At 33.5% G+C, this 72,089-nt stretch overlaps 4 protein-coding genes and 1 pseudogene across 4 annotated transcripts; 3 read left to right on the plus strand and 2 right to left on the minus strand.

Annotated features, from left to right (window-relative positions):
• Window positions 1-2,988: 2,988 nt before the first annotated feature.
• LOC124845686 (protein NRT1/ PTR FAMILY 5.6-like) lies at window positions 2,989-5,390 on the minus strand. The gene is made up of 3 exons (XM_047322830.2): window positions 5,261-5,390; window positions 4,960-5,180; window positions 2,989-4,443 (listed from the first exon to the last, which is right to left on the minus strand). Exons 1-3 carry the CDS (start codon window positions 5,388-5,390, stop codon window positions 2,989-2,991), a joined length of 1,806 nt encoding a protein of 601 aa, XP_047178786.2.
• Window positions 5,391-14,607: 9,217 nt separating this feature from the next.
• Window positions 14,608-18,089, minus strand: LOC124845666 (protein NRT1/ PTR FAMILY 5.5-like). Its single transcript, XM_088102652.1, has 3 exons — window positions 17,878-18,089; window positions 16,387-17,791; window positions 14,608-14,842 (listed from the first exon to the last, which is right to left on the minus strand). Exons 1-3 carry the CDS (start codon window positions 18,049-18,051, stop codon window positions 14,697-14,699), a joined length of 1,725 nt encoding a protein of 574 aa, XP_087958778.1. The 5' UTR covers window positions 18,052-18,089; the 3' UTR covers window positions 14,608-14,696.
• A 1,896-nt stretch (window positions 18,090-19,985) lies between these two features.
• On the plus strand, window positions 19,986-20,836 carry LOC148190758 (uncharacterized; annotated as a pseudogene).
• An 18,006-nt stretch (window positions 20,837-38,842) lies between these two features.
• On the plus strand, window positions 38,843-41,940 carry LOC124845713 (putative aquaporin PIP1-4). The gene is made up of 4 exons (XM_047322863.2): window positions 38,843-39,282; window positions 40,876-41,171; window positions 41,257-41,397; window positions 41,650-41,940. Exons 1-4 carry the CDS (start codon window positions 38,949-38,951, stop codon window positions 41,740-41,742), a joined length of 864 nt encoding a protein of 287 aa, XP_047178819.2. The 5' UTR covers window positions 38,843-38,948; the 3' UTR covers window positions 41,743-41,940.
• A 16,075-nt stretch (window positions 41,941-58,015) lies between these two features.
• On the plus strand, window positions 58,016-61,492 carry LOC124845676 (glycerol-3-phosphate 2-O-acyltransferase 6-like). Its single transcript, XM_047322819.2, has 2 exons — window positions 58,016-58,718; window positions 60,421-61,492. The coding sequence occupies exons 1-2, from the start codon at window positions 58,101-58,103 to the stop codon at window positions 61,285-61,287; spliced, it is 1,485 nt and encodes a 494-aa protein (XP_047178775.2). The 5' UTR covers window positions 58,016-58,100; the 3' UTR covers window positions 61,288-61,492.
• Window positions 61,493-72,089: the final 10,597 nt, after the last annotated feature.

The following is a 72,089-nucleotide window of genomic DNA, read 5'->3' on the forward strand; positions in this document are numbered from 1 at the left end:
GGATGGTCCGTTCATCGGTCGATTCTGGAACTCCGGCGGCGGCGACGACAACTGCGACGACGACGACTGCGGTGGCGATGGGTACCGGAGACTGTGGAACTGGCTGGAACAAAACCTAAGCTCTGGATACCATATTAGAATGTGGGTTTTAGCCTAACTCAACCCCACAAAACCGGCTTGTAAGGTGAGGTTTACACCTCACTTATATATTATAATTTGACCTTATCTCTAGTCGATGTGGGACTTCCAACACACCCCCTTCAAGCCGAGGTATAGACATCTCGTGCGTGATAGTAGAAATTGGGTGGTCCGATAACGGCCCGATAGCGGGTGGAATAGAAATGCCCAAGAAACAAGAAATATCGCTAGGATACGCTCTAACCATGGCTCTAATACCATATGAAATAGTAGAGAAGATTAGGAGAAATCTCCCTTATGTGTTTAGCATACACATAGGGTAGTTTATTTATAATGTAAGATAAGGGTTAAACCCTAAATACAGAATGGGCTGAGTCCAATTAACATAAACACACAACTTAACATCTTAACATCTGAAAAGTATATATTATGATATGTGAACAATTACTTGTCATAATATATTCTACATATTATGATAGGTGAAAAAATCTACATCATAAAACGATACATATTATGATAGGTAAATCCAAGTGTATCATAATAAATTCGTTATATTATAACTGATAAGTGAAAATTTGTAATAATACACTGGACCTATTATGATAAGTGACAGTAAGTACGTCATAATATGCTGGACCTATTATGATGGAGTTTTCTGTATGTCATAAAATGCGCAGACCTATTATGATGCCCAGAACTATGATGCTAGGTTACCTATCATAATAGGTCATTTTTACCTATCATAAAAAACGAATTTTTCCACTAGTGAAACTACCGTATGTCGTGTTTCTATAAATTTCACAATAAGTGCCTATAGGAGAAGAAAACACAAAACCAAAGCGAATTAAGGTGCTTGCATAAGCTAAAACTAACCTTCCAAAGAACCTAGGTTTGCTCCTACCTTCACTCCTATGGAGCTTTCTTTGAAGCGGGTCGAATCACTGCTTGACCAGAACAAACACTGAAGGAACTGATTTCAATCGGTGAAAAATGAAGGAAAAGACAAATTAATCGGTCAAAAGGTGAGAAGATGAAGATATGAAGAAACCCTAGCAGTTGAGGGTGAAAGATGTTAGTGAGAGGCTAAGACACTACAAGAAAAATGTCATTTATATACGGATTCTGATTCTAAATAAAGGTTTCATTATATACAGATTTTATATACGAATTAGTTAGATACAGATTTTTCTATATATAATAGGAAAAAGTATATATACAGATTTTTTGTATGTGTAAAATCGGTATATAATGATGACTCCTTTTGGCAGGAGCTTTGTCAAAGATAAATGTGTATATAAAATTCGTATTTAAGTGGATTCTTTATCCAGATGTTTTATACGGATTTTACAATAAAGAAAAAATAAATTAAAAAGTTAAACCTAAAAGAAAACGTAAGAGACAGAATCAGTACTTCAAATTTCTCCTCGACTCCTTCTTCCCTCTCATCGAGCCATCGAGCTCCTCTTCTTCCCTCACGAGCTCTTGTTCTTCCCTCTCGAGCTCTTGTTCTTCACTCTCATCAAGCCATTTTTATCCAACCCTTCTTCTCTAGCCACCATTGAAATCTGGCCCAACACCAGTCCACTAACCCTCACTACCCCATGGACAGGGCGAACACCAAAGTCCTACGTACACTGCGTATACTAGGGCTTGGGGGGCTTGTGTACCAGTCGGGATCGGGCATCAACCAGACCGGACGTCCACATAACCATAATGATCCAACCACGCTACCCTTCTGCTTGATGTCCGTAGGCCCATGATTACGCAACCTTGCCGCTCGCCACCTGGATAAACAACAATATAAGGTCGGCCGATCGTACTGCCATCTAACCAGATTGTCTGTAGGGACCGACCGGTCATACCGCCAGTTAACCAGATGGCTTATATGGGTCGGCCGGTCGAAAGGCTAAACTTCGAGAGACCAGCCGGTCGTACCGCTAATTAGCCAAGTTTAAGGTAAGTAGTGGTTAAAAGCTATTGGGTTGAATTTGGGCCGTGATTAACTTTTCACTAATCCCAAGCCCATAGCAAAAACTATAAATACAGGTCCAAGGTGAGTGGTAGATAAGTTGCATTTACTGCACATTTATTACTGTTCTATCGAAAAGCACCATTGCTCTCAGACTGACTTTGGCATCGGAGAATCTTTCGCAGGTCTCCCACCCGCGCGTAGAGAAGGAAATCGAGAAGTAAGGAGCGAGAACCGAACACTCGAGAGACGAGAGGAGGAGGACGTGGAGGCATTGGACGACTCAGCCCCTACAACCGAAACACTATTCTTACTTATTTTGTTTTTATTCATTCATTCACCCATCATCATCCATCTTGAAAGAATTCATCTACAGATTTGTACGACTTGTATTAAAAGGAGTATAAAATCACCTAGATTAAAGATTGAACTCACATTGTAATTACGTCGTAGATCTAAATGATATACATTATTCTTTATTTCTTTTCAGACTTGGAAAGGTCTATTACTCCTTTGGTGATGTTTGGAGCTTCTTTGCGTGAAAATCTTTCGTTTTTCAAGTGAGGTCGAACTCAATCACTAGAGAGAAGGATAGCTCCCATTTTATTGATGTGCATGTTAGATATTGATCATCCTTCTTCTGAATTACAACTTAGACGTTAACATGTTTCACAACTATATTGTTAGACATCAAAATTTTATTTATTATTTCTTCAAAATCATAGGTATAATCATTTAAAAATTAGTTTGCGTTTATGGTGAGTATCATAAAACATGAAATACATGAGTTATATAACAATACATAAATTTATAGTATTATTATGGTAATACTTCAGTTATGAGAGAACTACTCCAGCTGCATTCGTAGTGATTTAAAATATTTATTCTGAATCAGTACGATGGTTTCTGGACTCTATCTCATTGGAACTTTGGCAAACGAAATCCACATTTTCATCTTCAACTGCTGGATCATCTTCGGGACGTACTTCTTTGTACGCATATTTCAAGGAGTAGAAACAAAAAACCAGAAGAAACACAGCGTTCAATATGCCCAACGTCAGATAGAACTTGTCCAAACGACTTGAGTCCAAAGTATCACCAAACCAACTAGGGATACTCAAGACAAGTGGTATGATCATGAATTTTCCACTACCAATCACCAATTCCTTGTATGCATCATCAAAACTCCACATTGATTTCGCCACGTGCCCATGGAACAAATTCTCGATGCCACCTTCAATAAGCCCCTTTGTGATTCCCAACGCTGAAAATTGCGGAAGCAAGGCCACTGTGGAGTTTCTACGATCCTCATACGTGCTTACCTTCAATCTACCAACCTCAACTTGCCATGCTATGAGGCTACAAATTATTGCACAAACCATACCAAGACCAATCCTCGCAATTGCTGCTTTCTTGTTGCACACATTATCGATGCAACTGAATATTTTAAAGTGTCCGATTGCACAACTAATAATATGGCAGATGGTTCCTGTCGCATCACTCGTGACCGCCGTGATCAAAACGAGAAAAGAGATATCATTATGACCTGTAATATTTGACCTCATGTTGCTTGCTTGCGAAACAAAGAAAGTGTTCTCAGTGGCTAGTAGTAAACTGTAGCCAAAGAATGCAAGGCACAGGCAAAACATGGGAACAAGGCTCTTCACATCGCTCACTTCCTTTACAGTGCAAAGCTTCTCATTCTTTTCTTGCAACTCCAGACTCTCTCTGGAATCTTCTGCTTCAAGTATAGCTGCTTTGTCCAACCACCTGAACAGACAGGGAACTGGTGGAAGTAACCTTACTCCTTCATGGTATTCATACGAACGACCTCCCTTACTATCCTTCCAATAATAGCCACTAGGCGAGGTTGGATATTTTTCATATCGTTTCCCTAAAGCTACTTTGAAGATTCTGTATATCTTGTGTAGATCGCTTTCGATGGGCAATTCTTCGCGGCTGTACCACACCGAACCAGCGAGGAACAACATGTAAGTCCCACCCATGAGAAGTGCCGCGAATAGGAACCGCTCCTCGTACGTCGTAGTGATGTTGATGACGGAAAGAAACATTGTCATCACAAAATATGCAACAGATGGCGCGATCGACCAACTTTTAGTTAGCACTTTACCCATGAAACCTTGCTCCTTTTTGTTTTCTGTGCTTCCAGTACGTGCATGTCTGTCTTTAGTTTTCTCCTCCAATTGGTATTCATAAAAACTTTGTAAAAGCTTTTTACCACTTGTTCCTAATGCTAGGAAGAATATGGCTCCATAGACCGCACGAAATGTGGAAGGTTTGGTTGATGATGCAGATGTCCATAGTAGCATTAAACCCTGCAATAGAAATTATATGGTTTGGCCAACTGTTGACTAAGAGGAGAAAAATGAATTATATATTTGGTCATAGTAAATTTTTTCTTGATTCTAAAACAAAATTAATGATTCCATTTCTTAAAAGTAAAAATTTATTTTTTAATAACTAGCTATTTATAAATTGTGATTCATTAACTATCTTTGAGCTGCACAAAATCTTGATTCATACAAGAGACCGTCATCACTACTACAATATATAGAAGCATATAACACTTTTAAAATGTATTGTAGATTACTGAAAATATTAATTTATATATATATATATATATATATATATATATATATATATATGTATGTATGTATATATGTGTATAAATGAATGACGTTTTAAAAATATGTTCTAATTTCCAATGGATAAAAACTAAAACCCTATTTGAAAGGCTGAAAACAATAGCGTTTTTTTTTAAAAAAAATAAAATTGAAGAAAAAGTATTAGAACTAAAAGTTATTAAGCTTCATATATAAATAAGAATTTACCTCTATTGAAGCTGCAGTGCAAAACGTTATCATAGTGTAATAACCTGTATATGCTGCTGAAATTTGAGAAACAATAACTACGAAGAGCGATGATAGACCATCTTGAAGATTTGTAGCAATGGCCGCTATTCGTTGACTCTCCACCTCCATTGAACCGTTGAAGTAATCCATCAATGTAGATACCACTGCGATTTCCACACATTTGTAGGTTACAACCAAAGCTGAAAACACAAGAATAAGAAAGTTCAGTTAAATTTAGTTCCCATAGATAACATAATTAGTTCCAGTCTTTAATGATTACCGCCAATGAAAGGTAGGGTATTAAAGTTGTCGAAAAGATAGCGAAGTGAAGCTATCGTGAAGTGCCAGAATTTCTTCGTAACACCCCTTGAATTGTTTTTTTCTGAACTGTTGTTTTCTTGCAGCGCCATGATGAAGTTTGAGTGGAACAGCACAATCAATGACCTTCAAAGTTGAAACTATTAGGAAATAGAAATATAAGCCTTACATGATACTTTTAAATATCTTTCTGGTGTATTTTTATTTCGCATAAACCTTAGGTAAATATTTTCCCTTTCATTTTTCAAGCCATAATGTTCCAATTATTATACTAACACAACCATATAATGAATGACCTTAAATAAAAAATAATAATAGAATAACTTACTAACTCTTACTCTCTCAATGCAATAACCACGACCACTCATTATAATCATCTCATAACACCAAAATTAATTTATTTCTACAAAACTCTTCCATAAACATAAATTCTGCCTTCCTCGTCATGATATTTTTCTGTATTCATGCAACGTTGCTGCAAGGAGTGGCTTCGTGAACATGTCAACAATTTGCTCTTTAATTCCCACATATTCTAAATCAACACTCCCTTCTTTTATATTTTCCACTTCTTCAACGGTTATTTCTTCCATTTCTTCAACGTTGTGAAGCGCTTACTAGGCCATACGCGTGCCTGGTATTCATGAGTTCTCTAGAGATCATGACAACATCTCATGCAAGCGGCCCCACTTGACACTCATATAGGTGATTTCATCAAGTGTATGCTGCAAATCATACACCAGCCACAAGGGATATGAAGATCATTAAAAACTTTGTTTAATCACAAAGTTTAACCTCTCAAATTTGCAGTCTCTAGCACTTTCACACACATCATACGAATGTACATGTTTGATTTAAAATTAAATTAGTGCTATCAGAACTAATTTTTTTTACCCATTGAACCTTATTCGTGGGATCTCCAATCACAAAGGTTGGGTTACCATCACTTGTTTGTTTGCTAGTGGCTTAAGTCTCATTCTCCTTGATGTTTCTAAGATCATATTTCTTCCCAAGGGTTTTGTTAGAGGATCTACTAGATTCTGTTATGACTTCACATAGTCAATGGAAATAGTTCCACTCTTTAGCAACTTCTTCACCAAATTGTGTCTCAATTGTATATGTCTATTGTTTCTATTGTAATTCTTGTTTTTAATTATAGCTATTACCGATTGGCAGTCATAGTCTATTGACACCGATGGGTTTGGTTTCATTCCTATTGAAATGTTTGCTAAGAAGTTTTTCAACCACTCAGCCTCACTATCAGCCATCTCAAGAGCGACAAACTCAGATTCCATTGTTGATCTTGCAATAATTGTTTGTCTAACTTATCTCCATGTAATCGCACCACCCCCAAGTGTGAATACATAACCACTAGTGAATTTTGTCTCATCTGAATCAGAGATCCAATTAGCATCATTGTACCCTTCTAGTACAACGGGAAATCCACTATATTCAATGGCATAATCCATTGAACCTCTTAATATCTCGTAAGCATGGAAAGTGCATCCCAATGTTCTTGATTTGGACATTGAGTCTACCTACTCAGTCTACCTACTGCATAAGCAATATCAAGTCTAGAAAAGCTCATCAAGTGCAGTAAAATCCTAATTATCTGGGCATACTGAGGCTGAGATAATGATTATCCTCTATCTTTCATTAATTTAGAGTTAGCATCATAAGGGGTACTCAAAGACTTGAAATCATAATACCCAAACTTCTTAAGAATTTTCTCAATGTATTGTTCTTGGGATAGTAATATACTATCTCCCTTCCTTATGATTCTCAATGTCTTTCATTTCAAAGTTCGATCTTAGAAACAGTTTAGTTATAGCGACAATTTCATTGTATGTACTCAAAATTAACATGTCATCCACATACAAACATATAATGACACAATCACCATTTTCAAATTTAGAGTGCACACATTTATCAACATCATTAGATGAAAAACCATCACATAGCAATACATTATCAAGTTTTTCATGTCAATTTTTTGGTGGTTGTTTCAACCTATACAAAGATTTTAAAAGTTTACAACTTTATTCTCTTGACCTGGTACAACACACCCTTCAGGTTGAGTCATATAAATTTCTTCCTCTAAATCACCATTCAAAAAGGCAGTTTTAACATCCATTTAGTGTATCAGTAGCTTATGGATGACTGTTAAGGCTAACAAAATTCGAATCATGGAAATCCTAGTCATAGGGGAAACGGTGCCAAAGTAAACTATGTTGGGTCTTGCCTTATACTTCTCTATAGATCCTTCAGGATGATACTTTTTCTTAAAGATCCACTTACAACCAATGGGTTTTGCTCCTTTAGGAAAATCTACTATGGTCCAAGTATTATTTTTCAGAATTGATTCAACGGTGGTGCCATTTTCTTCTCTGATCTCACCAACCGGTAACCAAAAATTATGTTAAATATAACAATACCCCTTTCTCTATTTTCCCTTTTTTTTCTAATAATGATAAATCTAAAGGAGGAGAAAAAGAGTAGCAGTGGTACACTCCTACGAGTTTGATCTCATTGTCAAGAACCGACATGGGGGTGAGAAATGATAACAGTGACAGATGCGTGGAGGAAGAAAGCAGAGGGAGGCGTCAGCCGTGATGTCGACGCTGTGGACGCCGAAGGTCGTACCGCGCTCCTCTTTGTAGCCAGTCTTGGCTCGCAACCGTGCATGAAGCTGCTGGTGGAAGCTGGCGCGAACCTGGACCATTGCGACCGCAACAGCGATCTCGCTGCACTGCACATGGCGGCGGGGTACGTGGTACTCGGTGTTGTGAATGTGTTGCTAGATTTGGGCGCAGATCCTGAGGTGGCAGAAGACCGTGGAAGAACGGCGTTGGATCTGGCGCGAGAGATTCTGAAGGCGACGCCAAGGGGAATCTGTTGTAGTTCGGGCGCAAGATTGGGCTTGAGGGAGTGGTTAGGGTTTCGGAAGGGGCTATGTTCGAGTACGCGGAGGTGGTGGAAAATCTTAAATCTAGGTGTAACTTAAATGAAAACTTTTGTGTGGTTCTCTTTCTTCTTCTATTCGAAACAGAAGACTTCTTTCTTTATTTTCTTCTAGCTTGAGAAATTTCTTCTTTTCTCCATACTTTTTCATGTCCAACTCCAACGAACACATGTCCCTAGTCATGTATCTCCCATACTTGCTCGCGCCTTTCAACTTCGTTTATGGGTGGAGAGATTTTCCCGTCTTCATCTCACTAGTACAAAAATCGCGTACAACGCCGAATATTTTGGGCTTTTAACGGCGAATTCGCGAAAAACGTCATATCAGGAGACGTTAAATTTACGTCGAATTTAAAAAACTTGATGTTAAATTAACGTCAAATTTTGTTGATATACGACGTTAACTTAACATCGAATTTTGTCAATATTCGACGTTAATCAATTTTTTTGTTTTTTTTAATTAATTATGATCCTTTTTTACAACTCTACAAGACCTGAAAAAGCATAAAAACAACAAATTTTAGTGTTTGGTATTTTGTAAAGCATGAACTATGAACGTGTAATGTAGTATCAACAAGAAACAATAATAACCAACAACAATCAAGTTCAATCAAACAACAACAAACAAGTTCAACTAAACAATAACAATAAGCAAGTTCAACTAAACAATAACAACAAACAAGTTCAACAAAAAAAACAACAAACAGGTTCTTCAAAACGAAAACGAAAATGAAAAATAGCCTTCAAAAGGTGGGTTCGTCGGAATAAAGTTTCGTCACAGTGAGGGAGAAAGCAAAATGCGCCTTTGAAAGACAAGAGCACGCAAATAATCGGTTAAAACAAACAAAAATCATACATAAAGTAATTAATTAATATGCATTTGTATCAAATGAAAGAAAAATTACATGTGATGCTCGTCAAACTTCGTTCAAGAAAAGTTTGAGAAGAGAAGATGGTATCGCGTGCTAAGACAAAGTGAATGAATTTTCAATCTTCCGCTCAAATTTTTATTGAATTCACTAACCTTTTGACGTCGAATTTAAAAGTCATTCGACGTTTTATATCATTTTACGTCGAATTATAATTCTAAACGACGTTTAATAATTGCATTTATTTACAAAAATGTCACCGCTCAATTTTAACGTTGGTTATTCAGTGGTTGGACGTTAAACGTGTGACGTTATACGTTGTTTTTGTACTAGTGTCATCGTGCGAGATCTTCCCGTCTTTGTGTCCAAGGTCTCGTGTGCAGTAATTGCCACTTCGTAGGCCACTGCGTCGTCGCCTCTCGTAGGCTGCCATGTTGCCTGGTATTAGCCCTTCTTTTTTGCATGCATAAAATACTTTTGGAGATGGATGCTAAATCAGTGAGACAACCTCAAAGAAGACTGAATCCTTAACTGATGGAGGTTATAAAGAAAGAGGACACCAAGTTGCTACAAACAGGTATTATATACCCCAATTCTGACAAGACTTAGGTGAGCCTTATACATGTGGTTCCCATGAAATATGGAATCACAATGGTCAAGAACGAGAAGGACAAGTTGACTCCTATTCAGGATAGAAGTGGGGCACATAATTTAGTAGTTAACCATCTTAGTAGGATTGAAAAGGGAAAAGATAGCATTCCGATGTAGATGACTTTTCCGATGTAGTCCTACTAGCATTCCTTCCACCATGAAGGAGGTAAGTACCCTCATACTTTTTCTTTGCATTCTATATATAAAACATACATTGTGGATAATGCATAGTTTATGTGTGGGGGTGTGGGAAAACAATTAACTTTGTTCCCTATTTTGTTTTGTTTTTTTTTTAAATAAATATTTGCAATGAATTTGAGAGTTTGAATCAGTAACTGGGATGATCATGAATTCAAGAGAAACAATGAGTTATGTTGATATGAGTGGATTGCTTCTATGATATGCTGATTGAGTTGACTTGAGAATTTCTTTATTAAATCTTTTGTCAAAGAAATTTGAACCATGTGAGTTTTGAGCTTAATGTTAAGGATGGACCACCATGTACCATACCTATTTTTCTTGATTGATTTGCCCATGTTTTGTTGATACTCTAATATTTAACTTGATTCTGTGTTGTGCAACTGAGGTGAATATGCACGATTTGATATGATTGAGGCATTTCTTGTTTTAGCTACTTGGCCAAATAAACTTGCCTAACATTAATCCATTGGAAAACCCTTTAAGCCTTAAGACTATTTTCCTTGTTTTAAGTCATTGTCAAATGAGAAAAGATGAAAAAACATATGTTCCTTACCTTAGGAAAGAAGAAGGAGTAATGAATTTTGTTAGAAGTAAGTGATGAATAAGTGTGTGGGTGAGTGCCTCACCCAGAAAATAATAAAAATGGCAAAAAGGAGGATGAAAAGTTGGAATTTTGAAAAAAGGAAAAAAGGGCAAAAGAAAAAGAAAGAGAAAGAAAAGTAAATCTTCCTTAAAAGAGCAAGAAATAAAGTTGTTTTTGAAATAAAGTGTCATTACTATTTCTATATCAATTTCAAAAACTCAGAAATTCCAAAAAAAAATTCCTACCATTTCCTTGGCCTCAATAGAACCTTTAAAAAGTTCTCATGATCAATAATTACATGTTTTCTGAAGTATGTGAATTAGAGTCTTGCTAAATATCAACGGTGTTACTTACATGAGTATTTTAAGCGTAAACACAAGCTAAAAACACTTGAGAGATGGAGAAATAAATACATTTTGACTTAAGTGTTATCTTTCATAATTGATTTTCTTGGGAATTCAAAAAGGCTAACTCATGTGTGAAGAATAAAGTGATTTCATTTGCATGTCCATGCAAAGTGATCTTTAGATGATTGATCTATGTTCGGTGTTGTTCATTCTTTTGATCCAAATGCAAATATGGAAATAAATGACCCAGAACAAAGTCTTGAAATTAGTCAATTTTGCCCAAGAGTGCAAAAGGATAAGTGTAGGGGTGTGATGAGTGCATATTTATGCCCACATTTATGTTTTAAAATTCAAATTTTGATGAGATTCTTGTGCTTAAATGATTGATTTAAAGTGAATTTGTGACAATTGGATTTATTGGGTTTGGGAATTAAAGATGCTTAAAATGTGATTCTCAGTTGCATAAACTATTTTGGATGTTCTAATGTTTATTTGTGCAGTTGAAGTTAGAATTTTATTCATTTAAAGCATGAAATTAAATGGTCAAAGTTGGTCCAATCTGGTTAATGCAGGGTTCCTATGCAATTTTGAAAAGAAAGAGATGACTAAAGTGCAACTAAACCAAATTTCTGGACTTTTGTGCAATTTTGAATAAAATGAAAAGGGTTAAAATGTAATTTTGGGCAAGTTTAAATCTACTAGATATTTTAAAAGATAATTTGGAGAAAATATATCTTAAGATATTTTATTTGATATTGTTAAATAATTACCTTATTTAACTATATCAATAAAAATCAAAAGATAATATTTGCCAAATCTTTTTGAATCTAGAAAAGATATTATCAAATTTTCTCAAAAACTAATTAAATATGTTGAAGATTTGAAAGATATTAGATATAAGATAAAAGATCTTATCAACAGAAGATCTAGAGTCCAGGCCCAATCAAGCCTATATAAAGAGACCCAGGGGAGGCATAACTCATTCATCCACCACTCCTCTCACTTTTATTTTTCCATGTATTCTACTCTATCCATGGAGGGCTAAGCTTCTAGGGCTATTCCACTGTAATTTCATTATGGATTCTAAGGTTAAGTTGAATTAATGCAATTATTTCTTTTGATTATTGATTTGAGTTGCTCTCTTTCTGTGTCTTTCATCTCTCAATCATATTAAAAGCAATGATTTTTGCATCATAATGTATTTGAATCTACATGCATATTAATCATATGAGTTCAAGGGTTTCTAGGCTTGATTGAGAATCTACTTTAATTGAAGTTGGCAACTTTCATATGATTAAATGAGTTTTTGCTATCAAATGAGAATGTACTTTGATTGGTGGAAATAATTTTAACTATAATTAATTGAGAATTTACTTTGATTAATTAGCTTTTAATTTGGTTAGGAGATTTAAGAATAGACTTCATTAAACACAACAGAATTTGATTGAGAATGTACTTTGGTTGAATTCATTGTGAATAATCTAGAAAGGTCTTGCATTTGATTGAGAATCTACTTTGGTTAACTGCATGATCGCCCTCAAATTAATTAAGAATGTACTTTAATTAATTTGAAACTTGAACAATAATCAATTGAACAATTATTTGTGGATAACCAATGATGAATCTATTTTGGAAAAGTAGTGAAATTAGCCTATTTCATCATAATTGTTTCTAAGTTTCCTATTTGTTCTTCAAACATTCTCCAAACATTAACTTCATTAGCATATTTTCTCACTTTTATTCTTGAGCATTGCATAACATTCATAAGATTCAAATATTGAAAAACAATTACGTATTCGTTGGGAGACGACTCAGAGTTACTTTAACCCTATTTACTTTCTTGAATACTACTTAGCAATACTGAAGTTCCCTTGAAAAGTAGTATTAATTTGATAGCTTCAGTAGTAGCGTATCAGTGAGCCACGTGTGATGCCACCTTCTCTCATTATTGTGTGCCACGTTTTGGTTTCTGAAGCATTAATTCTAAGCATCAGATGTTTCTTTTTCTTCTCCCAATTACCCTAACGATTTCTTTCTCATGAAAGTGAACCCTAAAAAGAAAATTAGGTTCTTCTTTTGTGTCCTAACCAGAAGCTTCGAGCTTCTTTTCCATCTACACTTTCACAGACCACCCATCGTTGGGGAAAACATCTATGGCGCGGTGACAACGCGGCGATGACAAAGCGATAGTGCGGCGAGAGCGTAGCGGTGGAGCAACGATGGCGACATTGTGGAAGGCAGCGGCTCAAGCATGATCTCGGCTTCGTTGACGCCGAGACGCAGCGAGGTGCGGTAAGGACCTTCTGCAGCGTCGGCGCCCCCGCGAGGGACTCCAGCTTCTCCGATTGCGTCGGTGAGGTTGAGGCGCCATCTAAGAAGAGTTCTTCATCACACAACTCCGAGAGAGTTTCTCTTCCTCTTCCGCCATGGAACTTGCTCACGGTGCTATGGAGAGATTTCTTTTCCTTCCTTTTCTCCGGTTTGGTTCGTAGCGTGGTGGTCTTGCGGCGTGAAGTAGAGGAGAGTCGCGAACTGGGAATTTTGGGAATTTGGGGTTTGGTGAGTTAGGAAAATTTTGGGTTGTTCCTCTATTCTTTCTTGTAGGTCTTGGATTTATGTGGTTAAGTTTGGGGTTCGAATAGAGTTTTGTTGTTTGATTATCGAGTTCTTATTTCTGTGAAATTGAAATTTTTGAATTGAGATTGGGGTAACTATTGTCTGTGTTCACAGCCACCATTTCTTTCACGACCACCGCAAGGACCAACGCAACGATCACCTTGCTTAAACTCATTGCTTTGCTTTGAGTAAAACTACTTTGTTCGAGTAAAACTACTTTTTCTCAATTGATAAAAAAATAAATTAAGAACCCTAATATGATTTCAGAAACCAAAATGTGGCAATCACTTAATCTGATTTTTAAAAAGAAAAGCAGTGTGGCACACAATAATGAGGGAAGGTGGCATCACACGTGGCTCGCCGTTTGCCACATCAAAGAAAACTTAACGTCGTTCAATTTTAAGGACTAAACATAAGAGTTTCAAAACTAAGAGGACTAAAATGAACAAACCTTTCAAAGAGGGATGAAACCCAAAATCGCTTGATAATTTAGAGAATAAAAACATATTTAATCCAATAAAATTTAAAAAATAGCAAATTTATTTTTTATACAATTGTACAAAGATCTAAGTTTGTTGGTCAACAGACTTCAAATTTAAGTCTACCAAATATAAGTTTGTTGTAAAACATACTTAAAAAAACCTGAAATAACATATATAAAAAACCTATATTTTAGTAGTGGCTATAATTAAGTGTCACTATTGAAAGACTACAAACTGTTAAATATTACGAAGACACAAAAGAAGAAAGAAATATAAATATGGAAGCAAATAATGGAATCAATCAGGGAAAGATATTAAAAAAATAATATAACAAAGAAAGATGGAAATAGAGATAGAAATTAGAACATTCCTTTATGAGATAAAGAATGAAAAAGAGGTTTCGAATATTCATAAATAAAGAGACTCAAGGATCATATTCCTCAACATATCTACAAATACAAACACCATGGTGAAGAAGAAATATACAGTGAACAAGCAAAAATAGAAAGAAAAATACACAAGAAACAAGAAACAGAAAAAAAAAATGAGATATTGAACTTATAGAATCAAATTTCAATAATGTTGTAAAAACAATGGGTGTGTATGCTTAACCATTGTGCAAGAAAATGGTTATAGGCTTTACTCATCCCCTTCTATAACGTAATTTCACAATTAATAATCAACAATAATGTCAAAAACAATCAGATATATTATTCATAATACAAAACAGTGTGGAATGATAGTTTTCTTTATCATGTTCGTCAACATTTTCTTCAACCTGGTCTTCTTTGTTTTCTTCAACATTTACTTCATGGCCTTCAAAGTTTTCTTCATCAACTGTTGATAAAACAAAATTATGATAACTGTTATTTTTAAAATGAAAAGGATATTTAGATGTAAACTAATTTAACAATAAAAGTCTACATTTATGATTCATTATTTAAGTATGATTCACTAGGAAAAAAATAACTTTATAAGTATTTCAATTTAAGTCTGTTCCAAAAATACTAAACTTAATAAATGTTTGGTGACATTTTTATTATAAAAATTTATATTTTAAATTTGTTAATCACATAACATACTTGAATTTATATTTTAAGCTTGTTAGAATATAAACAGAATTAAATGTTTTATATGTTATGTTTTCTAACAAACCTAAAATTATATTTTATAAGTACCAATAAAATATATGATTAGATTTACAATTTTGGACAGAAAATCTAAGTCTGTTAGATTTATAGTAGAGTTAAAATTTAAGTCTATTAAATCTAATTCTTTTATAAAACACAATTAGAAAGCTCAAAATAATATATTTAAAAAGCTTGTTTTGTACTACTAATTAATATTTAATACAAGTTATATCATTATAGGAAAATTGCATATTTCAATTTTAAACCACGTAATGAAGGAATGTTAATAAAGGAGTGCACGTGATTACAAAATATATATTACACTTAATAGAGGATTATGACAAGAAAGGTTGGTATGACCATGCTCCCATTATATTAACCAAATAAGTTTATATTAATATTTCAAAAGTACCCTTTATTTAACTATTACAAACTTTATTTTCGAAGTTCATCATCCTTCTCTTTCCAAACTCATGTCATAAAATCCATGTCAAGAAAAATATTCCACAATGACTAACCTTTGCTAAAGAATTTGGAAATACTATAATATCATTTATTGTTAGTTTTCTACAACGATTTAAATAAAAGAAAAAACCAAAAAAAGAAAAAACCAAAAAATGAAAAAATAAAAGAAGGGAAGAACATGCTTGTAAACTGAAGTGAATGTGATTGTGTAAAGATTATTAAACTTGATATAGTAACTCTTGAGAACCAGAAGATGAAGTGTTCCATCAAAGAAAAAATTGAGAAAGACATCTAAAGATGTCAAATTAAAGAATATATATAGAAGAAATCATCCTACTCGTGCATGAAAAAAGAAATTAAAAAGAGACATAGGTTAGAATAGACTTGGTTAGAATTTTTCTTCACAGTTTTATATCTTTGTTTTCTAGAATAATACTAGTCTAGGTTAGAATAAGAAAATCAAAGGAGACTATGTCACGAGCAGTGATGAATGTGTTTTTATGTAATTATCAATGAATTTTTCGTGTAATTATCGACAGATTTTTTTCAATAATTACCGACATATTTTTATTGTAATTATCTAGTTCATTTTGGTTTTACCTTTCATAATTGGTCAAATTATTCACGTAGGGCAGAAATATTGTAAAAGAAACCAAATATTCAAAGGAAAGGAAAATAATATATATATATATATATATATATATATATATATATATATATATATATATATATATATATATATATATATATATATATATATATATATATATATATATATATTATTACCTTGATTGCAAGCCTCTGGTTGATCAGCGTGGTCATCCTCGGGACATATCTCCTTGTATGTGTAGTTGAAAGAGTAGTAAGCAAAAATTTGAAGCAGGGCAGCGTTCAATATTCCCAACATTAGATAGAATCTATCTACATGGGAATTATCGATACTCTCCTTGAACCAGCTTGCACTGAAAGTTACGACCAGTGGAAAAAAGAGGAGTTTGCCAATACCATTCAGTAATTCAGTATACGAATCAGTAAAACTCCACAGTGCTTTTTCTACGTGGGCAACATATAAAAGCTTTAAACCCCCCTCAACAAGTGCCTCCGTCATTCCCAACAATATAAACTGCGGAACTAAGGCTCTGGTTGGGCTTTTCAGTTCTTCCTCTCCATATTTTGTCAAAGACAATCTCTGTAACTCGACTTTCCACGCTACGACGCAGCAAATTACGGCACACACCATGCCAAAACCAATGCTTATAATCGAAGTCTTTACTGTGAATCTTTTCGACGTAAAGCCTGCACTTCTCATACTCCGCAAGCCATTCACGATCCAAAAGAAGATGAATTGCGACACTTTTCTCATACCGGTTTTGATCAAAAAGAGTTTAGAGATATCATAACCTTTGGTAGGTTTCATGTTGCTTGCTTGTGCAACAAAAAAAGTGTTCCCAGTAGCCACGAGTAAACTGTAAGCAAAGAAGGTAAAGCAGAGGTATATCATAGGAACAAAGCTCTTCACTTCCCTCACCTCCTCTACTGTGCAAACCTTCCCATTCCTTTCTTGCGTGTCAGGACTCACCTCAGGATATATAGAATCTTTTTGATTAAGTATAGCTGCTTTGTCCAACCACCTGAATAGCCGTGGAACTCGTGGCTTTAATCTCAGTCCATTATCGTGGTCATAACATAAATTGGTCCGCACATTACCCTTCCAGTAATAGCAATTCGGAGACGTTGGATAATCTGATCTTCGTCTTTCACAAGCTGCTTTGCAGATTCTAAAGATCTTCCCTAGATTGCTTTCATCAAGTAATTGTTCGTGACTATACTTCGTCCTACCAAAGAGGAACAAAAGATAGCACCCTCCCATGAGAATTGCAGAGGATCTGAAGAGACAATAGTAATCTTGATCGGAAAAGTCAGCAAACACTATTACCACGTATCCAACAACCAACGGAACTAACAACCACGTATTTGTAAGAATTGTACATATGAGGTCTTGCTCATTTTGTTTTTCTATGCTTCCATCCTTTATTTCACTTTTTTCTCTTTCTTCAAGTATCTCTTCCACCTTATTTTTAAGAAAACTTCCTAAAAGCGTTTGACCACTTTTCCCTAATGCAAGAAACAATATGGCTGCATATAGCGCACCAGATACTGGATCAGCCGATGTCCATAGTAGCATTAAACCCTGCCATTAGATTAAGAGTTTTTTGTTTTGTCAAGTGTTGATTTCAAGGTAGGCATAAAAAATTATATATGTGTGTTATATATTACCTCGATGGCAGCTGCAGCGCAAATTGTGATCATAGTCAAGGGACCCGTATATGATTCGGAAATTAAAGAAGCAAAAATGGAAAGGACAGACGATAGACCATCTTGTAGATTTGTTAAGATAGCAGCTTTTCGTAGATCCTCCTCCACCTCTGAATATTTCCAGTAATCCATCATAGATGACAACACCGAGAATTCCACAATGGTGTAGCTTACAGACAAAGCTGAAAATAGTTCGGGAGAAAGAGTCAAGTTAAAATTTAATTCCCATAAATAACACAATTAGGTGCATATTTGAATGATTACCGCCGATGCAGAGTAGGAGGGTCTTAGAGTTGAAGAATAGATGACGGAGTTGACGCAACAAATTCTTCATTAGAGCGAATGAGAAGTTTATTTCTTGACCGTTTTGTTTCAGCGCCATGGAGACGAATGTTTGACGGGACTAGAAGAATCAGTTATAGTAGTACGAAACTAGTTAACACAAGCTAACAATAAATAAACACAGACAGAGGCCAGAAGACAAGTTTGATCATGTCACCACATAATATTTGATCACAGTTCCTTCTTGGTAGATGTGAATTGTCCTGTTTTCCGCTTAAGAATAATGTGTGGATCGTAATTGTCCATGCATTTTGTATTCTTTTATAACGCGTAAATAATAGATTCGGGACACGTTTAGTTAAAGAAAACTAGACAAGTGAAATTGTTTGGGGAACTATTCTTCGTTTGGACACGTGTCAAGAAGGACGGCAACAATTTTTCAGTGTGAATTTCATTGCTAAAGTAGTCACATCAACGAAACAACAAGGAAACAATGGGAACGAAATCCAACCGCCAACGAAATTTGAGCACATTGCGTTATATTTATAAGTTGACTTACATGAGTTTTAGTTGACTTTAATTTCTTTTGAATTTAAAAAAAAAAATTCTGTCGTATTGATTTTTCAATTTGATTCTTTAGTTTTTTCTTAAAATCATCAAATTTAGTATTCCTTATTTTTTTTTAAATATTAAATTTAGTCTATTAATTTTTCAAAAACATCCAATTTGATTTTTTTTTTAAATTGGCTAGTTTTTTAATTTTCAACTAACCAAATGTTATTTTTCTTTTCCGTCTACCAGGATATTAGATATATTCTTTTTAGACCACCATTTATGTTCAAGCAGCAAACTAACGAGCAGTCAAACTGCTGAAAAGATCAAATTTGATATTTAAACAAAATTAAATGATTAAATTAAAAAAACTAATAACTAAATGCTTTTTTTAAAATTCGAATAAAATTAGAGCATAAATTAGAAATTAAGTTTAGAATTTCTTTTATATTAAGTATATATTCTTTGTTGCAGATTTTGTATAAAAATTGGTAAACAAATTGTACATAAATTGATAAAAAAAAATTATTCTATTTTCTTTATTATTGTTAAGTAATTCTTAAAGGTAGTAAAAACAATCGTAAAACTTTCTATAAATATTCGCAATATATGTTCACGCAAAAGAAAAATTCATTGCAACTTTTATAGAAAAAATTTTTAACTACTAATTTAAACTTTTTAAATAAATTTTCTTTAATTTTAAATTTACAAGTAAATATTTTCCAAATAATAAACAAAACCTGAGAGCAATAGCATGTTGTCTATGTATCTCTAAAATATGAAAAGGGTTGCTTGTGATTATGTGTTTTCTGTTATATTTCGGAATGCAATCGTCGTAACAAAACATTACTTAACATTACTTAATTGATGTTGCAGGTTTCTCTTTAAGTTAGTAGAAACAATTATTTCAATCAATTTAGAAGCAAGTATTTCATTTTCTTTAATTCTTTATTTGTTTGTATTTTTCATGAATATTGTATTGTTTTTCATGTGTTAGTGTAATTCATTTTGTTTAGGAATATTTTTGAATGGATAAATATTGGATAATGAAGCCTTGAAATACACTTGAATACCTAATTGGTTTAGAAAAATTATCAAATTTTGCTTTTGAGAATGGAACTTCTGGATACACAATTCGATGTTCATGCCCCAAATGTCACTATTGCAGTAAGGAAAAATGATAGCGGTTATTTTTGTCCATAGGCAGCAGTTCTCGAACCGAGGCATATCCAGGCGAGACAAAAAGTCAGGTGCGAACCGAGGCATAAAAGGATAGGATTTTGCCTTGGTTCAGCCTTAACCGAAGCAGTAGATATTTTGATTTTTTTTTATTTTTTTTTGGTTAAATTGTTGATAAAAGAAAGCCAAAGATTAGTGTTTGGCCCAAAGACGAGATCGGTGGTCGTCATCTTCTATCTATTGCATAGCACGGTGGTTGCAGCAACACCCCCCATCACTCACTATGAAGTTGTCCTTGAAGTTCCAGGGTGATGAAAACCACCACGAACACAGCGAACAAATCATGACGGAGAAGGTACCCATGACTATACTGAACAAGCCCTTTCTTTCAGCTGTCACCGCCACCACCGCCACCAACTCCATTTCCGAGTTTTCCTTCTCACTCTCTTCAAACTTCACATCAGGCCCATCCCTCAAAGTCTCTTATACGCCCACCACCTCTCAACCCTTCTCCCTCTCTCTCAAGTCGGGCGTCGGCCTCTTGGGCTCACCGACCCACTCCCCTCTCGTCTTCTCCGCTAACTTCTCCCTATCCCCAACCCCGACCCCTTTTTTCCCTCTGCAATTCAAATCCCAATTCCGCCACTTCTCTCTCCACAAAATTGTTTTCTCCGATACCCCACCACCCCCTTCTCCTCTCCCTCCCACACCTCAAATTGTGTCCAACGAATCTTCCTCGGGTTGGTAGAATCTGAAATTGGAACCGTTCGATAACAGAGACCAATCACACCCTAACATTTTGGAAAACTCTAAGAACGATGCAAAGCACAGTCTCTCACCTGTCATTAGGGTTATGGCTCGGACGGAGCGACAATGGCGGCACCGACGCGAGGAATGCAGCGACTAAATGCGAGCAATGGAAGCGAGAGCGAGGGAGCGAGAGCGAGGGAGCGAGAGCGAGGGAGTGAGAAAGTCAGGTCTCAAGGAAGAACGAAATGAACAGTAGGTTACGTTTTTTTGGTCAAGATACATGCATATATGCCTCGGTTCTATGCTTAGTCGAAGCAATACATGCATATATGCCTTGGTTCTACACCCCCACCGAGGCATATAATCCTAAAAAAAATATATCAAATGCTTATATGCACCAGTTCTAAATGAACCGAAGCCAGGCTCTACGCAGAATTCAAATTTCAGAGACTTGTCAGAGGGAAGGTAGGCTTTTAGGCTTCGATTGTTGCTTTAACCGAGGCATACACATTGTTTCGCACCGGTTCTGAATGAACCAAAGCCATAGGCTCTGCACATAATTCAATATTTTGGGGGCAAGTGGGCTTTTAGGCTTCGGTTTTAGTTTTAACCGAGGTAATATGCCTTATATGCTTCGGTTGATTTTGAACCGAGGTGTATAAGTTCGCTTAAACTATAAAAATGCCACCGCATTTTGATACGCTTCGGTTTCACCTAAACCGAAGCCTATAGCGCGAGTTAAAAAGCAATTTTTTTACTAGTGTGTGGGTTTATGAAATGGCAAACTATAGGAACAAATTGAAGTGGGTTTGAGTCAAACCTCTACTGATGAATCAAAGGTTTCTCCTTATGATGTTGTTGGTAGAGTGTTAGGCCTAGAGCATTCTAGGAGAGTGTGATGCATGGGTTTGGGAGCAGCTCTTATTATTTTATTCATAAATACAAGAATTGAACTTTCAACTTTAAGCATTGGTTCGTCAAGCACTGCCACATCATCAACATCTTCTAATTAATGGGAATATAAGTACATCCATTTAGAATCCCAAGTTTAAACCACCTTAGGCGCGCTAAAAGCATACATGATAATGAAAGAAGGAAAGATTCCTGATGAAATGGCAACCTCTTTTGATCCTCAACCACAAGTAAGTTACTAAACAAGTACAAGTACTATGTTTGATATATTGTAATTACTGTCAACACATGTAATTGAGTTTAGGAAATTCTGAATTTTCATGGTTATGATAATATGTCATTGTTTATTTTATTAATTTTTTATTATTATTTCAGCAAACGGGTGATACAAATAAGCCTAAATCTCCTTTGGGTACAAGACAATCATTTTGTGGAAGTAATATTTAGGGAGTTTATGACATTTTTTTAGGATAAAACTATATCTACTTTATTATAAATTTTGAGTACTTATTGATTAAGTTGTAAGGATGAGTTTTATTTTAATTTGCTTTTATGTTACTATGATGATTTTGACAATGGAATTATATGAATTTGTGATGTTTTTTGTTACATTAATATGTTTTAATATTGTTACAAATAAATATTTTTAACCCAAAAGTATAAACACCTCAAATAGTGACATAAATTAAATAATACAAATGAGAAAGGTTACAACTTCTACAGTATAATTTTCAAATTGAATAGCATATATATTAATCCCAAAACATATTTTGCCTAAGGACAATAATGTCTTTTTCTCCTTTTGTAATTGAGGTGCATAAATTAAATATAGATGTGTACAAAATAAAAGACAAGTACTTTAAATAATAGAAGTTGAAAATTAGAAAATAGAACATGGAATCTAGAATTTATGTTTTGAAAACCAGTTGAGATGTTTATTAAAAAAGAATGGCTCAATTTCTCACACCAAGAGGGAGGGTGAATTTGTGAAGTATAAAATTTAAAACTTTCAAAATCTTTTTCACCAAAAGTGATGCCTTTATGACTTTCTTGAAACGCAAGGTAAAAGACTTGTTTATGCAGCGGAAATTAAATCGATTGAGTATAGTAAGAAGTCGACTGAATAAAAGAGTGTAGAGATAGATTATCAAACACTAAGTTTTTATATTGGTTCGGCCAAGCCTAGATCCAGTGTCCTTCCAACCATTGAAAGCTAATGCACTATATTGATCAATGTTTTTACAACAAGGCTTTTATAGCGACCTCACGTCAAAAATATAAAACACCTCTCTAACCCTCTAATAAAAATATAGGCAGTATACAAACAGACTAACAACAAGAATCCCCTCTCCTTCAGTCCAAACCCTTTGAGCCACCCTCAAAGTCAAGAACGCAGCACACTCTTCTTCCTGTCATCACAACAGGGAACCTCAATCCAATCTTCACAAGATTGTAGCTTCTAATCTCTCAGTTACACCCAATGTGCAAATATGATCAGCCTTTGTACGTGTAGTTAACTTGCTCTTCAAGAATCCACAAGTAGATGATCACCACGGTCACTTCTTGTTTCTTGGATCTCTTTCTCTCTTTCTATACGAATGCACTTTCTGCAAAAGATATCACAAATTGTTAGATTCACAAAAGTTCTTAAAGAAATCAAATTTGCGTCAATTTATAGATAAACACAACTCTGACGCATTTTAAACGACTGAGCTACTAATGCAGTCGAATATAGCAATTATGTTATTACAATTAATAGCAATCAATGCAGTTAATTGAATGTACAATTAATGTAGTCGAATTGCATTTAATGTTTGGTCGACATATTTAAAAATATAGTCGTTGTGACAGTTATATCAAGCATTAACAGTTATTCAAAACATAACAAACTTAGTTTAATGCAATTTGTGATGTTAGTTGAATTGAAATTTTTGGGAAGGAAAAGTTAGGTTGAATTGTATGTTATTTTTATCTAAAAAATGGGGGTTTTAATATATGAGTTTGAGAAATAAAGGTCTAAATAAAGGTATGGTATTTTAGGTTATATTGAATGGTTGTTTGGAACTTTTTTGAGTTGTGAACTATTTAATTTGTGAGGCAATTTGGAGTGGTTGGGGTCTGTCTTTTAGTCATTTATGACTTGTTCAGACCTCTAAGATTCTCAAATATGAGCAAGAACTTGTGGAGTTCAATTCTGGTCTCTAAAGTGTGGTTTTAGTTAGTTTTGGATTGGAATCTTGAGGTAAAATAATTTTAAACGAGGTTAGGTTGGTTTCTATACTTTTGGTTAGGTTAATTTTAGTTTATAGTTCAATCTAGGAATGTTAGAAGTTGGAAAATATGTATAGGATAGGTCATGACGGGTTGAGGGGTGTAAATTCTACAGAATTAATGTTGCTGAACTCTGTAGTCTCGTTGAGCGAGTGTAGCTGCTAAGGTGAAATTATTGGTTGGTTTTTTCAAATTATTGTTGGTATGAATGTAGGGAGCTCAGTCTTTGATGGGGAAGTACATGCTTTGAGAAGAGTAAACTAATGACAAAGGTGAGCTCAAAGTTGACTAAGAAACAAATCACTATCTCTAAGAAGAAAAGCAAGATTGCAATTCACTCTTAAAAGTTCATTCATTCAAAGGTGAGTACAAAGGAGACCCCCTAGGTTGCTTATATAGCTTTTGGAATGACTTTGGTGAAGAATTTCAAGATATGTGTGACTTGAATGCTCAAAGGCCTGACCACCAGCATTCCTAGGTGTTTCTTAGTCAAATATTGCTTAATTCTCTCATTCCAAAAGGTTTTATAAGCTTCCTAGCACTCCTAGAGTTCAAAAATGAAAACTAGCTAAGACTACTTGCATTACAAGCAACAAAATGAGAAGGCTTATTTATTCTTCTTTTTTCTTTAAGTCCAAGCTATGTGAAGTCCCACATTGCTTGTACTATAAAGAAAAGAAGAGTTTGTAAGCTTCTTTACAACTAGAATTAACGAAAGAACAAAAGAGGCAAATACAAGCCAATGAAACATATTCTATTCTTTTTAGGCTTCTTATCTTCCTTTATTCTCTTCATCCTTTGCCCTATCTATGACCACATCAGTCTTGGAGGTTATTGACAACGATTGAAAATATCGTTATCTGTGATGCAATTTTGATACTAAATTAACCCTTTTTGGACTTAGAAGCTTGCTTGAACTCATGTTTTTAGTTTAGTTTTATGAATAAGAGAGTTGAGGTTATACTTGAAGTTTTTATCACTAAATTCTCTTGATTTTGTAGGAAATTGGAATGATTTGAAAGAGGAGAATCAAGACAGAACGATTCAAGAAGATAGACCGATCGGTTCAAGAAGATAGACCGAACTTTGTGATAGAGGAGAATGTAGACCGAACGGTGTGAGAAAGAGGACAATTGTCGAACGGTTTGAGAGAAAGGTTGACAAACCGAATGGTTTGAGAAAGGAGAGGCCGAACGATCAACAGTGTGAGGCTGAACGGTTGACAAAGTAAAACCGATCGGTCCATGACACTTGCTCGACCTAGAACCAATCGGTCAACCGTGTGAGGCCGAACGGTTAACAAAGTAAAACCGATCGGTCCATTTGCTGAGCGCCAGCATGTTGGGCCTGGACCCGTTTTCTGTTATTTTTTTATCTATTTAAGGACTTGGACGTCCTAGGGATTGTACCTTTTGATGGCATAAGCACAGAAACATATGTTTCACTCCTTTAGGGGTAGATTTGGGGATGTGACAACTCTCCTCTTCTCTTTCTAGGGTTTTTCTATCTCTTCCATTCTTTCATTCCATTGTTCATCTAGTTTCTCCATGACAAGGGGGAACTAAATTCAATTTGTTGTTGGGGGATGATGTAACCTTGTGAACTCTCATGTATTTGAATTGGTTTTGATTATTTGTGCTTTTTTCATTAATTGTTAGGGATTTTCTCCTTTGTTCTATGCTTGTTATGTTTTGATCACTCATGGCATGATTTTTTGGTCTTCTTTGTTATTGCAAAATACCTAAAAACCAGAATCTGGAGAATTTCTCCCAAGAGTAATATTGCCTAGGGATGGGGATAAGAGAATTGGTCGTCTTAAGCTCCTAATCGTAATGCAGAATTAATTATTAGGGATTCAAGGGATTGTGGTCTAGTAATTAATGATAGGCTTTCTTCACCGAGGGATCGGGTTTTAAGTAATTTAGAGAGTGACGTTAACAATTGAATGAAGAAGATGAATTCTTATATGCCTGAGAGTAAACTAGGTGAAATCTAAACCCCAACAACAAACTCATCTCATAATTTCAATATGATTCATTCACCTTTGTGTTTTTCTTCAATTGATCAAATTGCATTCATGTTTATTTTTATTGCATTTGCATTCAAAAACCCCAAAAGTTGTTCTTATGTCTTAATTAGTTAAGTAATTACATAACTGTCTAGTGTCGTGAGTCTCTTGGAAATGATACTTGGTCTTACCACTTATTATTACTTGATACAATTCGGTACACTTGTCGACATTTTAACAGTTATCCTGAAACTCTAATGATCATTCATTCTCAAGTAGAGAGGTTAGGTACATATGGTGAGAGTAGCAGAAGGTCTTAGCCTAAGTGCTTCCCGTATGACCTAAGATGAGGTACAAACTAACCTTGTAAGTGTGGTAGGGTGAAACCTATTGACAATGGCTTTGCAAAGCAGTAAAGGTCACCACAAGTGCACGATCAACCATAGCTTGACATTCATACTAAATTCGTATAGTACGATCTAGGTTTTGGCATGTTTAAGATGGATTGTTTTATAATAAATAATATTCATGAGTGAAATATTAATGTATATATTGATTTTTTTTTGTATCACTAGCTTATATTTTCTTTTGTGTTGTCTATTGCGTGTTTATCTTCTCTTTTGTAATAATCCTCTAAATGGTGAGCTTAGTAGAGAGACGTCTTTTGGCTCCGGTGAGAGGTCAAAGTGAAGCAAATGTGTAGTTTAATAGTTTTTACATGTATAAATCATTTTTTGTGATATGCTTGTTTTACCTAATTGTTTTATTATTATATATGTAATATTTTATTTTAATAATTTTTATATTATTAAAATGGCACGTTACCAAGTCCGATTTAAGGTTCAAAATTTAATTACGTTACTTAGAACTTTCTTCTAAACATGATTTCCTTTAATTTGGTATATAAAATTAATATAACTTTTAAAATATTTTTTTCCCAAAAATCAAACAACAAAAATGCGAAATAATAAAGAAGACATGTTTGAAATTTTTATTTTGTCCGTGACATTATTCCTATGTAATGAAAATACAGAATTACATAGTTCTTTTATAAAACTTTTTGTAAATATTTTCATTTTAGTTTTTTTAGGATGAATCCGACAACACTATTCTAGCTCATACATTCACAATGAAAATGAAAAAAATAAATGCTGAATAAGAAACTTGTGGTGCAAAGAGAACTTGGGAGTGCGACAGGCAAATTAAATGAGGCCGAATACAGTGCTAAGGGGGTGCAGAAGACTAAAAGGGGTGTGGGAAGTGCTTGGGTCAACCCAACCTCAATTTTACTCAACGCCAGTCCCAGCTCATTTCGCGCATTTTCACCTTCTGACAAAAGTCACCGCCGATTATGGGTATCAAGCTAGATCTGCAATCTGTGTTGCACCCTGCTCACACAACACCTCTCTCCATTCTTGAAGATAGCGCAAGCCCTCCACTGTCCTCTCTATCGCCAGACATTACCTTGAATTGGAATACCATGTGTGACACCCAGCCCTAGCTCCGCCTACAACAACTCCGATACTTGACCTCTGTTCCACGTCGGTGACAGATTTAGAATCAGACACAAATATGTGAGGCCTCTGTTCTCATGGTTTCAGCACCAAGATTGAACAAAACAGGATTAACGAAACTCCTAGTTTCATTCCCGCGGTTTCGAAATTGGCTTGCGAGACAAAGACCAAGTCGAAGAGAATTTTCGAGTGTTTTATGATCTTGAAATAGGAAGAATGAATATAGGGATTTAATTTGGATTTTGGTTGAATTAATTGTAAATGGCATTTTTATTGAAAATTGAAATTCTGGAATTGGAATTTAATGAAACTGTGTCTGGATATGTGAATATGAATATATTTGTGTTTTCTTTGAATTTTTGTTAGATCCTCTAACAAAAGAATAAGATTAGCTTAGATAACATGCGTTTCTTATTTTGTTTTTTCTACCCGTCTGCTATGTATTATCTGCGAGTTCTGGATTTTATTGTGATTATGAACTGGTACAGAACATAAGTAGATCTATATTTCAATAATGTTAAAATGACCATCCAAGTGAATAGAATTATTAATCATCCAAGTGAACAGAATTATTAATCATGGAAGTGAATAGAGGACAATTAAAAAGGGATTTTAACATAAGAAAAGAGACTATTAAGAGCGCACAATGAATTTAGTATAGTTATTAAATGATACCCCTAAACGTCATATTTGATATGCAAGAATATGATACTTATAAACATCGTGGTTTAATGTCTAATTTGATTTTTATTTTAGTAAGTTTTGTTTAAAATGATCTTTAATTTGTTTGGACGTTTAAAGTGATTTTAATTTTTGGAACTTTTGTTTAATTTGGTAATTTTCTATAATGACGTATAAACAGTTAAGTGTAGTGTCCACGTGTATCATTATTAAATGAGGTGTAACTTTTTTACATACATGGTAACGTAAATGAAGTATGATGTAGAAACTATTAGTAAAATGATGAAGATGAAGTTTTGATGATATCCAAATCAAGTCAAGATATATCGAGATTCAAGAAGATCCTTTGAAGACTTGTTTTGTTATTAAAAGTTTTTGTAATAATTGTAGTTTAATGTTTAGGACTTAGATTCGTAGTAGGTTTTGATTCTTGTACTTTCATACTTTGTATTTTTTGTTCATCATCAAAAACACATGGTTTTAATCGATTAAATCAAGTATTAATCGATTAAAACGTTACAGGTGCTGAAAACTCAACTGGCATGCAAATAATTGATTTATTACCTATTTTAATCGATTAGCTAATCGATTAATCCTAAGAATAATCGATTAAAGATAGCCGTTGGAGTTTGCTGGTTTTTGAAAACTAGTCGTTGTACTCATTTTAATCGATTAACACTTGTATTAATCGATTAAAAGCGTTAAATGGCCATTTACGAAGAATGTAAGAGTATTTGCTTGAGTCTATAAATAGGCTCTCCTTATCCATCAACAACAACTCTTTCCTTGTGCTCTAGTACTCATAAATCATTGAGACTTGTGTGTTATTGTTCGGCTTGTGAAACTCGTGTCTGTGGAGCTGGTGAAGTGATGCTACGGTGATAGAGGAAATAGCCAGTTCATCCTTGGTGTGTCTAAGGAGGTATTCGGAAGAGGAAGTTCATCCTTCGTGAAGTTTTCAGAGGAGGTGTTCATCCTTTGTGAAGACTCAAAGGAGGTGCAGGTTCATCTCTTGTGTTATCAAGAGAGGTGGTTTCTAAACTTTTACAAATTGTTTCTTTGTGATTGTAATTTGTAATTGTTTTGTGAGTAGTAAACTGTTTATCTTGTTTTGAGATAAGCGATTAGACGTAGGATTGGTAAGATCCAAACCAAGATAAAATCATCTGTGCAAATTTCTCTCAACCTTACTCTCTTTATTTGTCTTTATTATTTGCTTGGTAAGTTTAATTGAGTATAAATTAAAAGGCACACGTTCGTATTAAAAACCCTCTTGGTTTGTTATCCCACGCTAACCATTCCGCTGCAGTCGCTTTGACAGAAACATGGTAATTGAATGTGGCCACATCATCATGTTTAACCTCTCACCATCCAAAATCCTAGCCACCATCAAAACAGTCACTCCATCATCGGACTATCGCAAAAGTCGTTAGTCATCAAAACCCACCACCATCATCTCCTTCAACCTCATAAATCAGTGAGTAGTAGCTATCACGAGCCTGTTTGTCTTTCATCGAACAACCATGAGCAACTTGTATCTGAAAACCCAAATCCAAGTTTGTTCGAATCTATTCGCATTAGAGAAACTGGAAACGTGAAACCCTCCTTAACCACTACGACAACCACCATAATAGTTCGAGAGCACCACGAAATCCCAAATCATGAATCCTAAATCGCGAGATCTTCTCTACTTGTTCGATCCTTCCATCTTCGTCAACCACCACATAACATCATCTTTGCCTCAAACTTCGAAACAGAGAAACCCAGAACTAGAAACTACAACCATCGCAAATCAGAAAACCCAAATCGTGAAACCCTCGTGTTCAACATCACACCACGCAACCTCTAGAGGAAAAAAGGAGTCAGTCTAAATTATAAATCCATTTTCGTCCCAAAATCTCAAGCACTTGTCGCGACCTCTCACGTCTCCATCTTCGACAATCAACCTCCATCACAACAAAATCTTAATTTTAGGTGGAAGATAAAACTGTCATCTGACACTCCCTCATTGGGCAATTCTCATTATATCTAAACGTTACACCTCATTCACTAATAGTTCACGTGGACACTCTGTCATTAACAATTTAGATGATGTTATAGTAAAGGACCAAACTGAACAAAAAATACAAAAATTGAATTCACCTCGATAATCCAAAAAAGTCAAGAACCACTTTGAATAAAACTAACAAAAATAAGGATCAAAATAGATAATAAGCCAAAAACAAATTATGACACTTTATTATAAATGTCACATTTAACATATCTTTTTTCAGTGATTTCAAATAATTGAGTTTAGTATATATATATATATATATATATATATATATATATATATATATATATATATATATATATATATATATATATATATATATATATATATATATATATATATATATATTTGAGTTGAAACGATGATAATTACACAATATATTTATATCTTTATGTATGTTCCTTTTATCTATATATGAGCAATTTTATGTAATATTTTTAGGAATCCAAGTAGTAGTATTTTATTTTCTTGGATTATTACAATAAAATTATGAGTGAATTTTGGATTATAAAATAAAAGAAACAAACAATTGAAAAAAATTCAAAACTAAAGATCAATTTATATACTTACTTTATATATATATATATATATATATATATATATATATATATATATATATATATATATATATATATATATATAAGTTTCTTAGATTATCTATATACACTAGTGCAATCAACCTATACTGCCTCGGTTATTTTTTCAAATAGACACCGGTTCTATAACCGGTGTATATGCACACGAGGTAAAAAAAAATGGATTTTTTAGCTCGGTCCTAAACCGAATCAAAAGGTTTCAGATTCTGACTCGGTTCAAAAACAACCGAGGCAGTAGAGTCTTTTAATTTTTTTATTTTCAACGAGATCAGAACGAGATCAGAGTTTTTATGTTTGTTTATTTGGTTAAACTTTTTTCTCTTTTCTGGTTAAACTTCTTTCTCTTTTCTGCAATTCTTTTCATCCATGTCTTTGCACAAAATTACTTTGACAATCAAAGAAGAAAGGGAATAGGAAGCACAAAATTACTTTGACAATCAAAGAAGAAGGGGAATAGGAAGCAGAGAGAACAGACGGGAGATAGAGATCCAAACCAAAAACAAAAAATCAATGCATTTCGCCATCTACCTGCAAAGAAAGAGAACCAAAAACCAAAAATCAAAAACCAAAAAACGCAAAAAAGGGTTTCCGCCATTGCAGCCACCGTCGCGGGCTCTCGCCGCACCGTCGCGCCGTCGGAGTTCTCTCGCCTCGCCGCACCATCGCGAGATCTGTCCTCGTCGCACCGTCGCCGCACCGTCTCATCTCGCCTCGTCTCGTCTCGCCTCGCTGCACCGTCTCGCCTCGTCGCACCGTCGTGAGATCTGTCCTCGCCGCACCGTCTCGTCTCGTCTCGCCTCGCCGCACCGTCCTGGGGATGCAGAGGGAGAAGCCATCTGGTGAGAGAATGATGGAGTTGAGGGAGAGGGGACTGGAGAATGAGAGCCGCAGTGGAGTTGAGGGAAAGGGGACTAGAGAATGGAAGTCGCAGCGTCCTGGGGATGCAGAGGGAGGGGGGACTGGAGAATGGGAGGGGTTGCAGGGGAATGGGAGGGGTTGCAGGGAAAGTGAAACGTGGGAAATGAAACATCATAGTGAAACATGCAGGAGTTAGGGTAATTTTTTAATGCACCGGTTCGCTCTCCACCGAGGCATATAGTCCTAAAAAAAATATTAAATAGCTATATGCCTCGGTTCCCGCCTAAACCGAGGCATAAATATGGATTTGCATCGGTTCTTACTGAACCGAAACCATAGATTCTCTGCAGATTTCAAAATTCAGATGTGTCAGACAACTTTTAGGCATCGGTTTTGCTATGAACCGAGGTAATATTACTTATATGTTTCGGGTTCCCTTGAACCGAGGCATATAAGTTCACCTAAATTACAAAAATACTACCGTGTTTTGATAGACTTCGGTTTTTCCTAAACCGATACCTATACCGCGAGTTAAAAAGCAATTTTTTTAATAATGATATGTTACGAATATTATGAAGACAAGAACAAAGAGAAAAATATGTATCTGAAATACATATAATGATAGAGACGTATATTTGTGTATATCCATTTTGTGTTTTTATTTAATTTTAAAATTGAATATTGCTCATAATCAATTAATCTTATCCTTTTATCAAACAATATCAAATAGATGAATTTATTTAACATCATACTAATAGTTATTGTTTTAAAAAAAATTAACATATTTTTATCTCTATTTTTAATTTATTAGTAAATTTTACTTCCACAATAACATCTTAAATATTATAAAAATAATATTACTAACACCTTTAATTTTAATAAAATTTACTACAAAAATACAAAATTAGGAATTAAACTTTAGATAAAAATAACATTTATGTAAATATATGTTATTATTTTATTATATTAGTAAATATTAATTAATAATAATATTATAAAATATGTTTATGTAAAGTTGATCCAAGGTCATGGTCCACTTCCACTTACCAAGAGCTATGGGATTAATAACTTTGTCATTTAATGAGAAAAAAATATAAAGTATTGAGAGCATGTTACAGAAAGGTTTGGAATTATTCTGGTTGCATTGCTTTTGCTTCATCATCACGTTCCATTAAGCTGCTTGCTTTTCTGTGGGAAGACGTGTGGCATTCACAGCGCCGACTTTATACTGTTTCACAAAAACCAAAACCCTATAATAAGTTCAACGTGTATCTTACGACAGAATAATTACAAGTTAGAAATTTTGTAAACTGACGTCTCTGATTTTATCTTTTAAGAGTAAAAGAATCATATTGTTTCTGAAAGTATGAGCTGTCAATAAAATTCTTAAAAAAAGAAAAATCAATTTTAATCTTTTCTCGTCATTTGTAATCTTTCCACATAAAAATAACAAATTATGTCTAAACAGACCAATTAACTATATTTTCATACTTTTGTTTCATCCTTTATATATCAAGCAACTCACAGTGTATTGAAAGCTAGTCTCAAAATTTAAAAGTCTACGATGTTTTTCTTTATATTATATTTTTGACATAATAAATATATAAGTATGAAAGAAATAATAATATTTGTTGTCCTTATAAAATAATATATTGTCTTTAAGACAAAGTAAGTTATAAATAATAATAGTTATTAAGTAAATCTAAGACAACACAAACAAAAGTTTTTTAAGTTTTAAATAAAATATTATGACTAAATTATAAGATATTTATATGATATTCAAAATTTATTTTGAAGTTTTTATGATATTTAAAATCATATTTTAAAATCTATATTTAATATTGTGTGTATTTAAATTTTAAATTGTGGACTTGGTATACAAATGAATAATAATACAAAATATAAGCAAGAAGAAATAAGGGAGGATGCTGATGTTTCTTCTCATATGCAACGTATTACTTAATTAAAAAGACTCGTTTATCGTACTTAGTTTAAAGAATAAATTGAAAGTGACATACTATAATTAAATAAATCATATAAAGGTGAGAAAAGAAAAACTTTCACAGTGATCCAGTCTACTAGATTATCACGTACACATTAACGTTAACTTTATCAAGTATCATGTACGGTATTATCAAATTGAAACACTAAGCAAGTCAACGTTCAGAGGAGACTAACAGTAGAATTAGTAGTAGAATGCTCTAGAGGATCCAAGTATATAGAGAATCTAAGTCAATTAAGGTGCTTGATGTCTAAGACATTGACAACAAAGAATTATACTGTCTACGAGAGCTTAAGTTATTAGACTATTTAAGTGTGAGATGATCAACAATCCTAAGCAACTTAAGTTATTAGACGACTCAATCAAACCACTTTAATGTTAGAATATTTATAGTATACATTATGATTTAAAATAGGTTTTTGATATTTCATTACCCATGCACATTAACATACTGATTTGATATGAATTACAACTAATATTATTATCAAGGAAAAAGAATTTTTTTAATCAAACGTTCAAATGAAATTAATATTAAGAAATATCCTATGAATGAACTTTTTGATTGAATTAAGATCAAGTTGTAGAAAGTTCTCTAAAGAGAAAAATTTATGAAAGTTGAATAGAGAAGAATTCAAAATCAAGTTTGAGCTTAATTAAAAAAAGAAAGAAGATATCTAGAAGAGAATCAACTGATTCAAAATTGAAGTCTCGAAAAATGATATTGAAGAATCAAATGAAAAGAATGATACTTTTAGGAAGTGGAGTTGGTACTTTCATGGATTGGTCACCGAGTTTTTCAGAAGATTTTTAATATTCAAATCACTAAGAATTTAGACAAATTATAAAATAAGAGTATAAAAGTGAATAAGATAATTAAGTGCGTACTTCTTACATAATGAATTTATATTTATAGGATTTTCGGTTTTTTTTAGTTGAGTACATCAATTAGTTATTGAGTACATATGAATTTGATTATTCTGTGAAAAAAAAATAGAGTTTATAACTATTTATTATAATAATTATAAATTATGTGCACGATTGAAAATAATTGTAAATGTGAAGAAACTTATTATATATTAAGTAGCATAGTAAGTCGGCTGGTAGTAAATTGGTAATAAAATATAAATTTATTATATTATTTTTAATTTAAAAATACAAATAGCATGTTGACTTATTATTATAATTGACATAATATCTTTAATTTTATTTTTTATTATGGTAGATTTTATCTTTGATGTACTCTCGTTATTTTTATCCTCCTCTTTATATTTTCACTATACTCTCACTTATTAACGGGTGACGATGTTCTTTATTAACTGCTTCAATTCTCTTATTTCGAAAAGTTTCTCGTCACCGATGATCTATTCCTCATGAAAGTCACCATGAATTGTAATGTTGGAGTCTTCAACAAGGTTTCTCTTCTCTCAATTCACACTTTCAACAATAATTTATTGTATAAATTTGTGGCATGTTTTATTTATACTACTGGTGAGTACGACCAAAGAAGAGAAATCTTTTTCAATGGGTTAAAAATCATCTTCACCAATGAGGTACAATTTTTTTCTCAATTGATTCTCATGTTGTACATTCAACCTTCAAGGAGGAACCTTGTCTTACTTTTTGTAAAATGTGGATTAAAGTTAGTAGGTAACATAATTTTTATTGTATTATTTTATTCTTAGGTGATGGTCATCAATGCATATTTCATGCTGGTTTATCTTCCCATGCCTATTGTTGTGCTTAGACTTCCACAAGCATAAAAAATGTAACTTTCTATGTTGGTTGTGGCAATAACCGTCATATAATGTGGAATTTCTATGGTAGGTTCAGAACCAACATAAAAAGTAGAAGCTTTCTAAGTTGACTTTATATATGACAGTTCCAAAACCAACATAGAAATCCTTTTTTAGTTGGCATAAAAAGTCTTCATTGCACTAATTCATACCTTAAAGCTCACAATTTGGACCAAAGAAGGCAAAGAAAACTTAGAACTTTCTCAAGTTTCTCAATAGAAACTTGGACGCCTTACTCAAGGGAGGTTCCTTAGTGGAGAGCCTAGGAGAAATACTCCCATTTAAACTTGATTGCAAAAAATAATAAGACATTATAGTAGGCAAATCATTAATTCTTATTCAATTTAAAGTAAGTGTAGAAAGGGAGTGGCCTCTTATTCATGTCACATGTCCTAGTTTACTGCTTGATGGGGTGTGCCGCTTATTCCTTTTGGCCACTTGTGATAAGTGCCTAATATACGTTGATTTTAATGTTGATTTAGCATTTATCTTGCCTTGATTCTATGAAATATTAGGGTTGGGCAAAAATAACTGATCTGTACTGTACTATAGTTAACTATACTATATTATACTTAAAAAAATTGATCCACTTTTATTAAAAGTTCAGTATACTATTTTATGGTTCAGTTTTTAAAAACTGAACTTATAACAGTTTTGGTTCAGTTAACTGTGAGAACTGTATCTACTCTTTTCTCTTCTCTAGTTCCCGTTCAATTGCTCCGTCTTGCTAAAAAAACGTTATTTAATAATAAAATATTAATAAAAGAAACCGTTCAGATAAAAAATTAATAATGAATTTTTTAAGACAAAATTTTTTTATCACAAATTTTTATATTTTTTCATCAATAAACATATATTACTTTTTAAGTAATAAAAGTAAAATATATTTTTTTAAATTTAATTTTATTAAATAATTAAATAATATAAATCATAAAAAAAAGACTATATAAAAAAATAATACTTTAAATATATTATATTATTTAACATATTATTAAATATGTAAAAATATGTTAAAAAAACTTTGAATGATATTAAAATGTGTGTAAGCGCACACACTAAAATAACTATTTATTTTAAAAATCAACTTACTTTAAAATAAATATCAATATTATTATTTTTAAATGATAGTATTTTACATACTAAAACTAAAATATATTTTTTAACGTTAAATTTTATTAAATGAATATATAATGAAATATCAGAAAAAAATAGTAATTAGCAAAAATAATTAATATTATAGAAATATCAAATGATAAAAAAAATTAACAAACGTTTATTAAGAGTAACTTTTCTAGTATAATCTTTTATTATATTATAATAATTAATAAATATTAGTTTAATTTTTACACAATAAAGTATAAATAATAAATAATTGATTAATAAAACAATTTTATGAGGGAACAAAATAAATATAAATAAAAAATTATTTTAAAATAAAATAAGTAGATAAAAAGATGAAATAAATTATATACACATATAAAACAAAAAAATATAAATAAAAAATTAAAAAAATAAATATAAAAGTAAACTAATATTCATGACAAAATAAATATAAATAAAAAAATAAAAAATAAAATAAAATAAATAAATAATAAAATAATTTCCATACACATATAATAATAAAAGAAATATAAATAAAATAAAAAATAATAATATCAAATAATTAAAAAGTTAATTTGTAAGACACTTATGAATAAAATAAAATAAATATTAAAATAAATTTCAATTAAAAAGAACATGTATTGTTATACTATTCAGTTTAAAAACTAGTATAATTCAGTTTAAAAACTAGTACAATTCAGTTTAAAAACTAATACAATTCAGTTTAAAATTAGTATAATTCAGTTTAAAATTAGTATAGTTAGTAGTTCAGCTTAGTTTATATTGTAGTTTAGTACAATTTAGTATAGTTCAGTTCAGTCCAGTTTGATAAAACAAAAAATAGTTCAGTTCAGTTTGTTTGAACTGTTTTACAGTTCAGTTTATACAAATTAGTTTTTAGTTCAGTACAGATTTTAGTAGTACAGTGCAGTTCAGTTCTATTTGCCCACCCCTATGAAATATCTATGCTAATCACCCAAATTTTGCTTGTTTTTGTAGGTTTTGATGAAATGAGAGAGTCAAAGTTGAATTTTGAAGAAAAACAAAGAACTTTTAAGCATTTTACAGTAAACTGGTACAACATGACTGCAACGCTAAAATATGGACCTTTAGCCACACGAAGAAAACCGATCAGGAAAGGTTTCCTTGAGCCGTTACCTAAGGCTGAGGCCATGAAGAATACTTCACATGAAAGTAATCTCAGGAGGCTTCAGCCTAGAACTGTGCAACTTAAGCCACATAGGAACCTCATTAGGGAGGGAATCTCACAACTAGAGAAATGGATCCTACTGTTGTTGCCACGTTGTTAGAGTCTATAAAAACATAATTCAAACTCTATTTTAGAAAGAATTTTCGGAGACCTTTGAGAGGGCTTTTTAGAGAGATATTAGAGAAATAATCAGAGTCTCCTCACGCCTTTCCTTTGTATTTAAAGCACATCTTTAGAGGATTAGGAGATGAAGTTTCTTCTATGTTATAACTTCTTTCCATTCATTATGAGGAGCTAAATCTCCTAGGTGTTGGAGTGAGATGTAAACCACTTTGAACTCTTTTGTATTTGGTACTATCTTTTTTATGAATGTTTGCTTCCGATTATAAAATTTTTTAATTTATTTGTACTTGTTGTTAGATGAACTAATCACTCATCTTATTTGACTTACTTGAGATTCAGTAGAAACTGATTTCAAGTTATGGTCTAGTTAGCTTTCCTCATGCTTCTAGATGTTAGAAATAGATCTAGGATTGTAGTTAGAGAAGGAGTCTTGATATTAATATAGATGATCCATTCAAGTAATAGTAAGAAAGCATACTGAAATTTTGTGATTGTAAGCTCTAGGTATCAGGGATGGACCTCGAATTATACCTAAGCGAACTTTTATTAATATATATATATATATATATATATATATATATATATATATATATATATATATATGATACCAGAAATGTATGGAATTGCACAAGTTGAATATAACTTTGAAAAATAAATAAATAAATAATTTTCAAATAAAATTAGTTTATGAAGAGCAGTTTACAAAATTACAATTGCTATCTCAGATGTACAACTTATTTTATTAAATTATTTAAAACCTAGGTCCCCAACATTAAATACCTGATCTATGAATCTACTCTCCTAAGTTGAAACTCCAAATAAAGTTGAAACCAAACACATTTGAAGGAATTGCGCAAGTTGAGAACGAAAAAAGGTGCACCTTCCACCACAGTGACGGCAAGAGAAATGAATTTCTCTGGGTCCCCCTAATCCCTACGGTCCTTGGGCGGTGGGAGTGTCACCATAGTGCACAGTTTCATCATGCACTCTTTTCGATTTTCCTTACAACTCACCACAACATTAACACTCCCCACTCTATGTACCCAATCTCACGCTACAAATACCCCTCTTCACACTCCGCCATTTGTGACCATTCCATTGCATTGACCTGAACCCCATTTTCTAAACGCTCTCGCATTGGAAGAAGATGGAGGGAAAAGAAGAGGATGTGAGAGTCGGAGCAAACAGATATGGGGAGAGGCAACCGATAGGAACTTCTGCGCAGGTGCAAGATGCCAAAGACTACAGAGAGCCACCCTCTGCGCCTCTCTTTGAGCCTGGAGAATTGTCATCGTGGTCTTTCTATAGGGCTGGCATAGCAGAGTTTGTGGCCACCTTCTTGTTCCTTTACATTACAGTCTTAACTGTCATGGGTGTGGCCAAATCAGACTCCAAGTGCTCCACCGTGGGCATCCAAGGCATTGCTTGGGCTTTTGGGGGAATGATCTTTGCTCTTGTTTACTGCACTGCTGGTATCTCAGGTGAAATGAAATAGACTATCATTTATTTTCTTTAATTTTTATAAATATTTCATGTTTTTTAAGTGAAAATTATATGTTTGGTATGTCAATATATTACAAATATTTGACTTTTCATGGCAAGAAAGATTAGATATGATTCTTTTGAAGTGAACTAGAAAATTGGTTAGATTCATGAATTCCTCAGTCTAGAGGAGTCAGATCTGAAAGAGAAATCTTAGAGGTGAAACAAAATAATTAATGTTTAGTGAAAGAGTGAAAGGTACCAAAGTTCTTCAAATTTGAGAGTTTCCCTTATACTAGTTTCAGTCAAAATTTCATGTTATGAAACATTCAAGATACCATGTTTAGTTAAGTTTCATAAGCATATAAATATAATTTCTATCCTAACTTACCGAAATAATAATGATTAAGAAAAATTAGTTAAATGATTACATCGTGTTCTGAAAATACACTTTAATATAAACAAATAATCTTTTCTAGACATGATTTTATGTTTACAAAAATAAAGTCATGCTATAAAATACAACTTTAATTTTTATTTTTTGGTAAAAGGAAATATATACGTTTTTCCCATTTTTAATTTTATTTTTCTTTTTTCTTTTTCTTCTATAAAATTCGTGTTTTGAATGAATGATTTTTTATTATTTTATTTTACTTTTATAGAAGTCGTATTTGACTTCTTTCTTTTTAATTTTTAACATTTTTATACTATTTTAAATTTTTGAATAAATTTATTTTTTATTTTGAAATACTTTCTTCATAATTTGATTAATGTATTTTTAAAATTTTATATAAACATTTTTTTTTACTTTGATATATTTTTAAATGATTTAGTTAATAAATTAAAATCAGGAACTTGTAATTGGTCTTAACATGTACGAGTTATTCTCTTTTATTTTTTTAAAACAAATATATTTTTTGGTTTGAAATTTTATTTTTAAGTATTTGGTGAACAAATTTTTAAAATTTTTATTTGAACATATATTATTGTATTTAGAGATGTTTTAATAATTTGATCAATAAATTCAAATTAAAATTTTTTTATTTTTTATTTTTAAATTACTTTTTCATTTGTATATAAACTTATTCTTTTTATTTCTTTTGGATAATTTTATTGTTAAACTTATATTTTAATTCATTGATTAAAGTATAAAATTTTAAAATTTATCCATTTCAATAATTCAAATGAATATTATATATATATAGCTCTGTCGTAGTAAATAATAAATGCATAAAATGTTATCAAATTTTGCGAGAAAGTATCAAAAGGGGGTGAAAATAAAGTTTTGGCATGATCAAGTGATGTGTGGGAAAATATAACATGAAGGAATACATTTTCATATCCTCAGAATGCAATAATTTAGATGTTTTAATAGATTAAAACTATGAAGCAGAAGACATTCAACAACTGAATTAAATATACGACAAAGCTAATCTGACGAGATGTAAGTTACATGTATCATATGATTCTATTTTCTCTCCTCATTATATAAAGGGACTAATGTCTAACTACTAATATCCATGAAGAAAAACATGAATGATGTGTAATCTCCCTAATTTTGGTTTTTGATTTGTCTGAATTTGGTAATGCAGGGGGTCATATTAACCCAGCAGTGACATTTGGGCTGTTCTTGGCACGCAAACTGTCTCTGACAAGAGCAATATTTTACATAATTATGCAGTGCCTGGGAGCTATATGTGGGGCAGGTGTAGTTAAGGGCTTTCAGCCAAACGTGTACGAGAGAGTTGGTGGTGGTGCCAATTCAGTCGGTGCAGGGTATACCAGAAAGGCTGGCCTCGGAGCAGAGATTATTGGTACATTTGTGCTTGTTTACACTGTTTTCTCTGCCACTGATGCAAAGAGAAATGCTAGAGACTCCCATGTTCCAGTAAGCAAAACTTTTCCCTTATTTGCAGCTTCTTAGTTCTTGTTTTGTGATCACGAATCTAATAATAGAAATATGAATGGATTAGATATTGGCACCATTGCCTATTGGGTTTGCTGTCTTTTTGGTGCACTTGGCTACAATTCCTGTTACAGGGACTGGTATCAACCCTGCTAGAAGTCTTGGTGCAGCCATTGTATACAACAACGACTCAATTTGGGATGAACATGTGAGTTATCTTTAATTTTCTTTAGATTTCTTTCTGCTTGCCTTTCTTTTTGTTTTCACTTCTTATAAACGTATTTTCTCTATAGCCGGAAAAAAACATTAACAAATCAGTAATTCAATTTAGTGACAAAAACTATCATATCATTCGTGTAATTAAGGCAACAAATTTGATTAATAATTTTTATTTTTCCTTATTAAGAGTGTGTATTTAAAAAATAGTTTAAATTTTCCAAATTGTACCGTTGTGATGCAGTGGATTTTTTGGGTTGGGCCTTTCATTGGAGCAGCACTTGCAGCTTTGTACCATCAGGTAGTGATCAGGGCCATCCCCTTCTCGTCCAAGTGATTCAACAGAGGGTAAATTGAAGCAATGCCTCAAAAATAAAAGTAGTAATTTCCATGTAAAATATGTTCCTATCACTTCTGCTAATGATTTATTACTACTATTGTTAATGTATGTTTTATTTATCTGTTTAAATTTCCTGTATTCGGATACGCTAAAGAACTTGTTGAAACAGAGGTAAGCATGGTTCATTTCTCTCTATTTTTAAGAGCATCCCTACACAAAGTAGAAACTGTATATGATCGTATATAATATTATATATATATATATATACACACACACCCGCACGTTCAAAATAGTAAGTCTCGCGTATAATAGGACAGACATAGGAGGCTAAATATATTTAGATCTTGATACTAGGCACGACAGAAAAAAAATCCTACATTATTTCATTTTGTTTGACAAAATTCACTATCCTACTAAATAATAAGGTAGATATTAATTATTTTTAGGTGTACTATTCGACAGTTATACGTTATGATGTTGAATAATCAACTCTCTTTGAACTTTTTTGTGACAAATAAGGTGCTTAAGTCTGATTTGTTGGGTAGTTGAGTTGTGAAAACTAACAAAATCTTCATGTATATTTTGAATATAAATTATTTTTTAATATTGAAATGAACTATTTGATTGAATTTCAATAAATTGGCGGTGGGAAATGTTAAGTCTAGTAATGAAAATATCAACTAAACTCTAAGGTGTGGGTATTAATTTATTTTTTTCATGACGAAAACGCTTCATAAATGGAACTTTGTTTTGTGTGGATGAAATATATACAGCGCAACTTTATTTTGATTGTTAAGATGAGTGCAAAATTGTAATGCAAAGTCGAATAAATTTTTGTTCTGAATATTTGGAGCAAGTAACAAAACAGAACATGTTATTACCGAAAAATTTATCAGGTTAATATGAGGTGAATTAGTTTGATGTTTGAAGTGGGTAGGAACTATGAATTGTAACTAGAGGAGAAGTTCACTCTCAAGTAAGTAAAAGGTATGTTATGAGTATGAAAATGAAAGAATAAGTATTGAATTTGATTAATACCTAAGAGTATTTATAGGCATTTGTTGGCACATTAGTATGACAACAAATAAATAAGATAATCTCAACATATATCAACGAATTTAATAAATTTAATAAGTAGATTCAGTTTCTTATAACCTAAATGGTTTATTTTATAATAAATATCATATTTTCCTGATTTTAGAAATGATAATATTTTATATAGATCTCATTTGAATCTCATCTTTATTGAATTGTTTTGGGTCTGACAATAATAAAAAAAATTGGGTCACGAGGTATCTCCATAAGTCCAAAACTTTTGTAGGTGGACTAAGTTATTAAATGAACAAGTTTATATGTTGGTTTTAGCTCTTTGTACTTGGTTTTATATGTTACTTTTAACTCTTGGACGAGTTGTATATTGTTTTTAGCTCATAGTAGGGTTGTACTCGAGCACTTATATTATTATGCTTTTGGACGCTTAATTTATACTCGATTTTTTCCGAAAATGTTCATAATTGCATACTTATAAGGTACTTGTAGTGTTTTTCAAGTGGGTCCTTGGTTAAACACTCAGAAGATACTTGGAGTATTTTCGAAGTAAGTCCATGGTTGGACACCCATGCTTGAATTTACAAAGTAGTCATATATTCAAACACTGGTCTTAGATTTACTGAGTAGTCATATATTCAAACACTAGGCTTATATTTACCAAGTAGTTGCATGTTCAAACACTAGGCTCATATTTACCGAGTAGTCTCAAGCTCGGACGTTAGACTTGAATTTACCAAGAAGTCGCATATTCAAAAACTATTCATGTACTCATGAAACATAAAGATATGTAGTGTCTCATTAAAACCTTGTCCAACAAAACCTATTTCAGGAAAAACATTGATTAAAGAAAAAGAGTACACACTAATTTGCATCAATGTGCTACAAAATAGTAAAACAATGGAAAGAACAGATACATAGAATTGAGACATAATTTGATTAAGCAAATGCTAAAGCGAGATTAGAGGTAAAACAAGCATATATTAACTAAAACAAAAGAAAACAAAAACACACACTAAACTTGGGACACAACAAGGTAAAAGTTTTGAAGGAGTCGATTTATTCATGAAAGTATACATACAAAAAACATGTAAAATCAATTGTAATCAACAATTGAGCAACAAAAGGAACTCAATAGGGAAGCTAACTATGATGGATTGGTCGGTCAGACGACTAAGTAGCTCGGACAGCTCAGAAAGGAGACAAGAAAGCTCAGGCAGCCTATGGAGGTGCCTTCGCAGGTTGATGGTGAGCTAGGTTAATAGGTCAATGTAGGATTCAGTGATAAATTGGTGGAGCATATCGACAATTCAAAAGAGCATGATGACAACACATGGGAGATCTTAGTGAAGAGTCTTTTGGAGAACTTGATTGAGAGATCAGAAGATCGGGGTAAAGAGGTCGGTGACAAACTCAGCGGAAAGCGTGAGGAGAGATGGTGGAGAGCTCAGACGACCAATGGGAGTTGGAGAGCTTGGTAGAAAGCTCGATCAACCAATTTGAAAGCTCAGATATCACATGAGAGTAGGTAGGAAACTCAATCAACCAATTGGAAAGCCTGAATAGCAGAAGAGAGCAAGTAGGAAGCCTAGGAGACCAAGTAGTTTGGTAGCCACATAAATTAGCTTATGCCTCTACGTAGCTTAGAGGAGTATGTAGGGAGCTCGGTGGAGTATGTGACAAGCTTAACCAACTTGGTTGAATGCTTGGATAGCCTACAAAGCTTGGTAGTGAGTGTGGACATGGAGAGCTCGATGCTAGATGCGGTCAACTTGGACAATCATGAAGTTACTTCGGGAATCAACTTGGTTAACTTAATAAGCAAAAATTCGTAAATGGCATGGAAAACATAGAGGTCGAGGAGCATTACCATTTGAGGAAATCGAAGATGTTAGAAAAAGTGATACAAGTTATGGAGAAGAAACTAAAAGAAAAAGATGAAAATATTTAACATGTAGGAAAGGTAAATTAGATGCTTAAAGAAAAAGTGAAAAGTCTTAGAAAAGCCAAATTTGGAGGGAGTTGGTACATAACAATCCGGAACAGGAGCTTGCTTAAGTTAACAGGGAGTGTGGATATAGTCACGATAGAAAAAATAAAAATAAAAATGTAAAGTAAAACAAATGAGTCATAGTTAACAAAAGGACGACTATGGTCAAGAAACAGGACGAACATAGTGAAAGTAAAGAATATGAGGAGCAACCTCGATCCACATTATTTATGGAAAGATTAAACTTGGTAAAGGATAAAGGATGAAAAAAATTAAATTTATGGAAGATTTTCTTAAATAAACTTACATTAAGAGAGTTTATTTACCTTATTTTGTTTTCTTAAATAACCTTACATTTTATTTATACGGTTGATTTTTCGTGATTCAATAAAAATCTCAGTTCCTATAAGAAGATCTCTCAGGACACGAATCTCTAATTGTTACCTTGCTTTTCACACTAAAATTAAAGATCCTGTGTTTGTCATAAACTAATCATCACTTCTAATCAATTATTAGGTTATACAATGGATACGGTAATCCTTAAAAAGACCTGAGATTTAAGGATATCTATATAATATTTTATTAAAACTATTAACTTGTGTTATTGAAATAAACACTAGTAAAAAATTGCATTTTTAACTCGTATATTATGCTTCGGTTTTTTCGGAACCGAAGCGTATCAGACGCGGTGGCAAGGCTGTAATTTTTAAATCATTATATGCCTCGGTTGCTAAACAACCGGTGTCTAAAAGGCATACTGACTCGGTTGACAGAATGTACCGAGGTATATACCTCAGGTGAAAAAGTTACTGCCTCGGTTACCAGATGGACCGAGGCATATATCTTGGGCTTGGACTGATCCACTTCGAGAAAACCTAGCAGCTACCTCTTTTTCCTTTTATTTTTCTCACTTCTCTCTTGTTCCAATCTCACTTCTCTCTCGTTCCAATCTCACTTCTCTCTCGTTCCAATCTCCACTTCGAGAAAACCCCGCCGCTGCCCCACTGCTGCCTCGCCACTACCGGGAGCCACCACCACCTCGTTCTGGGCGACGGCTCGAGTGCAGCTTCTACCTCACCTGCCATTGCGTCTCTGGAGCGAAGAGGAAGCGGCCCCGCCGCTGCCCCGCTGCTACAAGGAGCCACCACCACCTCGCCTGTGCAAGCGGCCCCGTCTCTGGAGTGAAGAGCAAGCGGCCCCGTCTCTGGAGCGGTGGCTGTTGGCGGTGAAAAATCTCAGATCTATAGATATGAAGGCCCGGCTATTGGTGGTGGCTTTTGGCGGTGGCTATTGGCCGTTCGCAACCTCACGATGAAGCCGAGGCCAGTCGTCGGACCGCTGTTGCTCAGCAAAGTCGCCGTTGTTGGCTCCATTTTACGCAGGTGAAGGTGAAGAAGGAGCAGAGCACGGGCTTAAGGATTTTTTCGTTTTTGTGTTTTCTTTTTTGTATTGTATGATTCTGTTATATTTATGAAAGAATCTGAATATGATTTTAGCCTCTCTGGATATTTTCCTCTCTGGTTGTGAGATTTTGCTCTCTTTTTCTGGTTGTGGTTTCATAGAGTTTGAGATTGAAAGATGCAACAGAGGAAATGATAATAAAGATGCAATAGAGAAAATGATAATAAGTTAATCTGATGGAAGGTGATCTGTTAATGGAAGGTCATCGGCCTGGAAAATCGAAAACCACTATATTGCCTAGGTTCAGGTCTCAAACGAGGCAGTAGAATCCAAGATATTGACTCGGTTCAGCAGAAACCGAGGCAACATCCTATCGTTTTTCGACTCGGGTCACAACCGAGGCAAAAAGAGATAAACTTTTTACCTCGTCTATATATGCCTCGGTTACGAAACTGGTGTCTATAACCGAAAATAACCGAGACCATATCCCTTGAGTGCACTAGTCAAACCAGTTTTAATTAGAAAACAATAAAACCATGTATATATTTGCATCTCAAGTTTTATATTTTTTTATTGAGTTGGGTCTTATAATTTTGTAGCTAAGCCTAATTTGGAAATAGGCGAGTATTCTAAAAAATAATAATGTGCGACTTAGCCAAATGATTAAACTCAAAAACAAGAAAAGAGAAGAAAAAAAAAGAAGATATTGTTTTACAAGTTCCCCCTACTTTGTAGTTGAAAGTAGTCTGCATTTGCATTCCTAAGGTACTTTATAAAGATGTGATAATATTGCCCTCTTCCAAGTACATTTTTTATGGTCAAATTATGGAGATAATTCTTGTACTCGTTTTTGTAAAAGTTTCTCGTGACTCTCCTAATTAGTTTTAAATCATTTTGTAATGTTGGTATCTATGAAAGTGAAAACCACTATCAGGTGAACATTTCATAGTCCCATTTCAGCTCACTCGGAAAATTTACACACACATCATATACTTGCATATATTTTACTCGTATATATATTTTACTCCACCTAATAAACATATTAAAGAAGATAATTCAATAAAAATATATTAAACTATTCATTATGAAACAATAATAACATATGTTTATTTGAATAATATCTGTATCCCATAACTAAATTTGGTAATTTGATATTATGATTATTATTTATGATGAGATATTATTTTATTATTATTAATAACTATACCATTATTATATGTTTGAGTTAAATTATTTTTATAAATAGAATTAATATTTTTCAAGAAATACTTACTTAATAATAATTCATACTCATTATATTCATAAAAATCTTAAATTTTCTTGCTATTTTGATTGTCAAAGAGTGTAAGTGGATGATGTCCCATTCTAAACAACAAAAAATTCTATTTCGACCAATAAAAACTAATTCTATTTCGACCAATAAAAACTCTAAAACTACCGTTAAAATCTTGTCAAGTGTACATAAATTCATGATTTTGGTAACATGAATATATATATATATATATATATATATATATATATATATATATATATATATATATATATATATAAACAACAAACTAACAATATTAATAATTGACAGTGAGAATAAATGATTAGATTAAATATGTTTTTGGTTCCTAAACTATTACACAATTTTGATTTTTGTCCCTTTTTGAAACTTTGATTTATTTTCATCCTTCTCCTTTAAAACACCTAAATTTAATCATCAATGACTAATGACGTTAGTTTTTTTTAAGTGACTATAAGGTCTTTAAAATTAAAAAGAAAAACATTAAACTTGTAAGGTCAAAATTGGAAATCTTCTTCTTCTTCTTCATTCACGCTTAGGGAAACTTCTCCTTTCTTGTAAATGTCAAATAGAAGCGTGCGAGGTACAACATCTCCGACAAATCTCCGAATGAAACATTTGTCAAAACTCATTTTTTTTTCTTACCTACCCCTTCTCATTTCCCATTTAGTAGTCGCTTTCCAACTTTGTTCCACTGAAACACACATACAATGAGACTACACTAGAAACTCACTTTTTCTCTCACTCACTCACTCTCTATATATCAAGTAACACACCTCGCTATTGTCTCTCTTTTTAGTGATTTGGATGTAGAAGGTGAAAGAGAACTAAAGATTCAGGTGATAGTGGTAGTGAGGAAACCTTGAAGGAAAGGGTTGTGCCAGTGTCGTCGACGACATCAATGGTGACCATTGTTACAGGTGATAGTGGTGGTCTGATGGTTGTGACTCTAAACGGTGTGGTAGGGGAGCAGTGCCACTTTCAATTTGGGAAGACAAGAAATTGAGAGGAAAAAATGCTATAACGACACCACTGTTGACAACAACCTTAGATGCACTAGTACAATAAACAGAAATGACATCGGTTAGTTTCGTTTATACGCACCAGTTTTACAATCGGTACATATAGAGGCGAGGTAAAAAGGATACGTTTAATGCCTCGGTTCTAAACCGGGTCAAAAAAGGATCGTTTTGGCATCGGTTATCTTTTGAACCGAGTCAGTATCATAAAAAATTCAATAAAAAAAAATTTCAGAAAACTGCCAATGCATCTGGGTCTTTTCCTCAATCCTTTAACACAGCAGCCTTATATGCCAGTGCATTTTTAGAAAACTCAAACTCCAAAATCGGGTATACAGGGTCTCAAACTCAAACTCAAGCATTTTCAGTTATAATTCCAAAACACAAACTAACTCCAAAATTCAGAATAAGATACATCACAGAGTCCAAAACACAAACCAACTCCAAAATTCAAAATAAGATACATCACAGAGCAGATAAAACCAAAAATCATCGTGAATAAATTGTTCATACTCTTCAAATCACTCATCCTCTACAGAAACGCATTTACATCTTCAACTCTGTGTTAGAAAGAACCCCCTACTCTTCAAACTAGCAACTTTCATCCTCTGCAGAAACTCATTTTCATAGATTGAGCCATAGCCGCCAACCCACCAGGCGGTGTGACATTGTTTCCCGTTGCCCTCACCTCCGCCGCCTGAATCGCGGAAGCGTCACTCTGATCCACCGCTTTGTGGCACCAGGCGGTCCACGAACAACACTAGATCTGAGATCGCGTCCGCTGGTGGAGTGAGATCGCGTCCGGTTGGGTGGCGATTGGTGGTGGGGTTGGGGTTGCAGTTGCGGGGTGGGAGGCGTGACGGGTTGGGGTTGCGGGGTGGGAGGCGTTTCGGGTTGGGGTTGCGGGGTGGGAGGCGTGACGGGTTGGGGTTGCGGGGTGGGAGGCAGCCATGGCTTTCGGAGGCGCTGAAGGAGATGTGGCGACGGCGGAGAAACGGAGTGGTGGCGACGGAGAGGCGGAGCGGCGGAGTGGTGGCAAAGCAATAGAGAGAAGAAGAAGAGGAACTGTGAGAAGGAGATTTGAGCGAGAGAGAAGAAGAGGAAGAGTGAGAAGGGTACCGTGAAAGGAGATCTGAGCAGCGGAGCGGCGGAGCGGCGGAGCGGCAGAGTGGTGGCTTTGAGATTTGAGCGTGAGCGAGAGAGAAGAAGAGGAAGAGTGAAGGAGATCGCGTGAGCGAGAGAGAAGAGGAAGACTAATGGAGATCTGAGCGTGAGCGAGAGAGAAGAAGAGGAAGAGTGAGGGTGATATGTACGAGTATACTGCCTCGGTTAATATTTACCTGAGGTAAGAGGGATACTGACTCGGTTTCAACATAACCGGTGCCTAAAGTTTTGAAAAATAATTAAAATTTAAAAATATATACGGGTTATATGTCTCGGTTAGCGCGTAACAGATGTTGAAAATCGTTTTGGCTTCGGTTCTACTGATACCCGAGGCATATAAGTTGTCTAAAACTACAAAAATACCACCGCGCTTTTATACGCTTCGGTTTTAGTAAAACCGAGGCATATAGAGCGTGTTAAAAAGCTTCTTTTTTACTAGTGATGCTTCCGTTTGGCAAGAACAAAGAAAGGGAAAGTTTCCAAGAAGAAGAATTCCTAGTTTTGACCCTACAAATTTAATGGTTTTTTTATTTTATTTTAATGACCACCCAGAAACAAAATTGTAATTGACACTTATAAAAAACTTAAATGACATGTTGAGGACACTATTACATGTGTCTTAAGGTCATGACATGTTGGTAGCCACGTCAAAAAAAAAAAACTAATGTTGTTAGTTATCGAAGATTAAATCTAAAAGTTTTTTAGAAAACAAAAAAAATAGATCGAAGTTTCATAGAAGAACGAAAACATAAATCGCGTTATAGTTTAGAAATAAAAATATATTTAATCCTAAATTATATAACCCTAAGAACGGCAGAATCAGTGTATAATACAAATAAGAGGTTACTCACACAACACCTTATGCCTTGCATAAAATGGAGACCCTTCTTACTACTTGTCACAATCCACCACAACAACACCCAACAAACTCATAACACTTGGGAAGCCCAATCCAGCTATGAAATCGTTGTTGGGGCTCAACTAGTTCCGTGTTTTGGATTAAAAAAGAAAAAGGAGATTTTGAATATTGAAGAAAAAAAGGGTAAAAGGGAGTTGGCTAGGGTGCAATAGAGGGGAAATGAGTAATCACAAAATGAAGAGCGAGAATGGAATTGTGTAGTGTGACATCGAAATGGCATAGGCGTGCGCGAGAGAGAGTGAAAATGTAAAAGTTAAAAGAGGAAAGAGGAAAATGAGGTTCAATATAAAAGGAAAGGAAAATGGAAATTTAATTCTACACAAGCATGAAGATAAACTAGCATCTCCTAACCGACATATCTATTTTTATGTATGATTTTGTGTCAATTTTATATCCTTTTTATAGACTCTATTAGCATCGCAATCAAACTCAACACTATTTTTTGGACTCTAACTCCATACATTCTTCGTGTAGTGTGCAATCTAAATTAAGATTACAGTTATATTGACTGGGTTAATCAATGTCCAAACATGGCTTCAAGTCACCCTGTACATGCTGACATTTTAGCCACGACACCATGTTGGGCGACTAATGGAAAATATTTAATTCGTTTATGAAAATGATACACATGCACGAGCTTAACTAAAATGGTACACATGCATCACCTTAATGAAAATGATTCGCAATTTTGATAATTACTTCCGCTATTTCTTTGTAATAACAGTTTAACAAGTTGTATTTAAACTAAAGAAAATATTTCATTTTCTTTTTTGTATGATTTTTTGAAGTAAATTATCAATCATACTGTTTTCAATTTTCTTATTTTAGTACATATTTATATGTTATTTTTTTTATCAGTTATCATCACTAGATTCTGTCTATATATATTAATTAAGTCAAGAATATAATTAAAAAAATATTTATTTGAAAATTAGAAAAAAGATAAAATATAAAGTGATATAAAAAATAATTGGTTACTGGGAAAGAAGCGGAAAAAGTAATTTGTTTGGTTCTCACTGCAAATATGCTGTGGGGGAGGAAGAATATTTTCATTAAGTGCTTTGGCAAGTGGACACATCTTATTTATATGATACCTAATTTGTATGGTTATAACAGAAAACGAACATATTAATACTCTAAGTAACACACAAAAAAAAGTAACATCAACTTTTCCCAAGAACGTATATTTCATTTATTATTCATGAAAAATCCAATTTCCTAGTTTTTAATAATTTGTGGTCAGAGATGGTGTTAGATAATGAGTTTGATCATGTCAAACTCATATATAAAGAGAAAATTAATTTTCATCTTCATACTCATACACAGTTAATACTCATCTGATATAAAATTTTTATTGCATCTTCATGTCTACTTTTTACTATTTCAATATCAATTAATTATTTTTTATAAAAATTAAAATCACAATAAAAAATTATGATATCAAATACCAATATCAAAATGATTTATTTTTGTTTTAATATAAAATATATATATTATAATGGTATATATTTCAAATTAGAATATAAAATAAAATTGATTATAAAGAATCAAAATATTTATTATTACAAACTTTAATGAAACCAAATTGATAAAATTAAAAAATATGTTTAAAAAATTATAAAAAAAACACAAATACCCACATTTAAAAATATTTTAAATGTCTTTAAACTTCCTTTCTCTAAAATCTAATTAAATATTTTTTATATATACTAATAAAAATTATAATACACTGTTTAAACTAAATCACACAAAATAAATATTAAAATAATTATAATAAAAACTTTGCATAAATATTTGATCTGAAGTTTAATCTAAATTGTATAGTAATAAACAAGATTTAAAACAATAACATTAAGTTATTAATTATATTATAGCATATAAAGTATCTTTATACAATTGCGGTGATAAATTTAAACTTATAAAATGAATTAAAAAAATTAAAATAATTATATAAAATATCATCAAAACAAACAGTATTTTACATGATAAAATAAACAACAAATCAAATTATTGAAAGGTGTGTTTGGCAAAGGTCCAAGTGCTCTTCTCCACCAAGGTGCGGTTCATGAACCAAGGTGTGCCCAAAAACAATCTTCATGCTCTTCTCACCATCCAAAACTTTCAAAGGGGTCTCAAACATTAACATAGTGTTCGTTTGAACAAATTTTACTGTTCAAGTGCGAATGCGAGCGATGATTTCATAATGCAGTTGTATTCGGATGAGAAGAAATGCAAGGAACGGCAAAGACGAATTTGCGGGATACCACTGTTTTTCATCACCCGCGACTTTGAAGAGATTTGGAGGGATTGCGACTGAAATGTCACATATACTCTCAACCTATTATATATTACCCTGTATGTATATAAGCTTTTACGTAGAAAATCGATTCGCAAAAGCTTCATAACCGATTCCAACATGTTAAAAACCTGAAGAAGAACAGTTGATAAAAGCTTTTACTACTGATACTGCAGATTCACGAGCAAAGCTTGGCATGGTTGCAGAGATTCCTTGAGCACTGAAGTTGTTTGACACAGTCGTTAAACAGGAAGAGCAACGACGATATTCAAAGTCTATTGTGTTGGGTTTCTTCCATTGACGACGAAGAGCAACGAAGGTTCTTCCATTGACGACAACGAGCAAGGTCTGAGGTGAGGTTAGTATTGTCGTATGTTGGTTGTCCAATTTTCTTGTTGTTTTTGAGTTCTAGGCTTGTAGATGAGGACGACGAAGGTGTTGATGGCATGAAGAAGAAAGTGTGAAATGGGATATGCATGTTTTAAGTTGAAGAAGACGATGAACTGTGGTTAATGACGAAATTGAAGGCAGCGTATTCGGTTCCATAGCTGGAGTATTCGGTTCCAGAGCTTGGAATCATTCACACACGAGTTGTATCCAGTTCCAACTCATGAGTATTCGATTCCCCACTATCGCAGATCTCGCACAGGCTCCCGTATTCGATTCCCTCTTCTCCACAAGACCTCCGCATTTAGTTCCATGAAGGTTATCCGGTTCCATGGTTGTGTGCGACGCGGTGTATTCGGTTTGGTTAAAGCCATTATTGGAGAGGTTGAGGAAGCGAAGGGCAGAGAGGGAGGAGAGAGACGGAAGGATAGGGTCGGAGAACTTATTATCGGCGAGGGAGAGATTGGAGAGGAATGAGAGGTGAGCTACGTCGGCGGAGATAGTCCCAGAGAGGTGGAGATCACGATGTGGAGAGCGGAGTAAGAAGAAGCAGAGGGCGGGGCGTCGGTGTCGCCATAGCCACAGAGGTTAGGGGCGATTGCCCGGTAACCCACGGTGGAGAGCGACAGAAGCTGGTGGCGCCACGAGAACCATAGTTTCGAGAATTCGTGGAGGAACAAAACCACTGGGTCTGACCATTTTGTGCTCTATTTTCTCCATTTCTTTCTCTTCACTCTATCTTTCTCAATTTTTCTACTTCAAATGGTGTTGCAGGGAATTTAGGTAAGTGGAGATTGAGAAGAGAATTTTTCTTTTCCTTTTCGAATTGATTTTGCGTGTAATGATGTAATCCAAGACGATCCAATTCTTTCAAAGTGCTTCACCTTCTCAAACAACTTCACAATGACAAACTATACATATTCCTTTGATTTTTTTTTTGTTTTTTTATGTGTATTCTAATAACCACAATCTGCTTACTTTTTCAAAAATTAATTTTAATAATTATTTTTAATTTTTTACTCTTTATAAATATTTTTATAATTAGATATAAAATTAATAACTATCATTTTATATTATTTTAATAACTAGGGGTATTTTGGTAATCTTTAATTTCTACCCATTAAATTTTTTTTAAATCTATCACATCAATCAAATCCTACACTAATTCTCACAAACTTTACTTCTAAATTCACTCTCAATTACCTTCAAATCCACTCAAACAAACTACAAAAAATTTACGCCGAAATCCCCTCAAATTCATTCAATTACTCTCTCCCAAATCATCTCCTCCAAATATCCTCAACCGAACAAAGCCTAAAAGAAGGCTGCAAAAAACAAACCTACAAGACACTTGACAAAAAGCATAAGTCTAGAATTTATTTTAAGAGACAAGCTAACCAAACAAGAGAAGAAGGTGAAAACACTTCCCTCCTGAGTATGTTTATTTCTATTAAGCACTCTCATTTGTCTTTGATAAAGGTTAGAGACTCATCAAAAGTGAATCGAACAAAAGTTATCTTATATTGGCACGACATTAAAAAAAAGGTTTAGTTGGTCCTTCATTTGATTCCTATTTTCATCCAAAAATGTCAAGTTGGTCCTCTATTTTTTTTAGTCTCAATTTGATCCCAATTTGTGAAGATTGAAGCAATTTGGTCCTAATTTTTAAAAAATTGTTGCAATTTGGTCCTTTTCAATTAAATTTCTTGAAATAGATAAAGGATTTTTCATCAAAATTGACACTAGAATTATGTTAATTACACTAACAAAATAAATCATCCTTATTAATAGCTTCAATGTTGATGAAAATATAGTACGATATATAATTATTTAATATTTATAGTACGATATATAATTCAATGTATTTTTTTTATATTATAAGTTTTCCTTTTTGTAAAACGATGAATATTTCTTATGCTTATATTTTATATATGTTTTTGTTGTAGAAAAAGTAAACAATTATGTATTTCAATAATTACTCGAATAAAGTTAATACTTAACCGGTATAGAAAGGTAGTTTAGATGAAAGACTTGAATTAGAATCAAATGAATGAAACCCAAGCGATTAATAGGTTCAGTTCAGAATGAAATTAGTCTACCACCATGAGAATGAATTTTAAATTTTAATTCTTGGTAAAAGTTGACCTATTTCTAAATTGAGTATTTTATCTTACTACACTTTGAAATAATGAGATATATTAAAAAAAGGAAGCCGTGGCTTGGTTTTATGAGGCTGCTGAGGCCGGCGTGAATAAACTAAAAAGTAGGCTCTTATTGAATGAAACGCGCGTCCACTTCCAACTACTCAAACACCTCTTCTCCTCACAACTACTCTACTGCCCTACCATGCACGCCAGAACAACATCCATACAAATTTCAACACACACATGCACCCTTCTAAAGTCGTCACTCTCTTCAAGAGAAAGTCTAATGAGTGATTTTGACATAATGCATACTCCTGTGTTATTATTTATTATTGACTTCAATGTGTGATGTCAATTAAATAATGTTTTTTTCATTTCTCTCTCTCTTTTTGTCCATAAATGGGTAGATAGGTGGTTTGACTTCTATAAAATAACCCTCTTTTAGTTTGTTGTTTCTAAACTATCACTTTTAGTTTTTACATACAATAAAAATTCTATATTGAAAGAAAAACATAAATATACCTCTAACTTCATTTTGGTGGTCACATTTTCATATTAAACAATTTCATTAATGAGTTAATAAAACAATAACAGTGTGTATAAATTATTATTTAGTGTTACATGTTTTAAAGAGACTTTTGACATATAAAACCAAACTTTTGATTTATTGAACCAAAATATCCGAAACAAGGTTTAAATGAGATTAAAAAAAAAGTTATAAACTAATTTTGCCTTGGAGTCCTACAATATTAGCCTTTTCGATGTCATGAGTTAATTCAAACATTTAGTGTCGTTTTTTTAATAATTATTTTTTAATAAATCATGTAATAAAAGAATAGCAATGATGAACAACTTAAATTAGAAACATAAATCTCTATTTAATTAAAAGTGACAACAAAAAGGACCGTATTTGTATTTAAGATTTGGAACCTACGTTTCTATGACACACCACTCATAGGTCTATTATCGTGAATCCTAATACACATTATACCAATCAAAATAAGATTGTATAGAAGTTTCACTAGTAACAGGAAATGACAATGGTTATTTTTGTCTATAGGTAGCGGTTTTTGAACCGAGACATATTTAGGCGAGGCAAAAAGTCAACTACTTTTTGTTTCGGATGCGAACCGAGGCATAAAAGGAGATGATTTGGTCTCGGTTCAGCCTTAACCGAAGCAGTAGAGTTTTTTTTTTTTTTTCGTAGGACTTTATGCCTCGGTTGTAGCTTGAACCGAGGCAGTAGAGTCCTTCTTTAATTTCATCTGCTCCATCATCCTAAAAGCACAATAAATTTCATCAATAAGTTGTTGATAAGAATACGAAAAAAACGCAAAGGACGAACTTAGGCAAACTAAAATACCTGCATGTTCGAGGTCCAAAGGGTGAGGTTATCACGAAGCAGTTGCATGATCAAAGTACTATCCTTGTATGATTCCTCTCCCAGTGTATCCAATTCAGCAATCACTTCATCAAAAGCCTAGTGCATATCAAAAGGATAAAGATTCTAGCATTAGTTCGAAATATGCCATCAAAACAGAACATCGATCACAGTGTGATCGTGGAAGAAGATGGCACTACCTACAGAAAGGTAAAACTCGATAATCACTCATCTCATCACATCATAGGCTCAGATCTGCGATCACTCTTTCTCCACGATAATGGATAATTAATTATTACCATTTATGTTGACATAAGGATGCAAGAGACCCACGGGAAGTGATATTGGAGGCACTTCACCCAACATAAGCGTGTGTTCCTCGATTCAGCCAAGTCCACAATCTTCGTCATTCTCGAGTCTAGTGCCTTCCTACCACGTTAGTCCAACCTCTTCCTCCTTCCCTAGCCTCACTCGCATTGACGCAAACCCCTCTTCCTTTCTCATCCCATTCATCCGCAACATAACTTCAATCCCCGCCAACCTTCCCCCTCTCAGGATATCCAACAACGCCCCTGTCACCCCACCTCTTTCCTTTCCCCGAACCTCCAAGCTTAAGGCTGACTTCGATTCCCTCTCCAACGCTTCCTTCCGCCACCCTCTTTTCGCCACCTCCGCCCCCTCCAGTCCCTCGCGCCGCCACTACGTCGCGACTTCCACAAGGGAAACACGCGAAGAAGGAAAACAATGGCATATGTTTTTACTTCCATAGACCAAGCCTACTAACTCGGTTCTCAAAAACCCGAGGCAATATCCAGCCTACTGCCTCGGTTGTGCTGCCACCCGATGTCTAATCCCTTAAAAAAAATTTATTAAAAAAGCATACGCCTCAGTTAGGGGAAACTGAGACAGTATGGGAATATCGCAGAGTTATATGCTTCGATTCACTTACATACCGAGACAGTTACTGTTTTAGGCACCACCAGTTAATGGAGAACCGAAGCGTATATCTTGGCTTTTATTACAAAAGTGTCACCGTCTTTTTATACGCTTCAATTTTTACGAAACCGAAGCGTATATGACACGCTAGAAACTTTTTTTTACTAGTGTTTCTTACCAGACTAATAATCTCATTTAAAAGAATTATTTATATATCCATCCTATTAATTGCATTTGTTTCTCCAAATTGTTCATCAACATCACCACATTCACCCTTCCCTATAAAACCCTCTCACCAATTCCCCCTTCATAACATTTTGAGGCTATCCCACATCTCCATCAATCTCTCGCAAACACATTTTCTCGCTATTGAGGTTATCATGGGAATCACTTCTCCTTTTGCTTCAATAACTCAATGCACAACCAAAGACCGTTCCAACCAAACAGTTGTCTCCAACCTCGGTGGCACTCTCCTCGTGTCCCGCAGTGCCTTCCCATACTACCTCCTCGTTGCTCTCGAAGCCGGCAGCATCCTAAGAGCCCTATGTCTTCTCACCCTCGTCCCCTTTATCTACTTCACCAACCTCTTCATCTCTGAAACTGCGGCAAACAAAACCTTAGCCTTTGTAACCTTCGCAGGGCTCAAACTCAGGAACGTTGAGGTAGTGTCGCGGTCGGTGCTCTCCAGATTCTACGCGGAGGATGTACACCCTGACACCTGGCACGTTTTCAACGCCTTTGGGAAGCGCTACATTGTTACCGCCAGCCCCAGGGTGATGGTGGAACCGTTTGCCAAAACATTTCTTGGCGCAGATAAGGTCCTTGGAACAGAGATCCAGGTAACACCGTCAGGGAGGCTGACAGGGTTTACTGACGATGTCGGTATGCTTGTTGCTAACCACAAAAGAGACGTGGTCATCAAGGAGTTTGGAACGAACTTGCCCGATGTAGGACTCGGAGACTGTGTAACCGACTATGACTTCATGTCCATTTGCAAGGTTGGTATAACTATAATATTTGTATATATATATATATATATATATATATATATATATATATATGTATATATGTATATATGTATATATGTATATATGTATGTATATATATATGTATGTATATACTCTTCTCTTTCTTTAGAACTACACATTCCCAATACCACACACAATGAGATTTAGTTGAGGTCATAAATATGCTGTTATCTGAACTTTCCAAGGTTCTTAGTCTCTGCTGGAGAGAAAGAGAGAACGTGAAACATTGAGTACAGCTTTTAACCATTTAATCACCATATTTGCATGTGAAACTTAAAAAAACAGTTTAAGAAGAATGTCAGGCAGTAGTTTGTCTCACTTGGTGAGTAAATTTGATGCAGATGGTGATGGTAAAACCTTGCATTTAATTGAAGAAGAATACAGTAATTTGTAATAAATACTTTTTTATTTCTAAATTTTCTAATCAATTAATGTCTCTAAAACCATTAAGTAGTTCAATTTAAGTAGGATGTACTGTGATTGTAATTTTTCATACTATTACAGAAACACATACTTTTTTTTAAAGAATATAGGAAGGTTGTTGCTTTTGTTATTTTTTGGATGTTAGGAGTTAATTTTTATAACATTTTACATATATATTTTTGTTTTCTGTCACTTTCAACTTTAATATATTTAGATGCGAGGAACCTACAATTTATATGAGCTGTTTCATTTGCTCATTATGATTAGGTAGATTGTTCCTGGATCTTCTTCATATTTGGTGAGAGTCTTAAATGATCATGACAAGGTTTTTAAGCTAGATAGTAAGTGGTTCTCAACCTAAACATATATATATATATATATATATATATATATATATATATATATATATATATATATATATATATATATATATATATTCTCTCAGCAGCATAATAAAACTCCTCCATTAATTTTGCCTTAGTCAAGCTTTTCTCAGTATTCACATCCCTAAGTGGTCCTCCCATTTTCTATGGTCTATTTGTCAATGCACATTACCGCAGCTTCACTTTCAAAATGGTTGTCTATGCTTTAAGTGCAATTTCAGAACTCAAGTTCTGTTACTATTTTGTTTTATACATGGTTAATAAATTTTAAAGATCCTTAATTGGATCTTCCATAGATGGAGCAACTCCAATTTTTACTGGACAATATGACTTTGTTTATATCTCATGTTCAGCCATTTCTAACACTCAATTAATGTCCTCCTTTATTTACAACTCTGCATACCTTCGAAATTATCAATAACAAAGCAGATATCTTTATTGCACCCCGTACTGACTCTCCTTGAAAAAACTATTTCCCCTCTTTTGTTTTTTGTTTTTTTCTAGTATACCATGTGCTTTTTGTTTGAGACAGAATATCCCAAACAAAAAGATTAAGATAGAAACTATCACTAATATACTTAGCCTTTGAATATATGCGCTTTTCTGAGTAAAAAATATTCCTTTGTTGGTCATTAACAAAAATCAAAAGTACGAACTTGATTTGTTATGGAATAATTATAGAGAAAATTAAAAGTTATTAATCAGTTTTTTCTAAAAATTGAAACGTATACTATCAAAAGGGTCAATAGCAAAACATGATGTGATCCAAATCAAAGTAGAAAGACAATGGATATGTGAGTCACATGCATGCTTTTTCATGTGTCCAATCAAGGGATTAACTCATTTAACTGAATGTTTCCCTACAGGAAGGATATATGGTGCCAAGGATGAAGTGTGAGCCACTACCAAGAAACAAACTTCTAAGTCCAATAATTTTTCATGAGGGCAGGCTAGTTCAGAGACCAACTCCTTTAGTGGCCCTCTTGACCTTCCTGTGGATGCCAATTGGCATTATACTCTCAATCCTAAGGGTCTACCTCAATATTCCTTTGCCAGAAAGAATTGCTTGGTACAACTATAAGCTTCTTGGAATCAGGATCATTAGGAAGGGTACACCTCCACCACCACCAAGAAAAGGTCAGAGTGGGGTGCTATTTGTGTGTAACCACCGTACAGTTTTAGACCCTGTGGTTACTGCCGTTGCACTAGGGAGGAAAATCAGCTGTGTCACATACAGCATAAGCAAATTCACCGAAATAATTTCACCTATCAAAGCTGTTGCACTCTCAAGGGAGAGAGAAAGAGATGCAGCCAACATCAAGAAATTGCTTGAAGAAGGAGACTTGGTTATTTGTCCTGAAGGCACCACTTGTAGAGAACCATTCCTCTTGAGATTCAGTGCTCTCTTTGCTGAGCTAACCGATAGGATTGTCCCAATTGCCATCAACACAAAGCAAACCGTGTTTTATGGTACCTCAGTTCGCGGGTACAAATTGTTGGACCCTTATTTTGTGTTTATGAATCCTATGCCAACTTATGAGATCACTTTCTTGAATCAGTTACCAACAGAACTCACCTGTAAGGGAGGAAAATCATCATTTGAAGTCGCAAATTATATTCAAAGGGTTCTTGCAGGGACTCTGGGGTTTGAGTGCACCAATTTAACAAGAAAGGACAAGTATGCAATCCTTGCAGGAACGGATGGAACCGTTCCATCTAAGAAGAATACTTGAAATTCCAGACGGAAAAAGCATCTCTCTTTTATTCTCTACATTGGTCTCGTTGTTCCCAAAAGCTTAAAATCATTAGGGTATTAGAGTAATAAAAACTGATTGTGATTTTTTTATAAGAATAATAGTTTGCGTAATTATTGTTATTATGATAATTACAACTAGTTGTTATTTTTTCAGTCCTTAATAATGTTTCACTCTTTTTGTACATCGGTTATCATTAGCTTTTTTCTTCCATGTACGATAGTTATATGACAAATCCAGTACCACTGATGCAGGTATGTGGTCATAAGGTACAACAATCAAAGGCATTGCTTTGGTGCCATCAATTTGTTGGCGAGAATAGATAGAAAGCTGGCTGCGGTGTCTACATATAAATAAATAACTTTACCAGAAACAATGAAATGTACAGAAGCATAGTTAATAATCAATATGATACATGTGTTTACAGTGAGGCGTTTAGTTCAACAAGACCAGTTATATGGACCTATATCGGACGAGGCATCAAAAAGTCATCCAATTAACTTAAAATAGGACAAAATTCTAGTCTTTTCATAAAGTCATAAGAAAACTAAGTAGACTAAATATGATTCCTTAATAAATATGCTTGACTTGTTTGGTGAAACCAAAGGTAGGATAACTACATTCTGTCAGACACCTTATGCTTCTATCGTGGGAAGATCAAAATAATATTTTACTCAGTCAAAGTATACAAGAAAGAAAATAATTTAGTGATTGTTATTTTCATAAGAGAATTCGAGGGATAAAATTGAGCATATAATACCTTACTGGGAAAGAAACACTTCAAAAATTAAGTGATTTGAATATTCTAGTTTTTTTATTATTTATTAGAAGATTTGATGAACAATAGTTGGCAAAAGAGAAGATTGAAAGATCACGGTACTTTGATGATAAAAGCAAGTCTAAAATTTTAAACAGACTTGTAGTTTAGTTTTAAACTTTTGTAATAAGTCTTTGTATAGGACTTAGTTTAAAATGTTATACAACCGCTTCTATAATATCATTCAAGAAAGTTTTTTAAAATATTTCAAAAACATATTGGTTAACTTAAGTGGTAATTGACTATTCAATTTGAATTCATGATTTTAGAAAAGTCAATGTAATAATCGATTATCACTCGATTATCACATAGAGAAATATTTTTTGAAATGTGTATATGATAATCGATTATCGTCTTTTGCTAATCGATTATCACATAAAAAAAGACTTTCGAAATGTTTCTGTCATAATCGATTATCGCTTTATATAATTGATTATCAACAATAATTGTCACCAAACTCTTCTATTTCTTGACCTAAAAGTTTCGAAAATAAGAATCTATATATTTTACTTAAACATAGTTTCAAAAATAACTTTTTCATTCAGATGTTTAGTATTGTGTTGCCAAAAGAAACTCTCTATTTTGAAAATAGGCTTGTAAAACCTAGTGTTGGTAGAGATTGAGAACCTTCAAAGAGTGTGCTTTAAGTGATTGTGTTCATTTGCTGTGGGTAGGAAAAGTTGTTTATTATTTGTGTGTTAGAAGGAGATGTTGTTCATCTCTTGTGTTTTCAGGAGATGTGTTTTCTAACCTTAACTCTATTATATGTGATTGTAAGTTGTGGTTATTTCTTAGTGACTAGTTCATCACTCTTTAGAGAGATTAACAATTAAACGTAGAGTCTTTTGATCCGAACCTGTATAAAACTACTTGTGCAAATTTCTCTTTCCTTATACTCTTTACTTTTCTTGAAAGTGTTGATAGGGAGAGCCGAACTTCTATACATTTTGCTTTTTGATGATGAATAAGTTTAAATGATTAGAAATTCTTTTAACAATTCTTGCACAACAAAATGACATAACAAGTGTTTATATTTTTAGCATATTAGTGCTAGATGTTTGAATCCATTCATGTTGAGTGAATCAAGCCTAAAACATATTAGAAATGTAGCTTGTGGTATAAATAATCGATTACATAAGTTGTATAATATATTAGATTTAGCCAGAATACTTAGAAAGTTAAATAGGGGAAAATCACTCTATTATAATCGATTATATAAGTTACATAACCGATTAAAACGGAGAGAAAACCATAATCTGTTATATAAGTAACATAATTTGTTAAGAAAGACAAATGAATAACTAATGAGGCTAAGTGTTAATATAATCGATTACATAAGTTGGATAATCGATTAAAAAAGAAAATAAGTTCTAATCCATTATACAAACACTAGTGCAAAAATAACATTTTAAGTCTTTGAATTTAAGCCTTTGAATTTAAGTCTTTTAGAAAGAAACAAAACTAAAAACTGCGCGGTGACACTTTTGTAAATAAAAGATGATTATTTAAGTCTATTACTCCCATAATAATTTTAAATAATCACTATTTAAATTTATTGTTAAATAACATACTTAAATAATAACGGTTAAATAACATACTTAAATAAATACTTTTTAACATCTATTATTTTTTTCAACGGACTTAAATTAATATTTTAAATTCCCAATTAGCAGGTTATCTCTTCCTAGACCCTATCTCCTACATATTCGCAAGCCATCTCTCCCTAAACCTTCTCATGTCTTATTATTTCCCTTCTTCTATTTGTTCTAAACCCCAGGCTTAAGTACCACAACATCACTCCCACCACACCGCACCTGGACGTCAACCATGGCTATGCCAAAAGCTTCATTCCTAAAGCACTTTTTGTCTTCAAGTCTGAATAATTGAGAAGAATAAGATTTATTTTGCTTCCATATAAAAGGTTATGTTTCTCCATTTCCATTTTCATTCCTTTTATCATATGCATTTTCCTTAACTTTTTTTCATTGCTTCAAGTTAAAGATTGTATTTTATTTTTAATTTCTCCAAGATACCTATTTTCCTTCATTATTGTGTGCTGCAAAGTTGTGTTCTTTATGTCCAAAACATGCTCATTGAGGTATCAAGTTTTCATTGGAAGTTATTGATCTAGCCAAGCATCAAGATTTTATATTAAGACTGTATTCTCATTATATCATTCGAGATGCAAAATTAATGCTTAAGCTTGAACTTATTTCAAAAATGGAAGGTTCACTACAACAAACAGAAATTTGTTTTCAAGCCGCGTATGAGTGAAGCTCTTACCTCCCATGTAAAAAAAAGAAAAAAATATTTGAATGATTATCAAATTAATTTTAAAAAAATAATTAAATTTGTTGTTTTTTATGTAAAAATCTATTAAGATTTAAGTATGTTGTTAACAACAAACTTAAATTTTAAGTTTATTAGTTCACAAACAGACTTAAAATTTAAGTATGCCGAATTTAAGTCTATTCTAAAATATACTTGAAAAGCTCAAAATAATAGGACTTAAAAAGCTTATTTTGTGGTAGTGAAAGCTTAAGTTATTAAGACTCTTAAAAGAAGAACTTATAGACATAAGTGTTGAAATAGTCGATTATACACATGCGATAATCTGTTAAAACAGAAAGAAAAGCATAATAGATTATGCTCATAATATAATCGATTAAATTGCGTCAGGATTTGAATTTTCTATGTAAACTTGACTTAAGACATCTTTCATTAACGTTCTAATTTTCATATATTAACATATTTTCTTGTTTTTGAATATAGGGGATCTCAAGAATAGTTCTTAGAGAATTCAAGCTTAATTGGTGATCATACATCAAGATTTCATTTAAGACATTTGGACTTCACTATTTCTGATTCATCTACACTTTGGATAGTGTGATTCGATCAAGTTTTTTAGCAATCCGTGATATTGGATACGTGATATTGGATACCTGTGCTAGGATAGCCAGGATTGAGAGCTGATGTTTGCTCTTGTGATTTGTAAGAAATTGAGTGATTAATCTTTGTTGTTTAAGATTGGAGATTCCTCTCTTGTATTTGTTATTTCTGATTTGAGTGGTGTGAGGAGTGTAATTGAGAGTTTCATTGTCTTCTTGTAAACTCAAATCTTTATTAGTGGATTTCCCTTCAACTAAGGTTGTTGAAGAAGGACTAGATGTAGGCTTGTGATAGCCGAACCAATATAAATTGTTGTATTTTGATCTTTCTCTTCTCCTTCTTTACTTGATTAATCTATCTTTCAAGATTTGAAAAAGATTTCAAAAAAGGATAAATGCACTTCACTCCCCCTCTTAGATTGAGATATAAGGCCTCTCATTTCTAACAATTGGTATCAATGTTGAGTACTCGAATTTAAATCGATTAAATAAGATCCAGATGGGCAGTATATCTCAAACTTTTTTGGAGAAGGTGCATCCACAAATAGATCACCACTATTTGTGGGTGAAAATTAACCATTTTGGAAAATCAGAATGAAGATCTTCTTGGAATCAGTAGACAGAGGAGTATGAGATGTCGTGATAAATGGCCCTATGAACTAACCAATATAGAAAATGGGAAGATCAAACCAAAGGCTTTTTCTGAGTTGACAGCAGAAGAAAGCAAGAGAGCTCATTATGATGTGAGAGCCAAGAACATAATCTCCTCCGCACTTACAATTGATTATTCTAAAAAATCTCGGTTTGTGAAACGGCTAAAGAAATGTGGGATATCTTGGAGGTAACACATGCAAGAACGGATGAAGTGAAAAGAGCAAGGAAGAACTCTTTAATCCAAGAATGTGAAATGTTTAGGATGAAGAGTGGTGAGACTATATATGATGTGCGGAAAATATTCACCCACATTATATATCACCTTCTTGCTCTTAGCAAGACCTTCGATAAAGACGAGCTGAATATCAAGATTCTAAAGAGCTTAAACCGAAGTTGGCAACACTAGGTGACTGTTGTTGGCTACAAAACCAACGACAAGTGCACCGGTCGCAGCGTAGCAAGTGATAAATATCGTTCTCTCCCAAGGGACTTGTGCAACACATGACAACTCTTCCTTTTATAACTCAATTAGACATCAAAGTGCACAAACAACACAAGAAACTCTTTTGGTATTTTATCAAACAGTTGGTGTGCAAGAAATTTAACATAGTGTATTTACAATTTGTCAAGACTAGAATTCATCCATTTCATTCTCATGCATTCACAAACATCTTAATTTCATCCAATAGGTATTCAATTTTAATTCTAGGTTCAATCATATTTCTCAATATATCAAGAACCAAAATTCATGCATGGGTGATCAATCCAAAGCAAGCATTAAGCATAATAATTGAATAGTAACATGAATTGAAAAAACATATATCATTAACATCACAAAATACATAAGAATTCCATGTTTTACAACTAATCTCAACAAACATGAAAAGCCGTCCATGGTGGAGAACTTAGGGTTCTACAAAATTGAAGAGATAGGGAAGAAATTGGAACCAAAGAGAAGATGCACAGCCTTTCCCAAGGTTCTTGGCAGCTACTCCATGCTCCATTTGTGCCTCCCCTTCACAGTTCCTTCTCCAATTCATGACCCATCTTCTTCCTCAACCCAAAAGGGGAAAAATCACCATTGATGAAGCTTGAAGACCCAAGGAGGAGTGGGAGAGCTTCCTAACACCCCAAATAGCCTCCAAGGGCCTCTACTAATCTCTCTACGTGAAGCATGAAGTGTAGGAGAAGAAGAATGCCCAAAACTCGCGAAAACCATGCTTTAATAACCTATTTTGACATGTCAGCATCGCCACCGCTCAACGGTAGAACCTTAGCGCTTAGCACCAGCCTTCGTGGCAGCTCTCTGAAAATGTGTCACCCAACAGTGGAAAGTGACGCTCAAAATTCTCAAAAATTCAGATGTTGAAGCAATGAACTTTATGTTAAAAAGATTCTCAAAATTCTTGAAATTAAAAAATAGGGCTAACTTTGATTTTGTAGGAAACACAAGGTCAAATAGAAGAAAAGGGAAATCTGCTGCTGCACCAACTTGTTATTAATGTGGCAAGGTTAGACTCATTAAGCCGTAATGTCCAGTGACCAAAATGAAACAAAATATGGAAGAGAAGAATAGTCATGACAACATAAATCAGAGGAAGAAAAAGGCCTACATAGCTTGGGAAGATAATGCGTCAAGCTCCTCCTTAAGTGATTCAGATGAGAGCATTGAAGAAGAAACCAATCTATGCTTGTTGGCTGACTTAATATGTTTAGAAAGTAGTGAGAGCAACTTTGAAGATGAAAGCATAGAAGATAAGTACTATCAATTACTTGATGCTTTTCAGGAATTACATGAAGAGGCTAGGAAAATGTAGTACTCAATAAATAGGCTTAAAAGTGAAAAGAGGGGCCTAGAAGATAGAATATGTTATGTGTTACATGTTCATAGCTTTCATGTTTATGATTATTTGAGAACATGTTTGTGTTGATTCTTTCATTGCTACAATTCACTGTGTTTTACATGAGATCTTATCTGTGAATGCATGACATATGTTTTAGAAAAGAAAAACCACAAGCACTTTTGTTGAACTTATAATATGTGGCAAAACAACAGTTTTAAGTCGACTTCATTATGAAGTAAGTCGATTAAAACTCGTGGCTTTGCACAAACTTTTTCAAAGTGTGTTGTGAGAATTTTTGAAGAGAAAGTTTTCCAAAACTTTGTTTAACTGTGTTGTATAGTCGATTACATGCAACCTGCATTCGACTAAGTCTGTTACAGTTTTGAAATTCTGTTAATGCTTGAATTAAATGTTACAACGACTATATTTTTAAATATGTTGACCAAACATTTATTGTGATTCAACTACATTAATTTTACATTCGATTAACTGCATTTATTGCTGCTAACTGCTTTGACTGAAGTGTTGTATTCGACTGCATTAGTAGCTAAGTCGACTTGAGAGCGGTAGAATTGTGAAAAACTAGAAATAGACGCAAATTTGAATTTTGTAAGAACTTTGGTGAATTCTAACATTTTCATATTCATTACAGATTAGTGCTATCTTACAAAACGTGGAAAAGCTCCAAGAATCAAAGAAGAAGATTGTGGTAATCATCTCTTGTGATTTCTTCAAGAGCAATATTGTTGTGCTTTGAAAGAGCTGATCAAATCTGCACAGAGAGGTATTTACTAAAAGATCAAAGTTGACAATCTACTGAAGATTGGGTTATTTCCCTGTTGTGATTATAGGAAGAGTGTGCGGCGTTCTTGACTTTGAGAGGTTTCTCAAAGGGTGTAGACAACAGAAGAAGGGATTCTTGGTGCTGGTCTTTATGTGTTGTATGCCTATATTTTGATTAGAGGGTTAGAGAGGTGTTTTATATTTTGGACGTGGAGGTCTCTATAAAAACCTTATTGTAAAAACCTTGACAATTATAGTGCATTTACTTCCTATGGTGGAAGGACACTAGATGTAGGCTTGGCCGAACCAGTATAAAAACCCAGTGTTTGATCTTTCTATCCCTACTCTGTTACTTTCAGTCAACTTTATATTTTACTCATTCGATTATATTTTGCTGCACTATAAAGTCTTTTTCCTTGCGTTTCAAGAAAGCTTTTAAAGACATCTACTTTGCGAAAAAGATTTAAAGAAAACATTGTTTTTGTGTTTGACCAATTCATCCCCCCTCTTGGTGTTGAAAATTAAGCCATTCTATTTTAACAGAATCCCCTAAGCATCATAACTTTGTTCTCTTAGCATCAAACCCTCTGTTGGGATAACCCAACAAAATATACATAATATATTCATAGGGAAAACCCATCACAAATATTACCAAAAAGTTATTCCCATGCACACACAAGCCATTGTCCAACAATAGCAACAAATACTCATAATCATAAGCATATAAAGATATATCAAACAAAGATTATCAATCAACATAAGCAAGAACACAAAGGACATACAACAACAAGCAACCAAAGGTAAGTTTCCCCATACCTTGTTCAATACTAGGGCTTTATCTAACTTCAAAAACACCACAAATCCTACCTTGCACTAAAGTTTTTTGTTGTTCTTCCTCTTTTCTCCTAAAAAACGTCTCTTTTCTCTTTTATCTTTCTCAATTTCGTTTTTGATTTAGGGTAGCAATATGCAGACCCCTTTTTACTCTTCTCCTTCTTATCTTCTTCAATTCTATATCTATTTTTTTGATTAAAAATAAAATCTCTCACTTTATCTCTAAAACCACTAAAATTTTCTCTCTTATTCCCTCTTAACTACTTTTTAAAATATCACCAACCTCCAAATCTTTTTAAAATCCACATAATCTTTTAATTTAAATTTAATTTTATTCTTTTACTTTCTTCACCCACTTATATTAATTTCTACGCCAATTAATAAAGGTAAAATATCATTTTGCCCTTGGGCCCAAAAATACAATTTAAAATAAAAGTTTAGCTTAACTTTCTTTTTCTCTAGAATTGAATCCACACTCATTCAATCCTAAACCACACTTCTATCAACAAGCCAACACATCATATTGGTAATATCACACATACACAAATCATCAAATTAATAACATACCAATCATATGTTGCATATTAATAATAACATCAAATAATTAACATAATTATGTTTTAACTAAGATATACACTCACAAAACCTTATTAGACATATCAACTCTAAAAAGAAACATAATCAAGTCTTAATAAAACTTTATTTCTAAGACCCAGGTTTTCCCAGGTCTCACACTTACGCTGGAAGAAACAACATTGACTTTGGGACAGAGGTTAGAAGATCACTTCTAGATGTTGATTTGGAGTGTATTAAGCCACTTTGAAACGTTTTGGATTGATTACAACAACCACTAGATGCAGTCCAAAAAGAAAAATGCAAACAACAAGCCAAAAATTAGCAATTAAGCATGTTGAATGTATAATGACAAAACGTTGCTAACTATAAATGAATTAACATGTAATCTACTACTGAAGATGCAAATCAGTCACGATTTGAGTAAGAAATTAGCCATACTCAGTGACTAAGGTATGAATTATATGAAACTGGACTAGTTATGCATAGATAAAGACAACATGGAAGCTAATCACAATATAAATGAAACTAGTGTTGAGCGGAAATATGCAAAAAAAAATTTGCTACCGAAGCATACATTCCTAAACAATCACCTAGGCTTTAGATACCATAGGAAAGGGAAGAACATGCCTAAGTAGAAAGTTGCTAAGCTAATTGGTAGAAAAGAAAAGGAATTGAAGAGAAAAGAGTATGATAACTTATGGAATGGAGGAGTTCACACCACTTGAAGAAGATTCCAAGATGGGTGAAGAAGATCATCACTTGTTTAACAACAACATAAGATCTAAAAATTTAGAACTAAGAGATAGTTGTTATCTCTAAGAAGTAATGTAATTGAATGCAAAACACTCTTTCAATGGATGTATCAAGGTGTGTTACAAAGGAGGGTTAAGGTTCCTTATATAGCTATAGGAGAGGAAGAATGGTGAATAAGCTAGAGGATATGAGACTTGAATGCAAGGATATGCAAAAACTAACGACCAAGATATCCATAAGTTCCACATCACTCAATTCTTCATCTTCCTAAAGGTATATAAGCTTCCCAACTCTTTAAAAGAAAGAAAACTAAAGCTAAGGAGTTGCTTGCATTATAGGACACTAACAAGGAAAACTTATTTATTTTTTTTCTTTTAAGTTCAAGTTATGTTATGTCCCACATTACTTGTACTTTAAAGAGAATAAGGATATATAAACTTCTTATAACTCAAACTAGAACAAAAAGTGAAACAAAGAGAAAGAAACAACCTATTCTATTCTTTTTTAACACAAAGGAACAAAAAGGTCATGAAATAAAATTATTTCCTTTCATCGTATTTCTCGTAACTCTTATATTTTCTTCATCATTTGTCCTATTTATAATCACATAAGGTATTAACAAAAACAAAGAATAGAAAAACTAATAAAAAAGAAAAATACTCAATAAACTAAAGAGAAAGTAAAGACAAGTTTCCCTCTAATTATACTCTTAGTTCCTTGCATCATTGTAAAAAAGTATTTTTAGTACAAATTTTCCTAGTAATACTTCTTTTACATTGTTCAACAAATAGCATGAGTGGTGATTGTATCTAACGAGCCACAAACAATTATTTTTATAACAAAATGAGCTAGAACTAATTGTAGATCCAACATAGCGATCCTTATCTCAAAAGTTTCACATTACTATGAACTATATAACGTGGAGCAAGGGTATAATAGACCATGTTGATACTAATGACTAAGTTCTAAACCTAATGACTAAGTTCATGATATATCACATTAAAAAAACTGTTGGAATTCAAATGTGAAATAAAGTGCATTTTGATGAACATCCTCTCCAGTGTAGGATATTGCATCAATTACATCAATGTTCCATCCTTTTAAGTTTTACGGTTTTAAAACTTAGTACATCCAATTCACATAAATTTAGTATAGGAACACAGTTCGAAATAGGCTATAAAGTCAAATCTCCCCTGTGACAGATCAATGAATGATTTGTTAGAGTTTGAGGCACCCTGTAATCACTCAAGAAAACCAATAGCAAATAAAATGATATCTCATTTAGAGAGTAAAATTTTTAGCAAAGAACACAGATTTCAATTGATATCCATGTCTGGTTCTAAGTTCATGGTCTATGATTACAAGTAGCTGTCAAGTCATTAAATGACCTAATCACTTATCTTTTGCATATGTTGTCCACTGAAGATATCCAACGATGATAGCAATTGAAACACCTCATATGTTGGATTCATGCTGGAAATTATCACAACAATTAATTAAAGCATCACGGCACATGTTTAAATAAAACGAAGCATCTCAAGTTCTTGGCCACTTGGTGGCCCCCTGTCGGTTTGATTTCACACCAATTCTTTAATTCATTTATTCAATATATTCTAAACGCACACACATTTA

This window comes from Vigna umbellata, chromosome 11 (genome assembly GCF_029865625.1).
Source record: "Vigna umbellata cultivar VRB3 chromosome 11, Vumbellata_1.0, whole genome shotgun sequence".
Classification (NCBI taxonomy): Eukaryota; Viridiplantae; Streptophyta; class Magnoliopsida; order Fabales; family Fabaceae; genus Vigna; species Vigna umbellata.

What these genes read in the sequence shown, in the direction of transcription:
- LOC124845676 (XM_047322819.2), top strand. Translation starts at nt 58,101, where the DNA reads ATGGGAATCACTTCTCCTTTTGCTTCAATAACTCAATGCACAACCAAA. An exon ending in ACTTCATGTCCATTTGCAAG is followed by an intron (nt 58,719 to 60,420) that starts GTTGGTATAACT and finishes GTTTCCCTACAG; the next exon opens with GAAGGATATATGGTGCCAAG.
- LOC124845713 (XM_047322863.2), top strand. Translation starts at nt 38,949, where the DNA reads ATGGAGGGAAAAGAAGAGGATGTGAGAGTCGGAGCAAACAGATATGGG. An exon ending in CTGCACTGCTGGTATCTCAG is followed by an intron (nt 39,283 to 40,875) that starts GTGAAATGAAAT and finishes TTGGTAATGCAG; the next exon opens with GGGGTCATATTAACCCAGCA. An exon ending in ACTCAATTTGGGATGAACAT is followed by an intron (nt 41,398 to 41,649) that starts GTGAGTTATCTT and finishes GTTGTGATGCAG; the next exon opens with TGGATTTTTTGGGTTGGGCC.
- LOC124845666 (XM_088102652.1), bottom strand. Translation starts at nt 18,051, where the DNA reads ATGATGGATTACTGGAAATATTCAGAGGTGGAGGAGGATCTACGAAAA. An exon ending in GCGCTGCAGCTGCCATCGAG is followed by an intron (nt 17,792 to 17,877) that starts GTAATATATAAC and finishes ATCTAATGGCAG; the next exon opens with GGTTTAATGCTACTATGGAC. An exon ending in ACCAGAGGCTTGCAATCAAG is followed by an intron (nt 14,843 to 16,386) that starts GTAATAATATAT and finishes TTTTATCAACAG; the next exon opens with TTGATGAAGAAAACTTTGAA.
- LOC124845686 (XM_047322830.2), bottom strand. Translation starts at nt 5,390, where the DNA reads ATGGCGCTGCAAGAAAACAACAGTTCAGAAAAAAACAATTCAAGGGGT. An exon ending in TACCCTACCTTTCATTGGCG is followed by an intron (nt 5,181 to 5,260) that starts GTAATCATTAAA and finishes TTGTGTTTTCAG; the next exon opens with CTTTGGTTGTAACCTACAAA. An exon ending in GCACTGCAGCTTCAATAGAG is followed by an intron (nt 4,444 to 4,959) that starts GTAAATTCTTAT and finishes TTTCTATTGCAG; the next exon opens with GGTTTAATGCTACTATGGAC.